Consider the following 72,089-nt stretch of genomic DNA (forward strand, 5'->3'; position numbering starts at 1 on the left):
ATAGGGAGATGACATGAAAATGAATATTTACTCTGGCTTTTTGTATGTGCAGAAATATTTTGTAAATGTGAAAGATTTTGATTCAACCTTGATTATGGATTTATTTCCAAAATAAAGCAACCTGTTTGTTGTTGTTAGCATAAAGCTCAGTTGCTCATATAGCTATGGTTAGGTACAATGAGAGATTTAATGTAATTTCCATCTCTTACATAGTTACAGTGGTTCAGAATAAAGATCCTTATGCTCAGATGATCTTTCCCAAGTTTGTACATAAATGTTGTCAAACAGTCAATGATGGGAAGAAACTTATAAACATGTATTGTCATTTAAATAAGAATAAGAAACAGATTTCTTTTTTCCTGGCCAGGACTATCTGATAAGACATTATAATCTGAGCTCATGGGCTTATTGTAACCATTCCTATTCTTTACTTTTTCACTGGTTTTTAGCTGATCTTTTAGGTTGATTTTCTAATGTAATTATAGGTTAACCTGTAATTAAAAAGTTAAAACTTCTATAATATTCCTTTCTGATTCTAATCATTCAATGCCTAGACTACTCAGTCAATTCAAACATCTTCCAACATTTTGAAAAAATTATGGATTCATAGGAAATTGTGAAGATGGTACAGAGAAATCCCATTTACCCTTAATCCTGTTTCCCCCAGTGGTTACATCTTAGGTAATTGTAGTATACTCCCAAAAAAAGAAAATTGGCATTGGCATGATGTGTATGTATAGTTCAATGTCTTTTTCACATATGTAGATTCATGGAACCACCAAGATTATAAAATTAATTTTTAAAACTAACGTATCATCACAGAGATCTCCTGAATGCTCTCTTTATAATTGCATTCACACCCTCTTCCAGCATTGCTAACCCTTAAGGAACACTAATTTGTTCTCCATCTCTATAATCTTGTTATTTTGAGAACATCATATAAATTGAATACTTTGGGATGAGCTTTTTTCACTTAGCATAATGTCCTTGCAATTTGTCCTAAGTGGCTGCATGTATCAAGAGTTTGTTCCTTTTTATTGCCGAGTAATATTCCATGGTTTGAATGTAGTATAATTTGTTTAAATAGTCACCTATTGTAAGATATTTTGGTTGCTTGCTGTTTGAGGCTATTATGATTAAACCTGCTATGTACAGTCATGTACAGTTTTTTGTGTAGACCTAAGTTTTCATTTCTCAAAGATAAATGGAATGTGATTGCTGGGTCAGATGGGAAGTATATATTATTTTAAGAAACTGCTACACTACTTTTCAGAACATCTGTATGTCTCCACAAGCAATGTATGTGAGATCTCATTTCTGTGCATCCTTGCCAGCATTTGGTATTGTCAATATTCTTTATTTTAGCTATTCTTATATATGTGTAGTAATAGCTCATTGGGATCTTAATTTGCATTTCCTTGATGACTAGTGATGTTGAACATCTTTGTATGTGCATATTTGCCCTCTAAGTATCCTCTTTGCTGAAATATCTTTGTGTCTTTTGCTTATTCTCTAGTTGGATTATTTTTGTCTCTACTATTGAATTTTGAGAGTTCTTCATATATTCTAAATATGAAACCTTTGTCAGATATGTGGTGTGCAAATATTTTCTCCCAGCATGTAGCTTGTCTTTTTATCCTCTTAAGAGGGTCTTTTGCAGAGTAAAACTTAAATTTTGATGAAGTATAAATTTTTCTTTTATGGATTTTTTTTGATGTCATGACTATGCATTCTTTTTTTTACCAAGTCCTAGGTCCCAAAGATTTTATTTTACTTTTCTGCTAAAGTATTTATAGGTTGTTTTTTTATCCTATCACTTTTTTTAAAAAATTGTAATAAAAATTACCATAAATAAGTAAGGAATATTTACTATCTTAATCATTTTTAAGTGTACATTTCAGTAGCATTAAGTATATTCACATTGATGTAAAACAGATCCCCAACTTTTCATCTTGCAGGATTGAAACTCTATACCCACTAAACACCTCCCCTCCACCCTTCCACTCCCACCCCTCACCTCCAGCCAGAGATAACTCCAGGCACACATTTTCACTGGGCTCTCTTGAGAAGGATGAATTGTTTTATAAAACTTGAATTTTTCTGTGAGTATAATCCAAGGAAAACATTTTTTCTATTATCTAGTGCCTTTAAATTTACTTTAAACCATTATTAAAAGTTTAAAAATCAAAATGTATTTTCTAATACTCACTTAAATCTTTAATTTGAGGACATTTTATTGAATTTAATTGCATGTTAGATACAGTCTTTGAGTTATAGGCAAAAAAAAAAAAAGTTTTTTTGAAACATTCCAATACAGGTATTTTCTGTGCTATTTACATAATACAGAAAGGCATTAAGGAGAATTTAGACATATATGCTAAAAAAAGAAAATATTAAAATTATTAGGAAATATATCATAATAAATCTATGGTCCTTGATTTTTTTTTAAAGTAAAATTTATGGTCAAGTTTTTATCTTAAGACATACAAAAGCAGTTAATATAATCATATTTTGTGATATTTTTGTAGTATTAAATAACAGTTATATATGTGGTAAGTCTAATATTTTCATTTATCAAATAAAACAGAAAAAATAAGAATTTGTGCTATTCTTGAAGTAAATTACAAATTAAATAGCAAAATCAATTTTATGAACAAAAGTTCTTAAAACAAATAGATAACACACCAAAATAATATATAGATTTTAACCAATACCCTAAACAAGTTGCCCTAGCATTTTCTCATTTGGAAAATGAGAGAGTAAGAAATATAGATGTTACAAGTTAATCATGTGACTATAAGTAATTTTGACAATGTTATTCATGATTGATCCTCGCTGATTTTATAAGTAAATTTTATTGTAAAAGCATAATCAGGCATTCCTGATTCATTGAGAATCACATGGGTATTACTATGACACATTAATCATGAAGATAAGCAAATCCAAAGAATTGTCCAGTTCATTTCACAGGTTATCAAAAACACGACTTTCTTTTCCAACTTCTCTTACGACTGTGAATCATACTTTTGAATGATAATAAATTTTAATCGTATTACTTTTGGAAAGTAATAAATCTCTAAGCTTACTAAATTGTCTCATTCTAGACATTTCTCTATAGTGAGACTCACCGGGCATTTTCTAAAGATGGTTCTTTCCCTGACAGTGAATTTCTGTTTATCAGTCAAACTCGCTACAGATGTTATTGCTGTACCGAGGCTAGAACATCCATAGAGTACTTAGCTCCTCCCTGCAGACTAAAAATGTGACCATACGGTCCGTTTTCTGTCTGTTGTCCTGGTGAAATGATATATAGCACCTTCTTTTGTTCTCAGTGTTTGGATGATAAAGTCAATAGTCACACTAGCTATTGAGAAATAAAATGGTGGCATGGGGGGGGGCGGGGGGAACCGAAGGAAAGACTTTCCAAATGAACAAAAGTATCATGCTTGCCCAGCACCACCTCAGGGACACAAATATGCCATAGCATAGGTCGTACAAACCTTAAGGATAAGATTATGGATCTTATTTAACTGACCATCTAAAAGAGTAAAATTTTTTTAAAAAGATGCTTGATATAGATAATAGCCTCATTTTCTAAGACACAGGTAAGTAGAGGCTAAAGCTGTTCAACATCGTTGTTAAACCTAGACTCCTGAGAAGGACTCTTTGGATTTCAATCCCAGTTCCAAATACTTCCATCTCCCTAAGCTTTGGTTTTCTCTTCTCTAATACAGCAGATGATAATAGTTCCTCCACACTGAGAGCAGAGCCCAATGCATAAGATGTGGGGATTCAGTGAGGTAACACATGTCAAAGCATTTAGTACAGTGCCTGTCACATGCTAAGCACTTGACTGATGTCAGTTATTATTATTTAATAATATTATATATTCTCAATGAAGAACTCAATTTGGCATGTAACTGACCTTCTAGATTCAGTGCAAATACATTCCTAAATATCACAGAATTGAACATAGCAAGTTCCAGTTTTCTTTTTCTCTAGATAGGATATATTCACAGTTAATTAATGAGAATCAAAGTAGGTATCATGTAAATAATGTATAATTTGATTCCAAAATAATTGAGTCACTCATCTTTTTTTCATTCATCCAATAAATATTCAGAGCATGCTGTAAGTAGGTCACTGTGCCTTTTAATTAATACTGGAACACATACTTGAACTTACTCCCACCTGAAGATGAATGATGGTAATAGGGAGTAAGTCCCTAATTCATTGCAAAGCCTTTTTCAATGAGAAAAATTCATTTTCTATAAGGTAGTATAGTAGCTATTCAGTAAACCATTTTGTATAAATCTATTTAAATGCCTCAGAGATGAAGATCTAGGGAATAAGTGAGCAGAAGGGACATTTTTTTCTTTTGATGAATTTGATTAAAGACAAACTTTCAGTGAGCAAAACTAAACAATGAAACCTTTCTTTAAAAAACTTTGTTTCTTTTAAGATAAAGTTTTGAATTAGATTCTGAGATGCTCTAAGGTACTGTAAGGTATTGCCGCAGGGAAGAGGAGTAAGAAATTAGTGGAGGGAGCACAAATATTAATGCGCTTTATAGTACCATGTGAAGGGCTACAGTTGCTAAATATCTTTATATTTAAAGTCAATACCTTATCTTATTAAAATAAAGGATAAAAATGAGGTTAACATTTGAACTATCCATGAAAAATAGAGAACAATAGGAATTTAAATTAGTTGAAAGGGGCATACCCTGTATGACGGTTTAGGAATCCGAATTCTATTTGCTCACGAGATATTAACACATTATTAAAATCTGATGGGATGTTTTATCGTATTACTATGTAGTTTTCAAAGTAACAGAAGCAAACATTGACTCATAAAACCTTGTTTATCTCTGTTAAAATATTGTATTTTAATTCTTTAAAAAATTTTTTTAGAGATTTCTTGTTTGAGAGAGAGAGGGAGAGAGCGAGCACAGGGCAGGAGGGTCAGAGGGAGAGGGGACAAAGAGATTCCCAAGTAGACTCCACACTGAGAGCAGAGCCCAATGCAGGGCTTGATCTCACGACTGTGAGATCATGACCTGAGTCAAAACCAACAGTTGGTTGCTCAACCGACTGAGCCACTCAGGCACCCCTGTATTTTAATCCTGATGTCACAATTTAGATTGTTCTAAAAATAACTACAAATTAATGAAATTTGATTTTTACTTATATCTATTCAACACACATTTATGACATCTCTAATTTATCCTCTTTGTGGTAAGTACATGACACAGGAAGGAGACAAATGTATGTTTATAATACAGGGTAATAAACACAAAGAAATGTGGAGTTATTTGAGCAAGTAACATGGTATACACTCCCACTGAGTATGAAAGATCCACCAGGAAATAACGTCAGATTAAAGTTTTGAACGCTAAACTCAAGTTAGTCACTGGAAGGAGCACAGGGGGATAGCATTCTGCACCAAATCTGTGTATGTCAAGACTAAGTCAAGACACTGGAGAAAGATTAGCCATTTGGAAAACTGCAGTATTAAGAAATGGCAAAGGTAAGCCTGCAGAGGTTTGGCATGGAAGCTTCCATATTAAGTTAATATAGCAAGATTTGTATTTAAAAAGATGATCAGGCGGCTATACAAAAAACGGATTAATGGGAAGATGAGATGGAGGTAGGAAAATCAAGACTGTTGCTGTTGCAGTTGTGAGAATGGGGTGGGGAAGGCAATGGGTGGAATAATGAGCAGTGAGAAGGTCAAAGAAACACAGATTCATAACTAATGAGTCTTAGTTAATAGAGGAGAAGAAAATATCACAATGAGTTCTGGGTTTTGACCCAAGTAACCAGATGCTGAGGAAAAAGAGAAAGATACCATGGGAGAAGATTTACATTAAAGCATAAACTGACTATGAAAGTATCTGAGAATTTTAAAACATCATTAAATCTCCTTATTCTGCAAAGCCCTGTTAGCTGGAAAGATTAATAGAATTTCCCAGGGTGTCTAATATATAAATGTGGAGCAGTTTTCCTACTTCAGCTTTTCTGCTTACTTAGTATTTTCAGCCAATTTACAATTGGTTATTATGAGTTAATCCATTTATCTTCCACATGAGGTTAGTTAATGGAAGCATTCCATTTTTAATCTAAGAGTCTGAAGTAATTTTCCAGAAGTTCCTCCAGAGAGAATCTAAAAAGCCAAAACTCAATTTTAATTTTCTGAGTACTTTTTCTGCTTAAGGTTACTGAAATGAATTGCCTTTGCTAGGAAAAACAGCAAGCATTGACACTTAAAAATTCAATTTACTATACAAATATTTCAGATTATTTTACCATGGGGCAGTAATTTCTCTTGCTTGAAAAATATCTAGCCTAAACAGTGTGGCAAAATGCACAGATACATACTGCTTATGAACTACAAATTGTTTTTGGTTTTAAATATAACCAGTCATAACTATACCACTTTGAATTGGACTTAGTCAAATAACAGGTTTGACTAGTTTTTCACTGAATTCAAATTGTTTGTATTAACGAAGTGAACTGATTGGTTGTCTGCCATCATAGAGATACCATCCAAGAAATGTTATCAAATAATGAATTAAACCAAAACAATGCATGGCTTATGGCTCTGAGACTAAGAATAAAATGAAATCTGCCATTACTTAAGGGATATACTCTAGTTCAATAAAATGTGCAGGCACAGTTAACACGCTTTACACAAAATAGTGCTGCAACAAAATAATGGGCAGCTTCGAAGTCACCACTTTAGGTGTATTATTCCAATTAGTAGTATTTTAACATTAGTTAAGATGCCATATAAATTATAATTTTCACTACCACAATTTTATCATTTTCTCAGCCAGTACATAATGTACATTTCTATAAGGTATTTTCTCCCCAAATCATTGAACTCCTCTTCTCCAAATATTAATCTTCTAGTCACCAAAAACTGTGGGTTCCTTGCCACCATGCCAGACTTCCCCTTTGGCTTCTGACTGTTCTGACCTCTGCTAGATGGGACCCACCAGCACTAAGGACACCCAGCAGGCTTCACATCATTGTCTTCAACCCAATCAAGTATACCGTAGTATGATTTTATAGTCCACTCAAAGCCACTGACAATGTTTCATGTCTATTCATATTTCATTTGGTTTGGTTACAGTGATTTTATAAAATATTTCAGTTATATATGCAATAGAAACTAAGCTAATTTTGAAGAAAAGTCTAAGGCATTTGCAACAGCATAGAAGAAGCCCTTTAGTACTTCTGGATTGATTTCAAACAACGGAATCATGACTATAAAGCACTAATAATGCATTTTTAGATATTTAGCCATCCATGGGTATCAAGACACCAGGTATCAAGTCAAAGATCCCAGGAAACCATGAACCACAGAAGCATCCCTGTAGCGGGGCTATATTATGACTATATGGACCTGGACCCAGAGCATCAACACCAGGTGCAACTTAAAAAATCCAAAACCCATGGCATTTAAAAAATGCTCTACATAAAGACTAAAAGTCACTTTTGCCTGGTGTGTATAAGCAATGGAAATGAGTAGAACAAAGGTTGGGAAACATGTTTTTGTGGTGATGGGAGATTTGGAGCAAGTATGTGGTTATATTTCCTTGCCTTAAACCAGTATTTGTGGAGGCAAAGTATGTTTTTCTTGTGGAGATTGAAATCATTAGCAAAGGCAGAAAGTATTCATTTCCTAGTGAAGATGTTTTTATCCAGTATGACAGAGGGTGAACATTACATGAAAATTATTACAAATATTTCTAGACATAGTAAGCATGACCGGAAAAAAAAAAACTTTTTAAGGCAAATAGCAAAAGTTTTCTCTTTAATGAATTCTTTGGTTATAAACAGGTCTTGAGTGACATTAGTTCTGTGTAGTATTAACTGGTTTTGCTGGTATCTCTTCTGTGCATCCCTTGATGACCAAGATGAAATTAATTATCCTGGGTGATAGCTCATAGGATATATTGAATATAATTTACCTTGCTTTAATGTAAAATAATTAGAGAAGGGAAATATATCTTTAGATCTGATATAGCATATATTATTACAAAGCTACTGCTGAGCATATTGCATAAACTTTACATCCTTTTAAAAATAAAAACTCAGATATTCTTAACAGGAAACAAACAAAGCTGAAGTACAAACTGTACATCTTCCCATGACTCTTGACAAGATGTTTCGCATTCACTGGCTCACAGATTCCTGAGTTAAATAAAGCATAATGAAACATAATTAGTATGTCCTGATTATTCTATAACTTATTATCACTTCAGCAAAGCAGAAAGTGCTAGAAAGGAGTGATCCAAACCACTGCCAAAACTAACAGTATCTATTTTCTACATACTCAGGAAAAAAATGTTGATCAACTATGAAAATTTTGATTCTAATCAGTAAAGAAAATAAGTACTATGTATTTGTTCATAATGCCAAATATATGAGTATATGAGAATAAAAAAAGGAGAATGCAGAAAACCTAAGAGAGAAAAAAAAATAAGACCACATGAAAAGTAGTAAAAGGAACTAGCCCATGATGACAAATATATATACATATATATATGTATATATGGAGGGCATATATATATATATGTAGGGCAAAGGATTTATTTTTAGATTGGTTGCTACATGTGTTCTGATAGAAAAAAGATGTCACTTATTTTTGTATAACTATACATTTTCTCCTATAATATTCTAAACAACTATATTCAAACACATAGTGAATGATAAGGTCTCCTATGAAACTAAAAAGTGTAGCCGGAATAATAGTCTACGTACAGTGAATTTTACCTTTCATTTGGAATATCATTTGGAAGTAACTTACACTTTTTCTGTGCCTGGGGGCATTATTTTCTACGCCGTTGCTATCATCTGATTTCCTGTATGGAAAACAAAAAGAAAATCACTAGGTATTTACATTGCATTAAATCAAGTCAGTACATCACCTATATAGTGGCCATCAGGTTAAAATGTAAAAGGTCAATAGAGACAATTCATTTTTCCTAAAAATGTTTTACTCATAATGCTGATTTTGTTTTTCTACCGTTGCTTAGAGAAGAACTGTTGTCACAGATGACAGTGACCAGTCCTGTTTATTTTATGCAGAGGGAGAACTGCTTCTCCCCCAGCATGAGTGAGGACATGGGTGTATGGCCATAACTTGTAAGCAGTCTTGAGGCCCTGCAAGATAACAGCCAATCAGGAGGTCAGCCAACATGTGAGATACAGGTGCTATAATTCAACATATTTATCACAGTGAATTAGAGGCTAAACATGGTTGTCTACTCAATGTGCATCGGGGCAAGACGACGAATGTGGCCTTCAGATTCTTAAGACAAGAACGACCAAACTAGGTAACAAGAGTGCATAATGAATACCCTTCTAGCATTACAGGCAGGCCTGAGCTCATTAAGCTATCACCACCAGATAATAAATTCAACCACGTAATCCAAATTTGGGGGAGGGGCTGTCAGGCGAGATTATATGGCTTAAGTATATGAGTGGATCAGATAAATGAATGAGCTCCTCATTGAAATATCTGAAGTGACTAGCTTGTTTTGATGTTACATATTTAGTACAGTTTTAAGATTTATTTTCATCAAGGAACTCTATGACCCTTCCTGGCATCTAAACATATAAGCATTATATATAAATATATATATGTGTGTGTGTGTATATATAGAGAGAGAGAAAGTTTTCTTGACAGAATATGTGTGTGTGTGTGTGTGTGTGTGTGTGTGTGTGTGTGTGTATTCTGTCAAGTAAAATTTATCTCCTAACTAAAAATTCTAGAGCCCCATGTTGGGCATAGGGATTACTTAAAAAAAAAGTGCATTGCTGGGGCGCCTGGGTGGCTCAGTCGGTTAAGCCGCTGCCTTCGGCTCAGGTCATGATCCCAGCGTCCTGTGATCGAGCCCCACGTCTGGCTCCCTGCTCAGGGGAGAGCCTGCTTCTCCCTCTCTCTCTGCCTGCCGCTCTGCCTACTTGTGCTCTCTGTCTGTCAAATAAAAAAAAAAAAAAAAATCTTTAAAAAAAAAAAGTGCATTGCTAACTAAAAATTCTAAAAGAACATTAGTAAAAGGTTGCTGCAAATGATTCAAGTGCCCTTGATACTTGTATTAAATCTAAAGATATTGAAATAAGAAATAAACTAAAAAAATAAACACTGCCAGAGCTCTCTGTGGAACAGTACAGGGTAGAGAATATTATGTACACTATCCCAATTACCAATAAAAGAAAAGAAAGTAAATCATTTATACTGTAGATTGAATCAGTTTGACATTACTCCTAAGATATTCTAGAGAAACGTATTTTAAAAAGATTTTAAAATTAGGGTAAGCTACATAAATGAAAATTAATTTAAGAATTGGTAAGTCTACTCCATACTGTTCTGGTGCCACCCCTTCAGCGTGTGTCTTAAATGAACCAGAATCCACTGAGACAGGAGAAGCCCCCAAATGTGACTGCAAGAGACTGAATGACCAGAAACACTGGGGAAGCTGAGCTGGGACAACAGCATTTGGGCAAGGCTGTTAACTGTTTCGAATATCTGAATGACCGTCTTGTTTTCTGTACGACCCCAAGTATAAGAATGGGACACAGTACTTGGGAACCAGAAAGATAGAACATTCAATGCACTCTAAACAAGATGTCCAAGTTCACCAGAAAGAGGTGCAGTTTCCTTCCAACTATAAGAGTTGATGCCAACCAAGTTGGTGCCAACAACACTGGTTTTTTTTGTTTTTCCTATCTGAGGTTATGGAACTCCTGATATGATTATTTCGTGCCCTTACTTTAGAAGCTCATATCGTGTTGATTTATCTTACCTGCCATTTGTGAACTGAGTAAAAATAACTATTTGAATAATGTCTACAAATATCTAAATGACAGCTCTCCCACTCTTTAACCATGGCTAGAGACCTTACCTCCGAACTTGTGCTGGCCAATGAAGATAAACCTCAAGTGCCATTCTGTGTGGCTATATGTGCTCAGGCCTTCCATTTCCAACATTTCTTTCAGCTGCTTTAATCTCATCTCATTTTCCCGGTCCAGCCCTTGGCTGTGTTACTCAGACTTTAATCCCAGTCTCAGGCACCTCCATCACTGGACTCCATGCTCCGTCCTCTGGCTGAGAGGAACTAGTCCCTCCTGTCTTGACCAAACTAAATTATATCCCTGATACTTTTCTTCTCAGCCCTCCTCCTGTTCCACTCTGAACAAAGGGGCTGTAAGAGAACCTGGGCACAATATGTGTTCTTTCAAAAATAGTGACTAATAAAATTCTAGCCCAGTGATTTTCCATATAAGAGAGACTTAGAATCAGTGACAGACAGGGCGCATGGGTGGCTCAGTTGGTTAAGCGACTGCTTCGGCTCAGGTCATGATCCTGGAGTCCCAGGATCAAGGGCCACATCGGGCCCCCTGCTCAGCAGGGAGTCTACTTGTCCCTCTGACCCTCCCCCCTCTTGTGCTCTCTCTCTTTCATTCTCTCTCTCAAATAAATAAATAAAATCTTAAAAAAAAAAAAAGCATCAGTGATAGACATTTTAAAGAAATACAGATGCCCAGGCACCACTCCCAGAGGTTCTGATCCAGGAGATCCAGTAAAGTCTGAGCAACTATTAAGGAACATCCTAAGTGACCAAAAATATAGCCAGGGTTAAGAAATTCTGACTTACACAAATAATACTTCCTTATGGTTATTGAACACCCCTGTGCATCAAAGCCTATGCTAAGCATTTTTACATACAGAATATCATTTAATCCAAAAGCCTTATAAGCAAATACTGTAATTAAAGCCATTTTGTTGAGGACAAAACTGAAGCACAGAGAGGTAAAAAGTGAATGGTAGAGGGGGGGTCCTAATGTACGCAGGCAAACTCCACATGCCTCTCCACAACATGGATGTGTACAGAAAATAACACACATATAATATACTCTTGTGTTTTTGTCCAAACAGCAAACTTTTTTTTGATTTAAATTCAATTAACCAACATATAGTACATCACTAGTTTCAGATGTAGACTTCAGTAACTCATCAGTTGCATATAACACCAAGTGCTCATCACATCACATGCCTCCTTAATGCCCATCACCCAGTTACCCCATTCCTCCACTCACCTCCCCTCCAGCAACCCTCAGTTTGTTTCCTGTAGTTAAGAGTCTCTCATAGTTTGTCTCCCCCTCTGATGCCTTCCCATTCAGTTTTCTCTCCCTTCCCCTATGATCCTCTGCACTATTCCTTATATTCCACATATGAGTGAAACCATATGATAATTGTCTTTCTCTGACTGACTTATTTCGCTCAGCATAATATCCTCCAGTTCCATCCGTGGTGATGTAAATGGTAAGGTGTTATCCTTTCTGATGGCTGAGTAATATTCCATTGAATATATATATATACCACATCTTCTTTTTTTTTTTTTTTTTAAAGATTTTGTTTATTTATTTATTTGACAGAGAGAGAGAAACAGCATGAGAGGGGATAGGGTCAGAGGGAGAAGCAGGCTCCCCGCTGAGCAGGGAGCCCAATGTGGGACTCGATCCCAGGACTCCGGGATCATGACCTGAGCCGAAGGCAGTCGCTTAACCAACTGAGCCACCCAGGCGCCCTATACCACATCTTCTTTATCCATTCCTCTGTCAATGGGCATCTGGGCTCTTTCCATAGTTTGGCTGTTGTGGACATTGCTGCTATAAACATTCGGGTGCAGGTGCCCCTTCGGATCACTACCTCTGTATCTTTGGGGTAAATACCTACTCTAACTGCAAACTTTTATTCAATTTCATATTTATCTCTATTTTACTCAAGTGAAAATTAATCTGTAATACTTACAACTGCTCAACTTGTTCAAATTCTTTCCCATCATCTGTATAACAAAAGAGGAATTTATTAAGATTGGTTTATTATTCTTACAGAGCATGTATGTTGAATTCAACTTTCCCCATGTTAAGAATGCACTGTATGGTTTTCCCTCTTTGGAACGAGAGAGAGACATACGACGTGAAATGCCTGCACATCCATTACGTTCTCCTCTTTCCCTGCTCTCCAGACCTTACCTGCAATTTTCATCAAGCATAGTCTAGTGCCTGGGATTTTCAAAATCAGACTGACTGATTTGTAATTCTTTAAATTACTAAAAATTTAGTATAAAATCAGAAAAGAATACAGAATGTAAGATAAATTTTCTTGGGGAACCATTGGTTTCTCAACCTGCAATCTATCAAGCACATGCCACAAAAATGGAGAACTGACCAGACAATGTCTCTTTTATGAGAACTCCAGAATGTTTGATAAAATATTTTTTAAGTGAGTTATCTAAGAGAAAGACTGTTTGTCTTTGAGGTCTTTTACGTTAAGCTATCACAGAATCTTCTATTATTCTAGTACCAAAGCACATATCACCTCTTTGGTGTTGAGGTACCCGTAACACCAAAGCAAAAGGAGAAAAAGTATATTTTCATCCTAAAATTTTTTAGGAAGTTGAAACAGAAAGACCATCAATAAAAGCTCACATCACTGTCACCATTAATGTTAAATAAACACCCCTCCAAATAACAAAAGTTAGATATTTCCCCAAAACTCTAAAGCCATTATAATGTATTAAGTCATAACATAAGAACATTATCTAAAAAAAGAAGCCTTACCTGTGTGCATCTTTTTCTTTTGGGTGTACATTTCCCAAAACAGAATAATAGCCACTAAAATAATAACTTCAACAACTATTCCAAGAAATGGTTTGAGGGGTACCAAATAACTCAGCACAACGAGTTCAACGTGTATTTGGCTCTCGCCTAATTGGAACACTGCATGGCACCAGTAAGATCCCTTATCATCTTCTGAAAGTTGCATTATCTTGAGCCTTGTTTCATTAGCGTTTGTTCCATTGATCGCATACTTATCATTCACGTGAACATCAACAGGAACCTAATATAAGGAGACATCAAAACCCATTCCTATCATATTGCATAAAAGACACATGTCCTAAATGATCGAGTTTTGAGCAAAAGCTATAAGGCATATTAAAGTTTATGAGAAGTTTACATAACAAAGTCCAAGAGCTTCATCTCCCAACGGTAGCAAAGGGAAGGGATATTTTAAGTGCTAAACACTCCGTGTTTGAAACTATGGTGTAGGTCATCATGGGTAAATATTAGAATTAAAGATACAGAAAAATTCCAGCCATCTGGGTTTCTCGATCTAATCCCCAACTAGCTGTTCAAAGTACTTCCCCCTTCACAAGAGCAGGCACACATCAACTCAACTCATGAATTAATGAAGCTATTAGATGTGATCATTCCTACAAAGGAAGATCACTGGCTCCTGACACTGGGAGTTCCTCAGACTGGAAATGAGGATGAAATCTCCAGGCCTTTGAAGCTGATGTAGCGGGAGTGGTAGAGATCCCGGGAGCCCAGCATATGTGATTGTCTGCGCACCTATCTTCTCAGAGCTGAATGTCTTTCTTTCTCAGGCAAGCTGGCTTCTGAGAGTCCCTGGATTTTTCCCCAGCCTCTCAAGAGCCATACTAAGCTATTTTGGAGCTGATTTATTTAATCCATTTAAATTAAAACTTATTCTCAGGCCATCTGATGCCTTCACTGTGCTATCACTCAACTGCACTGCTCAGTAAATGCTCATCTGCATGCAAATATTCTTGGAGGTTATCTGATCAAGAACTGTGAATTTATTATTTGCTCCCTCCCCCCCAATTAAAGCGACCTGGCTCCCTGTGCATAGCACTGCCTGTACTGCTTGTTCAAATGTACCCTCCCTAACTCGGAGCTGATACATGTAAGTAATGCATGGTTAATGGGCACCCCAGGTGATGCAGAGGCAGGTGGTCGGTCTGCATTTTGAAAAAACACTTGACTTAAAGTTGTGACCTGTACCCACTTCCCTACACTTCCCTCACATCCTAATAGGACCCGTGCTTAGGGCCAAATTGAGAGAAAATTACTACAGCCAATGGAGAGAAGCACAGACTATATTCTAAGAGTTTAATGTAATTAGATTTCGGTTATTTTTTGCCTAGTATTACATATAAATAAATAAATTAGGCTATGTATGTCAAGTACTACAACAGATATTTATCTTTATAAATTTACATACATTTTTTTTAATAGTTACCTACTCAAAATGATTGCCTTTCCTAATCATCAACAAGAAAAGCAGCAGAAATATTAATGATTTGAGTCTACCCCTAAGTGACGCGGAGCTTTCTTTAAAAAGTCAAACCAATGTTATCACAGAATCAGTCACTCTCCCTTTTAAGTCCTTTCCTCTGGTTCCCTTCAACAGTCTATGGCAGTATCAATTTTGTCTAAGAAGGAACCTAGTATTTCATTGTAAGATCTACGCTGTCCCATACTGTCCGTCCCTCCTAGAATTACAGCTTGCCTTTGCAGGACTTTAATTTCAATGCTCATTAGTACCAGAGCAATAGACAGGTGTCTCCTGAAGGACGATGTCCTAAATTTCCCTGCTATTAGAGGCTATTTGGGAGGAAGAAAGAGAGTGAGAAATGATTTTCTGAATAGGCATGTTTTTCTTATTATCAGCTCTGTGAATAGCCATTAATTCTTTAATAGGAACGTAAAGTATTTGGCTTCTCTTTGGATTCTGGAAGGCCAAAAGAGGCCAATGACACTGAAAGAACCCAAGAGCTAAGTTTAAGTTACCAAATTTTCATTCTTTTCTCAAATGGCACCACTGTATTGCATTCTCTCACAAATGTTTCCAGAGACTGAAGCTGGAAAAGAATACTACCTTTTTTTTCTAGATACTTTCATGGAATGATAAGAAAAAAGAATCTTTTTGTTAGGGTTATTTCTAAACTCATCAACTAAAAATGAATGATAACTTCCTTTCAAAGAATTTAAATAAGTTGCTAAATCTAAAAAACAAAGTACCAGTTAAAACAGTAAGAGTCTCTTCAGATGTATAATGCAATATGCTAAAAACATGAAATGACAACTCCACGGTTCTTTCTTTATGAAGACATGTTAAATAATAAGATAAAGGAGTACAAATAGTCCTAGGAATTCTGAGTCTGTTAATAATATTATTTATGAAATAAAAGTTTTCATTTTGTTTTCTTCGAATCACAGAAATATGATCTTACCTGTACACTCCCGTTACTACTGTACCAGGTCCAGTTTAAAGGAGAACAGTGTTGACATTTACATATCAAGACAGTTGAATCCCCCACATAAGTGACCAATGGTTTGTTTTTTCCTTGAACTTCAGGGACTAAGAAAAATTTAGAGAAATATATGTTACTGAGGGAGTTTGAATAGGGAAATGTATGCAAGTTGAAGACAAATTCTCCTTTCATTTTCTCATCAATATGATTTCTTCACATAATTTTAGTTTCATATAACATGAAACCATTTTTTTAATTGGAGTATAGTTGATACACGGTATTATATTAGTTTCAGGTGTACAACATAGTGATCAGACAAATCTACATGTTATGCTATGCTCACCACATGTGTACCTACCATCTATCACCATGAAACACTATTATAATAGCATAGACTATATCCCCTATGCTGTACCTTTCATCCCCCTGACTTATCCACTCCATACCTGGAATCCTATACCTCCCACTCCCCTTTACCCATTTTGTCATTTCCCCCACCACACCACACCCCTCTGGCAACTACCAGTTTGTCGTCTTTATGACTCTTTTTCTGCTGTTTTTGTTTATTTGTTTTGGATGATAAATTTCCTAAGAAAGTTTGAGGCAGGTGCCATTAGTAACAATAAAAATGACCACTGAATTTAGAAAAATTAAGTTTTAAGGATATGAATAACTTGATAAAGAAAATCAAAACATAAAAACATAAGCAAAGCAATAAAAAGACCGCCAATAGCTCCATGGTGGAATCAGTTTCTTCTCATTGACCTCAAAGGATATATTAATGAATGTGCACTTAGACTGGAGGTGTAGACTGACCAACAAAGGTTACTTTTACTTTTTTTCTTTTACTCATTTTAGATTTTTGGTTTTATGTTTTTTTCCTTTTTTTATTTGGCAACAGAGGAAAGCATAAAATTATATCTAAATTTTTAATGCTATATTGACAAATTTTATAAATATTGCTTGATATTCACTTGTTATCCTATTTTTATATTTTGTTTTGGGGAGGGCCAGGGTAGAAATAGAAAGATCAGTTTTAAGTACTAAAGTTAGCTTTCTAGATTAAATACATTCTCTAAGTGCTCTTGGCTTTGTACTACCCAAAGATAATTGGGCATTTGCTGGATGAATCATAAAGATGAGGAAGGGGGAAGTAATTGGTAATGACTAGAAAAGAAATTCTGACTTGTATAACTACCAAAGAAGTGGTACAAATAGGGTTGGAGAATAGGATTTCTTTATGGGTTCTGTCCTCAGGTGATTAAGATTACAATGATGGGTGTGGAAGTCTTCTTTTTTCCTTATTGTTTAAAATGTGCCTAAAGAGGGGCCTTCGTCTGCTAAGCGTCTGCCTTCAGGTCAGGTCATGATCTCAGGGTCCTGGGATGGAGCCCCACGTCGGGCTCCCTGCTCAGCGGGGAGCCTGCTCCTCCCTCTCCCTCTGCCCCTCCTCACCCCCCACTTGTGCACGCGCTCACTCTCTCTCTCTCAAATAAATAAATAAAATACTTTAAAAATAAATAAATAAGATGTGCCTAAATACAATTGCACGTATCACCCTCTCCTTCATCAAGGCTGCTGACCAGCTGAGTGTTGAATGAGGCAGTGCTAGTAAAAAAGAGATGCAAATAAGAGGAAGGTATGTCACACCCATGACAGCAAAAATGCTTCAAGTAACTCATACGAAAGATAATAGAGCAATCTATAAATCAGTTGTTCTCACACTTTTCATAACCAAGGAAACATGTTTTGATGAAACTGAATGGTCTACAATTTTACATTAACCAAAGCTGTGAACTGCCTATCAGAATTTATACTCACCCACTGATACTTTATGAAAACCTAGTCAGGTACCATTAGGGCACTCCTGAGAGAGGAGACAGGGAGTACGAGTGATTACCTGGATTTAAGACATCCCAGCCAGAAGATATTCTGAGCACTCCTTTTGACTGAGGCCACTAGGGTCCCGCACTCCCAATCGGGTCACCCTCAGACTGAGGGATATTTAGTTAATATGTGGTGAATATGTGTCCATTTCAAAGGTCAGGTCATTAAGTGTTTGAAGGAAGTCAGCACAATGTGACAATGATGAAAGAACTGATTTGGGTCCAGGAAATACATACACTCAAATTACAGTTTCGGTGTTACTAACGTTGAGTTCTTCGGTAGGTCATAACCCATCCTACTGTGTTGTTGTAAAGGATTAAGTATGAGATCATAATACATAAAGTGTTTGGTGCAAAGTAAACACCACAAAATTGTGATCATGTACTGGTACTGCTTTTCTTAACTGACCTCCCTTACAATTTGTAATACCCATGGCCTTATTACGCAGTGGTCATGAGCCAGCTTACTAGGATAGATCATCATCATGTGCAAGAACGATTTCCAGGTCAGCCAGTCATGTGGAAGAGAGAAGAAATAAGACTTAGAATAAAAAAAGAGAACTGGAAATTCATCTGAATACATCTCAGAACTGTAGGAACACGTAAAAACACCCCAAAACATAGGAAAGGCTCCAAACTGAATGCTTTATAGACCCCCCAGCCCAAGTGAGAAAGGAGATTAAAAGAGTAAAATGATGAAAAACTCAAGGGTATGAATCACAGGAGACAAGGCCCAAAAGAATGAAGAAACAGGAGGTTTGAGATCCTTTAATAACATCTATTTTAAACAACTTAGTGAGGCTGTAAAACAAATTCTGCTTGAAACACGCATTCAAGTACTTGGCGAAAGCAGCTGAATAAGATTTTTGTGTAAGGATTACAATTTCAGGATAAATTAAAACAATTTAAATCAGGGCGCCTCAATCCTGTTCCTTACCATAACAAGAAATTAAATTGGTTAAAAGTTAAAAAGAAACTCTTGTTTCCAGACCTATGTAGTATACAGAGCAGAAAAAACACATGGAATAATAACCTCACATATTACATAGAATCTAAGAATAAAAAGAAAAGGGCCCGTTCACCACATACTGGTTTTAACAAGAAAAAGCAGAATAAAGCAACTGGTACTTTGACATAACCTGTGAGTGAAATTTTTAAATAAGAGAATAATTGCTATCCACATGCATTTTTTTAATAAAAGTAAAGATGGTGTCTCTCATGTAAGTGTTCTCCCTATTAAGTCAAACTACTTTTGTTTTGTTCAGTTTCCTCAGTCTGTGGCTACCCCCCTTTGGGCTCATCTGGGAACCCAGACAGCAGTCTGCTGCAGGAAAATAACCAATAGAGGAAAATTGAAAGCAACTCTAGGATCCAAGAGAATAGGCTGACCATCTGTCCTGATATTAACGTAACTATATTTTAAGTTCTTGGGAAACAAGACAATAAATTTCAGCATCAAAATGTTACAGGCCTAAATTACACTGAACCACAGAATATTTCATTCTGTTTTTTTTTTTTTTTTGAAGATTTTTTTTTTCATTTATTTATTTATTTGACAGAGAGAGAGCTCAAGCAGGGGGGGGAGCGGCAGGCAGAGGGAGAAGCAGGCTTCCCACTGAGCAGGGGGCCCGATGCAGGGCTCGATCCCAGAATGCTGGGATCATGACCTGAGCCGAAGGCAGCCGCATAACCGACTGAGCCTCCCAGTACCCCCACCACCCATTCTGTTTTTTTTCTCATGGTAGATCTAGTTTCCTCACTAGACACTGGAGGTTGTGTCAATAAAAGGCTGAGCAGTGGCCTGTGGACTGAAGTCCCCGGTGACCTCGCTAGACATTCCCTCCTCTCATTCAGCCCTCCAGTTTTCCAGTCCTAGAAAGGAGGATTATCATGGATTAGTCATGGTCCAGGGCACTGATTGGGCCCTGTTTTCTAGGGATAGAAATCTGGAGGTATAAATAACTCAGCCTCATGCTCAGCATATTTTTCCTGGCTCAGGAGGGTGTTATCCTCCTGTCCAGAGGAGTAAAGACCTAACTGACCTTGGGCTGTGAAGGAATACAAGCCTCTGCTTTGGCTTGAGGTTAGTACGACCTCATTGAGGAAAAAGAAGCCTTCCATGTGGCAAAGCCTTCCAAGAATTTCAGCAAGGTTTGTGGCCAAGGCTGGCCAATAACAAAATGTTACTTTGCCTTAGTGTCCCTTTTTTGGTGTGTGTTTCCTTACTTGAGATTTTGCTGGGAAAAAGAATGACTGGACCAAGTGAGAAGGAAGTTATTTGAGGGCCTCCTGACAAAACACGATCGATCTATCAGTTCAAGACCGCGACCTAGTCATACTTCATTCCAATATGCCCAACACCTGGTGTGGCTTTATTATTAAATGAAGTATGAGAACACAGAAGCTGCTGGAAAGGTCAACCCTACTTTAGGGGAGGCCTCAACTAAAGACCTGCAGATAAGCACAGATTCAAGCTTGGCTAAAATAAGGATTCTTTTCTGAAGCCACTAAGTTCCTTCCAAACCTCAGATAAGCAAAACCACACTTCTCAAGCTCCATGTGAAAAGGTGGACATTAACCACTGCTCTGCTATGCTTTATATGACTGATAACAGCAGTGTGGATCTAAATTACAAAAGGCACCATGGTCAGGAAACACCAGTTTGTTGGAACTTCTCCAGAGGCCCCAGTTGGTTCTGGGCTGCTACTTATGTTTGGAAATATTTATGCAAAGAAGCACAGTGATACAGTATTCTAATATGTTCTGTTGACCTTCTGAAACTTTGGATAAGGCAGAACCGGTCAGAGTCTTGGATTGGAAGACTCCCAAGTTTGAAGATGCTGAAATTGCTGATTCAAACTAGTGTCTAAGAAGATGGGGCCTAGGATCTACCTGATGACAGTCAAAGCCCTATGGACTTGTAAAGTTAGAGATTTATATCATGAACTAGGAAGAAAATCAGCCTGGGTCATTTTTGGCCCAAGAACATTTAAGTATTACCAAATTAGGGAAAAGATTTTTCCACATAGTCAAAGACAGCTAAGTAGACTTCAGCACTGGGGTTTGAAGCTGAAGTTCCAACTGATTCTTCCATAGTACTATTCCATATTTTGACTCCTTGGATACTTACTAGTGAAGACAGATGGCTAGGCCAAGAGAGGCTTCACAGCACTTGGCACCATCAAAATCTCACCAAGACTTCCCAAAAGTTCTATGTGCCATTACTTACCCTTCATCAACTAAATTTCTGCAGCTTTTCTATTAAGAGATTTTAATTTTTTCTTTTTTTTTTTAAGATTTTATTTATTCATCTGACAGAGAGAGAGAGCACAGGTAGGGGGAGTGGGAGAGGGAGAAGCAGGTTCCCCGCCGAGCAGGGAGCCAGATGCGGGATTCGATCCCAGGACCTGGGATCATGACCTGAGCCGAAGGCAGACGCTTAACCGACTGAGCCACCCAGGTGCCCCTCTAATGAGAGATTTTAACACTGATGAATATTATAGAAGTTTTCAGCAACTACATCAGAATAGTTGACCTGCTACTGAGAAACACGGTAGCCCACCTCTCATCTTTCTTGAATGAAAAGTAATCATGACATGTTAGCACTTGCAAGCTTCCAGTGTGACTTTTGCTCTCTCTCCTGTACTAGCATCAACAGCCAAACACACAAAGTCAGCAGGTTTTTTTGCATTGTACTCATCAGTGATTTGAGGCCCTTTTGTAATCTTGGTAGTAATAAATCAACCAGCTCCCATAAAGGCAGAAGCAGGGGCTTTGCTGATGAATTGTTCTAAGGACTCAGGCTCATGCACTAGTTGACTCATTTGGTCAATGGCAGAATGGGGTTTTTTGGCTGAATTTAAAATAGAGGATAAAAAAGGCTTTTCAACCACACTCAACTTAGGATTGCTAGGGAAAAATAAGCCTTCTTCTTAGGAAAACCCATAAGCAAGTCATGTGGAGACATAATATAATAGGATATTTATAAAAATAGATGCCATCCTATAAGCCTTACAGATCTAATTAAATAATAACTATAAAAGAATTGTTCTGCAGATGCCTTTAAATTGTAATCAAATGAAATTATTTCTCCAAGCAATATTCAATTTAGACGAGTTACAGGAAAATATTATTTTACCAAAGAAGATCTGGAAAGGGCCAACTTACTAATTTTATAAATATCTTCGAGACATAGTATATACTTAAAAGTTATATTAATGTTAAGTGGGCATTAAAAACTAATAAACTGAACTAAACTACTTTAAAAAACTATAAAAAGAAAAAAAAAAAACACAGTAAATATTCAGTGGCTCTTTGCATTTCTCAAGCACTTGATTTCAAACCCAAGCCTTGTGTTGGTGCTCCTGACACCAGCCAGATGATTCAGGCTGGTCATCTCAAAATAGATTTGGAATCAAGAGGCTTTCTCCAAGACCACATGCATTGAATGTATTGGTATATTGAAAAATAAAATGCTTCTGTTAATCTTTCACATTTGAGGCAGGACAGATCATTGCCAAATAATAATTTAAGTAATTTATTATAAGAGAGCTAATAGGAAAAAGCATAATATAGTCAATATTTAAACTTTGAACAGGTGTAACTAGTACATATTTCTAGAAAACAGTCCTATCTAGATGGGGAAAAAAGCAATTTTTAAAATTGAATCTCCTGGAATCACTTTAAGCCTCAAGATTTGATGAGTATTCCCTCAAAATCTATAGGCCTTCTTTACATATTTAAAGGAAATTCAATAAAATGTTTACTAGAGGACTGTGTGTGTGTGTACATGTGTTTAATATCCTCTTAGCTCATTAGGAAGGAAAGAAAGAAGGGAGGAGGAGGATGGGGAGGGAGGGAAGGAAAGAAAAAGACAAGGGAAAGAAGGGAATAAGAGAAGGAAATGTATGGTGCATCTATCCTTCACTAAATTAAATTAAGCAAACAGGAACGGAGGTTAAGAGAGAATGTACATGATCAGAATAATCAAAGGATGGGAATAGTTTCTGCCTTTGCAGAGACCAAATTGCATAAACACAAGGATTTATTATATTTACCAAGTAAGAACATTTACAAAACCACATGAAGGAAATGAGTCTGTGAGAACAGAGGGAATATAGGGAGGGATGTAGGGATATAGGTGCGAACCACCTTAAATCATGATAATGTTGAAGCAGGCCATTCTGCTATTGATGCGGCCTTGGAGACAGTATCCATATTTTGTCAGGGCAGCTAGCCAGACCTCATAACTTTCAGGAAAAGTGGAGAACAATTTCTCATGTACCTTGGGAAATTAATGTGAAGCAAAACCCAGAACAGTTAATATGGCAACAGACCACATTTCCCAGATACCAGCACGGACACTGTGGTTCCCTAATCTATCACAGAATAGGGGTTTTTCATGAAGATAAGTGTCCAGCTCAGTGACTAGTCTGTCTTACGAGATTAAGACCTTTATAGTTTTGGTTTAATGATAGTAAGAGTAAAATATTCTGATTTTACTTTTTCTTGTTCCAGAGGGAAGAGCTATGGATTTTATACATCACTGTATAAAGGAGGGCCGATTATTTGAGGAGACCAAAAACTCGCAACCCTTTGTGTATCTCCATATTATTTTTAAATTTTATGGATCCCTAAACCCCCCAAGTCCCGGACCCACTGGTACAGAACACCAAAGCATATTCTCACACATGCCTAAAGGGACAGTACATAAAAGCTCTGAGTTTAGTCGGCTAAACAAATGAATAAGCAAATAAATTCAAGAGACTGTTACAAATAACCTGGCAGCCCCATCTTTCACACTAAAATCTGGATTTAAGCTAGGGGAGGGACAGGAGTGGGAATGGGTTGGGAAATGCAAATGCTACCACTGGGAAGACTGGGAAGTTCCATTTTTAAGGTCACCACTTTAAGATTCAGTGGAAAGTATATGATTTTCTTTCAGCTCATTATGTTTAGTATTGTAATGGTAATTCAAAAATTTGGGGATTCAGAATTCTAAAAATATGATGCTGAAGTTATTACTCTATAAATTATTAGCACTAACCTCTGAAATTAAATGTGCCCCTTTGTTCCTTTTCCTCTTCAAAGAAACAAGAATATTTTCCCATCTGATTGCTATTAATGATGGTAAACCTAAAGAGAATTTATTAATATAGGTTTAGTTCTCAAAACACTTCTTGATAAAAATGGAAAAGACTTAGCATTTAATCAAAATTCTAAAATAGAAACAATTCTGTAAATATGCAAATTAGAATATTAGCATAACCTTCAAGAGACAGCAAAGGAAAGAATGCCCAGTCATCAAAAATGTTTAAAAGTTGATGAATTTCATCGAGCCATGCAGGTGACAATTTTACGTACTCACATGTACTGGGTATACAGCATGTTTCCTGTGGCATTGATGCAATAATCCCTAAGTTGTTCATCACCTTTTTTCCAAGTCACATTTACTGAATTCACATCCCCAGATGTCGTGAATTTGCATGTGAGTTCTATTCTAGAAGGTCGTTCTAAAGTGATATTTTTTTCCACTCGCACACTGGAATGTGCTATTAGCCACAAAAGAAAACAAGACAAAACAAAAAAGATGTTGTAAAAGTTACATTTAGGGGAGATCCAATATATAGAAAGCAGGTTTAAGTCATCAATAACAATGCTCTATCAACAATTTCTTAATGTAACATTCCTTTGAAGAATTATTCCTCTGTCGACATAGATTTGGTTCCCTTTATTATTCTCTTTCATAGTCACAGCGGAAGAAAGTGTTTGTTACATTACCAGAATAGCAAAAGCCTAAGGCTATAATCTTAATCTCCTTAAAATTTCCAGCTGACAAGGATATAGGGGAAAGAGCACTGTATACAGGAGGGCCCTATGCTCTGACCGCACAGAAACACTCCAACTGTAAAAGCAAACAAAACCTAAGGCAGAGAATGGAGTAACTGCTTTGATTCCTTTAAGGAATCGTGTTATTCAGTTATTACAAGAACGTTTTGTGTAGAATGTGGGTTTGTGTGATATACTAATTCTGTCATTCCTAGTCCTTAAAAACTTGTAGGGATTGGACAAAGATACAGATGAACGGCAGAATTCAAACACTCATCCTGTACTTCTGAATTTTCATCGAATTTGAAATTCTGGTACAAAACCACGAGGTGATATATCTCTCTATAAGTATATAGATAGCTATATCCCACTTATGGCAGATACATTAGAGCCAACTTTTTTTTTTTTTTTTTTGAGCAGTAGTAAATAAAGGAAAAATACCAAACAGGTACACTGCTCTTCCTATACTAAATGTGCAATTGGTAACCAGATAATAGAGGAGGAAAACTTTCTTTTTATACAGTTCCAGCCAATAAGTGAAGAAACTCTAGAAATCTGACACAATGAGCTGTAACTCCTGGTGAATCATGGATCTCGGCATTCTACATCATCCGCTGCAACCCTCTCAGACATGGAACTGTGTGTCTCCTAAGGAGGAACACCCCACTACCTAGGCAGTCGTTTTGTCCCCCCCCCCAAAAAAAAGAAAAGAAAAAAAGTAAAGGGGGAGGGGGTACCGAAACTAAGTCTCTAGATCCAACTACCAGTTTACAGGAAATACAGAGGATGGAAAAACATGTTAAATGGCACCCCGTGAAAGTGATCGACCGAATCTAGAGTGTAAGAAAACTCAACAAGATGAACGATCTGGTGTTTTCAACAGATAAATTAGAAAAAGGAAAGAAATAAACCTAAAAATGAGAAGATACTTTAGAAACACGCCTTTAAAAAAAACAAAGTAAAACTAAACTATAATATTTAGGGATGTACACCTGTGTGATAGAACAATTTTAAAAAGCAAGGATGTGACCCCCTAAAAACCAGAACAGTGGTGGTTACTGTTAAAGGAAATAAAAGGGTTGTGTTTGGGAGAGGGCACTGCATTATGTAAACACATTTCTCAATATCCTGCTCAAAAGCGTGGCATCAGTAAAAGCAGAATGCAGAGCCAAAATGTAGAAAGAAAAAAAAAAAACAGAACCTAAATAGCACAACATCACTTTTAATTACATTTTAAAACTTTATAAAAATGCTTCCTTAAGCAATGACCAGGTGCAAAATTTGCAAACAGTGAAGTACAGCTAGTGTGAAGTGCTTTGTGAGCACATGCCCGAAATACCTAGTTGCATAATTACAGAAGTGCTGAGTTGAATTTTATGCACAAAAAGAAAGGTAAAAAACAAAACAAAACAAAAAAAACCCTAGGTAAAGATAGATCTTAACAAGATTCAATTATACAGAGAAAAAACTGAAGTGGTCAAACTGAAGGAATTTGCATATTTTTGTGCATTTGCTGAGCATCTACTGCATACCAGAAATTACATTAGGTACTAGTAACAGGAGAAAATGTTTTAAGATATATCATATTTGGTCCTAAGCTTCTGTTTTCTGTAAATTTTCCTCCTTCAGCTTTAGCTCTGGGGTACCCTGAAAACCTAGGCCTGTCTTTCTGTCAAGGAAATTTACTTCCTTAGTCAATTTCATGAAGGAGTTCTCCATACAGTCTCTGTCTTCACCCCAATATAGCATATTCTGTTATCTTACCGTATTACAGAAAGTGCTTTAACATAGGTTAAAAATGGCCTTAACTGTCTAACCTGACTACCTCTTTTCCTTCCTTGTGGGAGACAGACCATCTACCAAAGTCTGTAGACTTTGGTAATGTAACAAACACTTTCTTCCACTGTGACTATGAAAGAGAATAATAAAGGGAACCAAATCTATGTTGACAGAGGAATAATTCTTCAAAGGAATGTTACATTAAGAAATTGTTGATAGAGCATTATTATGACTTAAACCTGCTTTCTATATATTGGATTTCCCCTAAATGTGAAAATTCTTTCATATCTTGCAAAACTGTGCTCAGTTGTTGCTTCAGGGACAAAGCCTTTGCAGATTTCTTGAGTTGTTTCCCCAGGTCTGAGCTGAGTGTCACTCATTACTGCTGGCCTCTGCCCACCCTGGGTTTATATTGGCAAAGCCACCTTGCTCAGAATTGAGGAGACCCAGGCCTTGCTGTAGGCCATGGAGTTGCCAGAGGTTCTGATCACCCAGAGAAAGCTATTGTGACCCTTGCATTATTTCTTGGGCACCCTGTGGGGGTTGAATACAGACCATCTTTCTTGTTGGAGGGCTGGCAAGAAGACAAGACCGCATTATCACTCCTAGCAGGAGGCATTACAGAGGTATTTACATTCCAGAAGGGGACTCCAGGGCACCACACTCTTTTCAATGATGTGGCTCACTGGAGCCTCTTAAAATATCGGGAAGTTAAAATATGAACGATCGCCTCCATGTCATAAAGGAACAGCCCCGTGTCAGGTTCCTTGCCTGAGGTGACTCACAGGGCAACACCACGTATCTTTATGTTGGACACCTCAGCTTCCTCCTTTGTAAAATGGCACAAGACATATTTCACGAGACTACAGAAAGGATTAAATGAGCTATCATAAGGAAAATTTTAGTGATATATTAATTGCTGAATAATTTCCCACTTAACTTCCTCTCAATATTGGTCTCACTGGGGAATATAACGAAAGCTATCAGGTATTGCCTGAAGTTCCGTATTGCTCATATCATTTAATCTTTACAGCAATTCTATAAGCACAATTTTTATCATTCCTAGTTCACAGAGGAGGAAGCTGAGGCAAAGAAAGGTTAACTATCTTTCCCTAGATCATATATCATGATAATGACCGATATGAATACAAATTTGGGTGTGGCTGAGTCCAGATTCTCATAACCAACTATGTGTACCAACTCCCAAAGATATGAAATTCTCATGACAATGAAATTAACTTCCCCATCACTTTCAAACTATTGAACTGAGGTTTTATTTTTTTTTTTAAGATTTTATTTATTTAGGGGCGCCTGGGTGGCTCAGTTGGTTAAGCAACTGCCTTCGGCTCAGGTCATGATCCTGGAGTCCTGGGATCGAGTCCCGCATCGGGCTCCCTGCTCGGCAGGGAGTCTGCTTCTCCCTCTGACCCTCCTCCCTCTCATGCTCTCTGTCTCTCATTCTCTCTCTCTCAAATAAATAAATAAAATCTTTAAAAAAAAAAAAAAAAAAAGATTTTATTTATTTAAGAGAGCATGCGAGCACGTGCACAAGCAGGGGAAGGGGCGGAGAGAGAGGGACAAACAGACTCTGGACTGAGCACGGAGCCTGATGCGGGGCTTGATCTCATGACCCTGAGATCATGACCTGAGCCGAAATCAAGAGTTGGATACCTAACCGACTGAGCAACCCAGGCGCCCCTAAACTGAGATTTTAAATGAAAGAAAATATTAAGAGAAGATGAAATAAATTTATAATACAGCAACGTGATGGTAGACAAATGGTATGATCAACATATTTTAAACATTCACACTTTGAACTAAATGATTCTATTAAAACTGCACTGTAGCCTCTCTCTAAGTCAGGCCAGGTTCCAAGCTCTAATCATTACCTCCCTGTTTCTTGTAGTACTTCACAGATGCTTCTGCAGCTTGCTTTCCTATCAGAAAATCAAAAATATGTGAAAAGTTTTACCTCTAACTTTAAAATATTTTGTAATTAGCCAACAAACTAATATGTCCATTGAACTCAACGGACAATGTTTCAACTTCCCCCAAACCATAACTGCAATGCATTTCTATGCAATGCATTTCTATGCAATGCATTTCTATGCAATGCATAGAGTATTGCAAAAACATCCATGATATCTACATTTCTAAGACTATACCTATTTGCTCAGTTTCTGAACTATATTTTTAAGACTGTTCTTAAAGTCATACAGTAATTTACACCTGTCTCTTATTTTCATAATTAAAATTTTAAAAATTTAAGCAATTTGAAATCTTCAAAGAAATGACAACAGTTAGACCTTAATGGGCCCATTTAGGAATCATATCACTTGAAATAAAAGTCTATTTTGTTCCTTTATAAAAAAGAAAAAAGTGGAAAAAGCAAATTAAAATTTCTTGCATAGGACAGTGTTTCCAAACATGCTTTAAAAGCAGAAACTTTTATTTATAATAGTTAAATGTACCACAACATAAAAAACTGGCAAAATGGGACAATTCTGTCTGAGGCAGAGATAGGAAATACAGAGCTTTCCTTTATTTTACCATAGAAGTCAGTGAGGTCCCATGTTATATCCTAAAATATAGATGGAACATCTAGAATCCTTATAGAAATAATTCAGATGGCCACTCTAACATGAAGCCAACACCCCCATGTAAAAGTAAAACATTCAATCCTATTTTTAACATGTTGCTCCATTTATATGATGCTCCTTACCGTATGGATTTTAACTAAGTTTATAAAATAACTCCTCTGACTAAGAATAGAACACATATATCTTAAACTTCATATTCAAAATTTGTACAATAACAAAAGAAAATTGTTCCTTGATTCTTATAATTTTCACCTCCTCCCAAATTAAATTTCATTCATGATCTTTTTTTTCACTGAATCTATCAAGTTATTTACATGCATCTGATCAGCGCAGTACTGATGTGATAGAGTCTAAAATACCTGTGGTTCCTGAATTCCATAGCTTAGAATAGAAAATCACCAATGTGCACAGGAAACCCAAAGGTTGTAAGCCTAACCTGAGTATAAAAGAGTGTATGGGTCTGTATGTATATGTGTGTCTATGTACATAATACACACATATATGCACACAATCTCAAAGTCCTCCCTTGGGAATCCCTCAAGACCTAGGAACTATGTGGCTGGTGTTATATAAGCACAGCTTATTCTCAAACTTTTGGGAATTTTATGCAGGCAGCATCAAAAGGAAGGGAAATACTAGGAAATGTGGATGGCTTCTACACAAATGAAGCTGGATTTACCAAACATAATTCAAAGCTTCAGCAATATTATGGAAAATGTTCTTAAATTAGCCAAGAAAAGATGCTGGCTGAATTTCATTAAACAAAGTTCCTGCTGGTCACAATTGTCCTCCATTTCCGTTAGTACCAGGTATAATGGTTATTTCCCTACTTTCTAAACTGATTTAAAATTATTTCAAAGAAAAATTTAAAAGGGACATAGTTCCATTTGAATTTTAGAAAGGCACATTTCTTCTTGTTTTCAACAATGTGGTATTTAATTTGAGGGTATAGCACTGAGTAATAATCCACCAATTAAATACATTTTTCTACAACATAAAGAATAGGACAGTATCACAACAACTTTTCATATCAGTTAGAGAGAAAATACAACTAATAGTTAAACTGTTTTAGCAATCAAATAGGTTACTATTATTTCCAAATAATTAACACAAAGTTAATCCAACACTCTGGTAGTGGACTATTATATTTTTGGATAACCAGAATCTGAAAACCCTTCCCCTCTGTGTAAGTTTTAATGAGAAATAAAGCCCCCTCAGTCACTATGTAAGCCAAAAATATTCCTTCTAACTCTCTGAGGCTAAGGGCAATGCCATTTGACTAATCATATCCTCCCACCTAGGACTTTAAAGTTAGAGGGAATGACTTAAGGACCTAGGCAAAATTGAGAAATTAATCACAACAAGCAATGGCAAATGTCTAGCAGTGATAAGGTGTCATTTCTTCATTTACCCATTCATTCAACACTTATTTACTGAACACCTGCTACATGCCTTTCACTTACCCATCCATTCACAACTGTACTAAAAATCTACTACGTGCCTTTACCCTGAGCATTGATATCAAGAGTACAGTACTAGCAACAATATTTTTTCTTTTTATTGTTATGTTAATCACCATACATTACATCATTAGTTTTTGATGTAGTGTCCTATGATTCATTGTTTACGTATAACACCCAATGCTCTATGCAGAATGTGCCCTCATTAATACCCATCACCAGGCTAACCCATCTCCCCACCCCCCTCCCCTCTAGAACCCTCAATTTGTTCTTAACCAGATTATGTCAAGGTTTCTTGCTGTCTTTCCTCCTTAGGTCTTTGGCATATTCTAGAATTTGGTTTCCATCCTAATCATAAAACTAGGGAAATAGAAAACACAGGGGAAAAACTTCTTGACATTGGTCTGGGCATTGATTTCATGGATATGAGCCCCAAAGCATAGACAACAAAAGCAAAAATAAACATGTAGAATTAATCAAACTAAAAAGTTTCTGCATAATAAACACTCAACAAAGTAAAGAGGCAACTTACAGAATGGAAGAAAATATTTGCCAACCATAATCTGATAAGGGGCTAATATCCCCAATATATAAGTAACACAACAACTCAAAAGCAAAAAAACAAATAACTCAATTTAAAAATGGGCAAAGGACCTGAATAAACATTTCTCTAAAGAAGAGATACAAATGATCAACAGATACCTGAGAAAAGAGAGCTCTTATACACTGCTGGTGGGATTGTAAATTGGTACAGCCATTATGGAGAACAGTATGGAGCTTCCTCAAAAAACTAAAAATAGAATTGCCATATGATCTAGCAATCCCATTTCTGGGTATATATCTAAAGGAAATGAAATCAGGATCCCAAGGAGATATTTGCACTGCCATGAACACTGCAGCATTGTTTATGAGAGCCAAGATGTGGAAACAACCCAAGTGCCCACAGAAAGAAGGATGCGTAAAGAAGATGGACTATTACTCAGGTATGAGAAAGAAGGAAACTCTGCCTTTTACAATAACGCGGACGAACCTGGAGGACATAACGCTAAGTGAAACAAGCCAGACAGGGAAAGGCAAATACCGCATTTTTTCACTTATATGTGGAATCTAAAAAAATAAAGAAAAAAGTTGAACTTACTGAAACAGAGAGTAAAAGGATGGTTACCAGGGACTGAGGGACTGGGGGAAATGGGGAGATGCTGGTCAAAAAGTACAAAGTTGCAATTATGTAGGATAAGACTAGAGAGCTAATGTACAGGCATGAAGACTCTACTTAATACTACTGTGTTGAACACTGGAAATATGCTAAGATAGTAGATTTCAGGTAAACTAATCATACAAAAAAAATAAGTTTGTGAGATGATATGTTAATTAGTTGACGGTAGCAACATTTCACTATATATGTGTATCAAGCCATCATGTTGTACACCTTAGGTACATATAATTTTTATTTTTAGATACTTTTCATTTATTTATTTATTTTTATTTTTTTAAAAGGTTTTATTTATTTATTTGACAGAGCACAAGCAGGGAGAAGCAGGCTCCCCGCTGGAGAGCCCAATGTGGGACTCAATCCCATGACCCTGGGATCATGACCCGAGCCGAAGGCAGAAGCTTAACTGACTGAGCCACCCAGGTGCCCTAAATACTTTTTAAAAAGGAAAAAAATTAATGTAATAGGAATCCGAACTCAAATGAGATCTAAATTATAGGTGATAATACAATATCATAAAATCATTAAGTCTCCTCCAAATTATTCTACAAATTTAGTGAAAAATCAGTCAAAATCCAAGAAGTATTTGTTGTGGAACTTGATTCCAAAAAAATCTACATGAAAGAGTGAAAATGTAGGACATTGGAAAACCTGTTAAAATAAAAAAGAACAAAGATATAAAGCTGTATCATAATGTTTCAAAAAAAATAATATTAATGTGTTAATGATGCTGCAAAATACCAAGAAATTAGGGAGAATTTTCTGGATTGCAAGTTGGAAACTATTAGTGGTCAGGAAGTCAAGTTAATAGTTATCACCAAATTTGTTTTTTTAAAGGATTGAAAAAGAAGAAACTACCAGTGTAACACACCTGTGAGGTGTGGGTGTTGCTTAACAAACATTTGTTTAGTGTGTGTGTGTGTTTGCCCATGTGTGTGCATGGGTGGTAAATCAGGTTATAAGATAAATTTATTTCTTACTTTGCCCAACTCTATAGAATGTTTGAAAAACATTGAAACAATAAAGGAACAGAATAGCACATAGGAATTTGGAATATGATTAGGGTGATATTTCAAAGCCGTAGGAAAAAGGAGAACTATTCAGTACAGGGTGTTGAGACCTTGGCTATCTATATAAAAATAATAATATAATAAAGTTAGTGACCTTTCACACACAGTACATAAAACTGTATTTCAAAAGGATTAAAAACTGAAGGGTAAAAAACTATGAAAATAATTCTGTAAAAATGATAGGAGAAAACAAAACAATGAAACTTCTTCACAATAAAAAACACCACGTAAATGTTTAAAGACAACTGGGAGACAATATTTGCAATTTCAATAAAAAGTATAAATTAGTATTTAAAATGTATAGCTGTCTCACATCAGTTTAAAAGTATATAAACACAACAGGAAAATGGATATGGGATATTAACACACACACACACACATATATAAGTATGTCCAATTCCAAAACACAAATTAAAACAACAGTGATACAGCTTTTAGCACTCATGCTGGCAAAGATGAAAGAGTTTAATAGTATCAGGTGGTGCTGGTCAGGAACTAAGGAGGATGAGAATCAAATATGAGAGTGAGGGAAAAGGTAAACTGTTACTTTGGAGGGCAATTTGCAAGTATGTATTAAAATTAAAATGCAGGCGCCTGGGTGGCTCAGTGGTTGGGTGTCCGCCTTCTGCTCGGGTCATGGTCCCAAGGTCCTGGGATCGAGCCCCACATCGGGCTCCCTGCTCAGCGGGAAGCCTGCTTCTCCCTCTCCCACTCCCCCTGCTTGTGTTCCCTCTCTCGCTGTGTCTCTCTCTGTCAAATAAATAAATAAAATCTTTAAAAAAATAAAATAAATAAAATGCACATAACTTCTAATTCAGCAATTCAACCCTGTGGCATTTATCTCCTAAAGGAACACACACAGTCATTCCCAGAGAGAGATACGTAGAAAGAAGTGTTCATTATTGAATGGTTTACAATAGAAAAAATTTTAAACAAACTAGGGTCCATTTAGAGGAAAACGTCTAAGAAAACTGGTATGTTTATACTGTGCACACAAGTAAAAGAAATAAGGTATGTCTATGTAATATGGCTAGATCTCAAGAATTAACACTGATTGACAATAAAAAATATTCAGAACAATACATATGGGTTTAAACCACTAATATTAAAGAATACAAAACAATGTTACATAGTACTCTATGAACAGAGGTTACCCCTGGAAAGAGTTCAGCTGAGACAGAAGTAGAGGGTGGTCAAAAGGGTTTTGACTTCCTCTGACAAGTTGAGTTTTCATCCCCAGAAATTCTATTTGGCTATTTTTCAAGCATGCTTTATCTTTTTTTTTTTTTTTTTTTGATAGCATAATATTCTTTTCTCTTTTAATATTTCTTCTTTTATAACTCCACCTACTATTTCTGTAATCTGAAGTTCTGGACAATCCAATCCTACTGTTTCTTAGTTGACTCTCAGTCTTGGGGTCTACGTCACTGTATTTTATATTTGGGAGCCAGTCCTCAGTCCAGATTCCATAGCCAGAGCAAGCAATGTGTCCTTCCATAAATGTTTTTCATTCGCTTTCCTGCAGACCCAGGGTCATGTTTGTGTTATTTCTCAGCTTGCAAGCTCCTATATAACGCAGGTACTGTAAATTTGCAATCTAACTGTCATTGAGGGCAGGGCTTTGACTTTGAGTACTCAGGAGAGTCTTTGTATTTGATTCAGCAAGGCTAAAACCAGGAAGCCAACTTATCATGCCCTTGTGTTGATCCACTGTTGTTGCCCATCCCTCCCCTCCTCCCAGGTCGAGCCTTTTTCACTGTCTTCCTAGCCTTCTGGGGGTTTTCGGTTCCAGTTTTCTGGAAAGATCAGCTTTCTGGGGATTTTCAGTTCCTGCTCCCCTCCTCGCCTAGATTCAAGGCCTTGTTCTTAGATCTGTGGCTCTTAGAACTCAAATGCCCTGTCGACAAACACAAGGAACACTAACATGACTTCAATTTGTACGGGCGTGGTGCCTGGTCACCCAGTTTTGGTCAGCAGAAATTGTCTTAATTTTTTGTATTTAGCTAAATATTTAAAGGAATGTTTGCAATATTTTAAATTTTCTATGTGTGATAGGAGGGTTTTCAGATTCTCTAACTTACTATATATTACTACAAATAAAATGTTTCAATATTTTTAAACATCAACTCACTTTTACTTATAAATTAAAAATGCTAAATACATATCGGAGAAACCAAAACAGTATTTCTCTGTATGTGCCTTATTGAAGACGAAGATTTTGACTTAATTCTTAAAGACTGAGAAGATTTTGAACATAAGCAGCAGACAAGGGAAGGAATGGGATTATAACCGATCTGGTTCCCTATCCCACAACCCACTTACACTAGGAGGTCCCATGGCCTGCTACTTAGCACCATCATCTAACTTTTTGGTGAGATTCAATGTTAACAACCACTTTTTTGAGAGAGAGAGAGAGAGAGAATGTGTGCATGCATGAACAGGAGAGCAGAGGGAGAGGGAAAGAGACAATCTTAAGCAGGCTCCACACCCAGCACGGAGCTTGACTCGGAGCTTGATCTCACAAGGACAACATAGAAATATATGCAAATTCAAGTAAACAATAATACGACAACATGAAAACATTCCACTCATAGAGGAGGTTAAAAATCCTAGCGACAGCAATAAGAAGAAAGCCTGTGGTTCCTAGTAAGCATAAATATATCTTCAGATTTAACTTCTATATTTCAGGAACGCCTAAGACCAAACTTTTTGATGGGAAGGCAACCAGAACAACCTACATGGAAATGCAAACCATGTCGACCACAGCTTGGAAATCCAGTCTTTCAAAAGGAATGTCAAATCTTTTCTTTTGTAAAATAAAAACAATCCAGACTTATCTAAGAAGAGATTTTATTCAAAAAGCCTATTGCGATAAGGAAGATGCTCCAAGGATCTGTCTGTAAGCATCTCAACATCACACAGAAACACTTTCCTCTTATAGGGAGGGGTAAGCCGGCTAGCAGGAACTTTTGAGAGGAAATGGGATAAACTAGTGGGGGGAAGCAGGATGAATGATCAGGCTGTGGTCAAGCATTAGTGCTTGCTCAGACTTGGGCCAAACCAAAGTTCAGGGGCCTGGGAGAAAGAAACAACGTGACTAGCATTTGATCAAGCTAAGGCAGAAGGTAACTACCAGACAACTCTGAACACTCGGTCTCTTCATAACAGCAAGAGTACTGGTTTTAATAGTAGTATTACAATAAAAGAGTAGTTAGGAGTTAAACCCTCCAAACAGGTTAAGTAAATAACCAACTAAAAAGTCCACTTTTTCTCTCTCTTCCTGGACACCTAACCCTTTTTTTCCCCAGGGTCCTTCCTGGGTAAGTAAGGGGTATGTTGTTGCCAACATGACCCAGACAGTCAAAGGATTTGCAAACTTATGTTCTCATACGGATCTCTCTTCAAGAAAAATTTCATCTGACAGAGGAAATCAATAACTAGAACATGAAAACATGGCTTCAAAAATTATTTGAAAGGCAACACATTTACCAGTCAGTGATATGCTATGACTCTCCAAGGAAAGGTTAGAATATTTTGTCATCATTTCTTCTCGGATGGGTAGAGTCGTAAGAGGTGAAGCTGTAAGAAAAAGAAAATGTGATTGCATGTTATTATCAAGATGAAATAACTACAAGCTAGTTTGTAGCACCTAAAATGCTATATTGTATACGATTAATGAAAAATAAAATTAATTTAAAAAAATAACATAGGAGTGTTGCTGTAAGTGTTTTTTTTTAAAAGGTCTTATTTATTTATTTATTTGACACAGAGAGAGAGAGCATGAACAGAGGAAGGGGCAGGGAGCAGAGAGCCCTACTTGGAGCTTGATCCCAGGACCCCGGGATCACAACCTGAGCTGAAGGCAGATGCTTAACCGACTGAGCCACCCAGGCACCCTGTAATTACTTTTTACAATCAAGAATAAACTCCAAATATCGGAATAGAGACTGAGAACAAACAGGAGTTGTACAAAATCATAAAAAATTATTCTACCAAAAAAGGGCAGTGCAAACATTCCTTCGGTATCAGATGGGAGATAGGGGAAGCATACCTTTCATTCATATGAGAAAGAGAGAAACAGTTCTTAAGACTAAAGGACAGTTAAAGACTGGACAAGTAACTGGATAAAACATGTTACTGACTCAATAAATGCGTTTACAATACTTTAAATTCTAATTATACCTGTAACATTGTTCCTAAAATAGACAACTACTCTTACTCATTTAAAAAATCTGAGATGACTTTTGAACCACTGGAATCCAAAACTGTGAAAAAGAAAGCCGAGCTGAGCTTCAGTGCAGAATGCTTTACTTATTTTTCCATAGCACTGTCATCGACTCATTTGATAGCATCTTTAATTTCCCTGCCTAAAGGTCTTCCAGTGGATACATGAATTCCCCCTTCAATGCAAAGAGATTTGAATGGATGCACCAGCAAGAACTGATGAAAACGTGAGTCTCTGCCAATTGAAATGAACCTTTCCTTCTTCTCAGGTGTCCTTCTCCTACAGAGTCCTTCTTAGGCTCCCACGTCTGACCAGCCGCCCCCTCCCAGCACACAGAGCACACTGCCTTCATTGCGGTAGACTCCCACATCCTATGTTCTAATTGTATGAGGTAATGGCGTGTTTCTCCCACCAGACCATGAATAAGGATTAATAATTTATGAGGCAAAATGCAATGGCTTACTTAAAAATAAAAACTTCTGGGGGCATTGTATTATTTGAAAGGCAACACATTTACCAGTCAGTGATATGTTATGACTCCCCAAGGAAAGGTTAGAATATTTTGTCATCATTTCTTCTCGGATGGGTAGAGTCGTAAGAGGTGAAGCTGTAAGAAAAAGAAAATGTGATTGCATATTATTATCAAGATGAAATGACTACAAGCTAGTTTGTAGCAGCTGAAATGCTATATTGTATACTATTCGTGAAAAGTAATGTTTTCAGGAAGCTCTGAGGAACTAGATCTCATACATTCACAGATATTCAGACATATATTGGGCTATTAAATGCGACCACATTTCCAACTTTTTCTATGTTCTTTTCTTTACTGAAAAATCCCTGATTTACATCAAGTAGCTTAAAAAAAATTATTTTGTTACCCTACCATTTGTAGTTTCTTTATAAAACATAAATGAAGACACTGAAGAATTAAATAAGAGTGCCAGGAAAAAGACAGACATGAAGAGGCAGAAAGAAGATGAGTGAACAAAGAGAGACAGAGAGACCATAATAAAGGGCATAAAACGAGGAGAGAAGAGAAAACGGCTGCACAGTGAGAGTTTCTGCTGTTTTCCAGCTACAGTTACAGACTGGGTTACCCTCTACCAAACTGACTTGTGGTTCTCCTCTGGCGCTTCTCTCATCTTTTCAAAACTTTTACTGAAAAAAAAAAAGTTTCCATTTCCTCCCTCCCACTCTCCTCAAAACTGCTGCTTCTTCTTCTTCTTTTTTTTTTTTTTTTTTTGTACACTGGCTACTGTTCTTTGACTGGGAGGCCAGAACCCACCTCCCATAAACACTACCCCAACTCTATCAAGTAAGTCAGAAAAGGGGAAAAGGCTTATGACTGTAGTCTTGGCTGCATTCTTAAAACTTCTCATTCTCATTCAGTTAAGTTAAACCTGAGCCTTTTTTATTTCACTTTCTTAATACTCTGCTCAGAAACTTACTCCTAGTGCAAAATTAGATTTCCAGTTCTTTTCTTATGTGTATGAAAAATATTATCAAAGTTAGTGATCACCTTTGTTGCCTCAGCTTATGGACAGCTTTTACAGTATTGCCTAATAAAAATATCTACCTAGCAGAACCTCGCTCTCCAGTAAGCTGTGTTCCAAAGGCTTGATCACTTCTAAAGCAGCTTTGGAAGGTGGAGTGCACTTTCTCATAAAGTAATCCTTTAATGAATTTAATATGTAAATCATAGCACCCTCTGACATTCTCACCGGGCTATCAAGAATACAAAACATTTCTTCCACTCACATCTAATATTCATTCATTCATATTCTTTCTGTCTCCATCTCTCTCTGTCTCTCTCTCTCTCTCACACACACACACACACACACACACGCATGCACACGTGCACACACACATACACACACAGCCAAAAAGGTTCCTATCAACATTCTTTTTCTAATGAAAAAAATTGTTTTTCCATTCTTGGGCATAGCTCACTTAGAGGTTGTATTTAAGAGGAAATATCTCAGGAAGATGAAAGCAGATGCTATTGACTTACAGATAGGAAGCCAGGAGGGTGCGGATGGGAAGGAATGAACTGTTCTACATCATCCGTTCTGTGAAACTTGCAAAACATAAGCTTTGATATCTTTGTTCCCTTGCTAAGGAGTTCTCTTTTCTTGGCCTAGCCCTACTGCAGAGCTGAATATAATTGTAAGGGTTCTCATCACACTCTTTATGCCTAAAACAAGCCCATAATCCTTCAAGATGGTCTAATATCATTTATTCATATTATTAGTAGTATTCACACTATCAACAGCAATAAGAAAGTGACAAACTGAAAAAAGGTGTTTTATTCCTTCTTACTTTATTTAAATAAGTGAATATAGAGAGAGCATCTGATACATGCTTGATGCTGGTAAGGAGTATGAAGCTGAGTAAACTTGGTCCCTACAGGGCCACATGGATCATAATAATATCAATTTAGGCCCACAATTTGTAACTGAAAGTCATTAAAATTTCAGAGTGCCACCCATTCACAGTATTGACTATAACTAGCCCATGTATTTTCCAACTTGGCAGGTGAGCAGCAGAGGATGAAGCCTGATTTACATCTTTTTTTTTTTTTTAAGATTTTATTTATGTATTTGACAGAGAGAGACAGTGAGAGAGGGAACACAAGCAGGGGGAGTGGGAGAGGGAGAAGCAGGCTACCCGTGGAGCAGGGAGCCCGATGCGGGACTGGATCCCAGGACCCTGGGATCATAACCTGAGCTGAAGGCAGATGCTTAACAACTGAGCCACCCAGGCGCCCCCTGATTTACATCTTTGAGAGACTCTGAAGGTGGAACAGAGGTGGAGACAATGGCACAGAGATGAGCTCAGGGGCTGGGGTTATTTTGCCATTTCTCAATATCAGGACTGGATGGGAGAGCCTACTTGTATTAGGAGAAGAGAAGAGAGGTCCAGACTTGGCCTGGGCAAAATCTAAGCTTACAGAAGCTGACAGAATAGGAGGGAAAAGAAAAGCCAAGCTTCAAGAGGAGGGAAGTTTGGGTAGCTCCAGAATATACTAGCTGTTATGACCACTTCCCACTGCCAGTCCATATATTAAAAACACAGACATCCATAAACCAGCCACAACCTGTCCCCTAACTTCATATCCCCTCTAAAGCATTTATCTTGATCAGGCTCCAGATTCCACTGAACAAGCCCCAAGTGCAAAAGAACATGTGTCACTCTTGTGATTTTTTTTGCCTTCGGGAAAAGTCCCTTCAAGAGGCAATGTATACAAACGTCTTGAGTAGAAAAAGCAGGGCCGTCTACGGAAGGTACTAGAATATAAAAGTGAGAAGTTCTTTGCTTGGCCAAGATAGATATATAGATATATAGATATTTTTAATCAAAGAAGTGGGAATGTAAACTTTATTGCTTTCCGTAGGAGGACAACTGGCAGGAGGCAGAGATTGGTGTTTAAAAGGAAATTGGCAGGAGAGTCAGGCAGATGTGGTTTGAATATGTCCCCGAAAGGATTAGGCTGTCACGAAAAGAAACACAAAATGGAGAGGCAGGAATTTGGGATCCTAATCCAAGTTCTGCCTGTCTTGTTACTCGGGGTTTCATTTCATGGAGAAGAGAGGGAGGATCAGAAGAGTCTAATATTGAGTGATGGTGTCAAGATCATAGCATACATTCCTCAAGTTATCACGCTCACCCCTCTCTTAATCATTGCGGGAAACTTTCCACCCAGCCTTCTCTTACAGTCAGTGGCAAAATTGCCACATAAAAGAGTAACATCTAATAGTTTTTCTAAAGATTAAAGATTTTCCTCCCTCTGCAGGGGCGATGGGCCATGAGGGTGTTGCATCAAAGAGCTGAATAACAACCTAATTTTCACCTATTACTAGTTCATGTGAAATAGCAAAATAGTCTCTACTTAAATTTATCTTTCACATACTACATTTTAAAATAGACATTGCTAGATGGGTTTATAATTTATGCTATTAAAATTTTTAAAAGAAAAAAACATGCTATAATTTCTACTTAAAATATTAATGTAACATTTTTACATATTTAATTCTGGAGCTCCATTTTAATTGAAGTAAATTGGGAAGAAAAAAAAAAAGAGGATAAGTAACACTAGAACACTGCCTTGGGAACCTAGATTTGCTTTTCTCTAAATGGGAAAATAAGTTCAATCATACCTCTGTTTAAGAATAAGCATTTTCTCTAAATTCCCCCCAAACATCTTTATTATATTTTATGATTTTGGAAGGGTCTAGACTTCATTTAGAAAAAGGTGTAAGTAAAAGCTGTTATTAGGATAAATATCACTCTCTCTTTTTTTCTCTCTCCCCCATATAATGCACTGATTGCTATCAATATGCAGAATTAACAATGTTTTTAATAAATCTTAATTTTAGCATTCTGATACACAGTATTATGAATGTGCAGCCCAGTTACAAAAACGCTATAACTTAGGAGTGGATAATATATACTATTTAGAATAATATATACTATTTAGAAAACAGAGGTTTGGAATTCAGAATATATTTCCTCATGGAAGCAATGCTATATATAACCACAAGATCCCATGCCAAATTGTAAAAGCGATTTAAGCCATGATACGGCTAAACTGCAGCATTAAAATATCCAAGTACAAATACTTCTAATAAACAGTGCTTTTAGAGTTCTACTTCTGGAATCTAGAAACACAGTATTCCTATCCTGTCTGTAATGGCAACAGTAGGAAGAAGAGAAGGGGAGAATGAGGCTATCTTGATTCCCAGACACTATAATCCACAGGGAGTTTGTCAAGAAAAGAGAAAAGAAGGTTTGGCAAGAAAATAAATTCCTGATGGGGACATTTATAAGTCAGACTCTCTAGGTCAGGGACAGATTAAAAAAACAAACAGGAAGCTCATATTTTTTCTACATAGAATGAGAACCATTGGGCAAAAAGACCATTTTTAGGGGCGCCTGGGTGGCTCAATCGGTTAAGCGTCCTACCCTTGATTTCGGCTCAGGTCATGATCTCAGGGTTGTGAGATCGAGCCCTGCGTTGGGCTCTGTGCTGGGCACGGAGGCTGCTTAAGATTCTCCCTCCCCCTCCCCCTCTGCCCCGCCCCTCACTCCACTTGGGCACATGCACATACACACTCTCTCTTAAAAAAAAACAAAGGCCATTTTTAGACCACCAACAAAAAAACCTGAAGAACAATTAAAAAGCCTAATAACAAGAACAGTGTGCACTTTTACAAAGCCTTGTAAAACTGGTTTTAAACCTTGGTCATATTGAAATATAAACAAACTGATCTTTTCTTTGAAATAGGATTATTGCAATAAAATACATTTCGAAGGGTGGTGTAAAAACTCGTTTTAAACTACCTCTAAACGGTCATTAAGATATGTTAACAGTGAATCTTAGGCCAAATAAAACTTTTTTTTTAAAGATTTTATTTATTTATTTGACACAGAAAGAGAGATAGAGAGGGAGAGAGCACAAGCAGAGGGAGTGGCAGGCAGAGGGAAAAGCAGGCTCCCCACTGAGCAGGGAGCCCGATGCGGGACTTGATCCCAGGACCCTGGGATCATAACCTGAGCCAAAGTCAGCTGCTTAACTGACTGAGCCACCCAGGCACCCTGCCAAATAAAACTCTTAAAAAATAAAACCCCAAAGGTCTGACTAGGATTCCTGCTCTTTCTGAAGACTGTGGGTTTTTCAGATGTTTCACCCACTAGATTATTCTTGGATAAGACTTAGATTCTGTTCAGTGGTTCTCAACTGGGGCTGACTTTTGTCCTCCACAGGACATTTAGCAATGTCCGGAGGCATTTGAATGTCACAACTTGGAGAAGGTTACTACTTGTATCTAATAGGTTACAGTCGTTTCCTAGGGCTGCCAGAAAAAAAATTACCACAAATGTGGCAGCTTAAAACAACAGAAGTTTATTCTCTCATAGTTCTGGAGGCTAGAAGCCTGAAATCAAGGTGCAGGGCTTTGCCCCCTCTGAAGGCTCTGGGGAAGAATCCCTCCTTGCTTCTTCTAGCTTTGGTGGGTGCCAGCAACCCTCGGCATTCCGTGGCTTGTAGCTGCATGGCTCCCGTCTCTGGCTCCATCCTCCCTCTGAGTGTGTCTGTCTCTGTATCCAAATCTCCCTCGTTTCTTTCATAAAGACCACAGTCATTGGGTTAAGGGTCTATCCTAATCTAGTATGACCTCATTTTAACTTGATTACATCTGCAAAGACCCTCCTCTCAAATAATCACTTTCGTGGGTACACACAGTCAGGACTCGGACATAACTTTTTTGGAGACACAACACACCCAGTACATAGGAGAGGCCAGAGATGCTGCGAAGCATTCTGCAATGACAATCCCCCACAACAGAGAATTATCCAGCCCCAGGTGTCAATAATGCCAAGGTTGAGAAACCCTGATTTCAAAGCAGGTACATCCTCAACTCTGATTCTTCAGTGGGATGATTTTTAATAATCTTCAAAAGGCCCTGTGGCCCCGAGGTCCTGTTCTATATACTTTAGGTGTAGATATTTTAAAGCAAGAACATTTCTTGCTTTTATGCCAGCCCCACCTTTGTCAGGGGCCTATTTTGAGGACCTTTTACGGAAAGGCACTAAGTGCTGGATGGAGTTTTGAAATGCAAACCAGGAAATCTGTGATAGCTATTAGCTAGCTCCAGACTCTTGGCTACAACATGAAAGCACTTTGGGCTTCAAGATCAATCAAATGAGATATCTAAATTCCCTTTCAGGATCTCAGAACTATGTCATTATAAGGCTATAAAAAAAGATTCTGTCTTGGGAGTAGAGATACATTAGTAATGATATAATCACAACTTTAAAAATTGCAGAAAAATGTTATTTTCAGTTAAAAGAATAACACCATTTTCAAAGATAACATCTATTATTTCTACACTGACAATATGTTATTTGAGATATTTTATTATGCGTGAACAGTGACTATGTTTTATTAGGAGTAGGGGGTTTTATTTTTAATAAAACGTTGTGAGGTTTTTTCTTTTTTTATTTTCTTTTCTTTTTAAGATTTTAAGTAATCTCTATACCCAGCATGGGGCTTGAACTCACAATCCTGAGATCAAGAATCGCACGCTCCACTGACTGAGCCACCCAGGTTTTTTTCCTTCTACGTCACTGTGTGTCCTAGTTGTTTATTTCTACGGTTCACATTATATTGTGAAATATGGGAGGCCAATGATACAAAAGTAATTTCAAAAGAGTACAATCCAGGACAAATAGCCTTCACACTTATAATCTGTTTGAGGACAAATACTCCTTTGGAAAATGGTACTTAATTACATAAACTGATGACAGTTTCTCTCTCATTATGGCTTAATGTCTATGTTAAGTAAAGCTTTCTCAGAAAGAGTTGAAATTCTTTTTGCTTCTTTTCAAAAGATCTCAAACAAAAGAGTTTTGAGTACAGAATAAAGAATTCTTCCCCTGAACCACCTGAGAATAAGCTGCTGACCTGATGACTCATTCCCGTCTAAAACATGACTGTACATCCCCAGAAAGACCTACCCCCCCTCCACTTCATCTCAATACGGCCATTAAAGTTGGGAAATTGACATTTATGCATTACCATCTCATCCCACACCTCATCGAAGTTTCAACAAAAGTCCTGAAGATGTACTTTTCAGCCAAAGGCTGCAGTCCAGAATTACATGTTGCCCTCAGCTACCATGTCCCTTCTATTCTCCTTCACTCTGTCTCAGCTTTAGTCATTCTTGACTCTTATGACCAGTAGAGATCCAGTATGATTATCTTGTAATATAATTTGATTTGGAGTAGACCTTTGGCAAATATATCACAGAGGTGATACTGTGTTCTTCTCATTGCATACTATTAGATGGCCCATAATTTTTATTCCTCTCTTTGCTGATGGTTTTTACTTTGATCATTTGTTTAAAGAGGTGTCTGCCAGGCTTCTCCATGATAAAGTCGTTCTTTTTCTCTTTTCATGAATACTACTTTATGAGATTTGTGGGAACTTACTTTAAAAGTATGTAGTATTTTGTGCCTCATCAAACTTTCAATTGATTCATTTAATTAATTTATATCGGTATGTACTCATGAATACCTGTATTATTCAAAGGGCATTATTCAGTGGATACTAATGGATACAAGTCCATTAGTATTATTATTTATGTTGATGCTCAATTTGTCCTAGATCTGTTCAGTGGGAGCCCTCTGGCTTTTGTATCCTTTTGACATGGCCCATCATTCTTTGAGCACTTCATTGCTCTCTGGCACAAGAGGTTCAGGGCTTGTCTTACACTTTCTCCTCCCTATTCATAAAATCAGCCATTTCTCCAGGAAGTCCCAGTTACCATTAGTAAAGAATGGTACGTAGATCAAGATCAAGATCCGACTCATCACTATTGGGAAATCACTGCTCCACCTCAGTGGGCAGAGCTAATATGTGCAGGTATATTCATACACACACATATATGTAAATATATGTGACATGTATGCATTATACATATATTTACACATATACACATTTATATCTGTTTATAGAGAGACATGAAAGACAGATCATGACAGATCTGAAGTCATGAATTTATGCCAGTGCTGTCAATCGCAATCCAACACCACAAGCTTCACTCTAGTTTTTCCTTTATTTCCTTCTTCTCTAGAGAAAAACCCGGATCCTATTATCCTTACTAGCTTTACTTATTTGCTCAGTCTCCCTGTATGCAACTAATATCCCATTGTCACTGCCACTCTTGACCCCAAAGAAATGTCTTCCACACCCACTCAGGCCCTGACATCCTCCACTGCTTGCTCTTCTGCACGCTTAACCCACACCCTCTGATCAGGATCGGGCTGCCCCTGTGTAGAAGCCCCTGTCACTCTGCTCAGCTCAGAGGCTGAGATCTAGGGCCCCCCACCTCTGCAGGAGGACCCACTTCACTGTGCTCAGGCTCTAAGACTCCACATGGGGCCATGCCCCTACCTGGATGCCCTCCGGACCTGGCTCAGCCTCTAATTCCCTGATCTGGGACCCTCTGGCTTCCTCCAACAAGGGAGGTTGCCTCCCTGCATTCCCCAACCTAATGACTATAAGACCCATTCCCAGAAGGAAGAGAAGGAGATGGAGACAAGAGGTGGGGACAAAAGAACAGGAAGAGGAAGAGCCAGTTGAACTAATTCTTAACAAATGTGTATATTATTTTAAATGTGATGATAATTTAGAGTCACAATTTTGATGCATCAGATATAACTCCATTAAAGATAAGGTTATAATCTGTTCCTTTAAACAATGTAAATGACTTGAAACTGCTAAAACACTGCTGAAGTTTTCTGCTTAGACACAGACTAACACAATGTTAAGAGTGTGTGGGTGCTTGAATAATATTTGTTCTCACAAATATTTATTGCTAGGCAGTGGCTGTGTATGTATGTGGGATGGGGAGTGTCTCCAGAAAGGAAGGTGGTTGATCAAGATTGTATATAAGCAATGTCCTCCAGAAGCTTACAACGATCATTTCAAATGATTCCCCTGCAAACACATTTTTCAGAAGATAAACACAACCCCTTCCCTCAATTTGTTCTACTTAAGAGTAATAATAATGATGTTTAAATATTCCCATTTATCTAATATTTGCTTTTATAAAGTTACTTTACCTTTCTTATGTAACTGAAACAGCTTAAGAGAATTCAGGTGAGTCCCTGCGCCTAACTTTGAGAACTCCAAGTGTGTTAGTATGCCCTTCAGCTCCAACCAAGCATTTAGATCCATACAGCGTGCTCTGTCAGTGGTTCCAAACTTTCATAGACATACCCAGTTGTCTCAGAGAGACAACTGTGTATTGTGTTTAAGAAAACAGGCATTGGAGGGGGCGCCTGGCTGTCTCAGTCCGTACAGCAAACAACCCTTGATCTCAGGGTCATGAGTTCAAGCCCCATGTTGGGCTCAGAGCTTACTTAAAAATATAAAAAAATAAAGAAAACAAGCATTGAAGTCAGACTGAACAATGCTAAGTTTCTAGCTCTACTACTTGAATAATTATATATAATTGGGCCATTATTTAATATCCCTAAATTCCAATGTCCTCATCTGAAAGTCAGGGACAATAAAAGCTAACCCATAGGGTTATATACCGCACAGTGCAATGCCTGGCACATAGTTGTTATACAGTAAAGGTGATAAATTATAACATTTTTATTATTAAAATTTGGCCCAAAGTCTTAGGCTTATAGAACACCTACTTCCAAGTAGTTCAAAGCACCTAGATAAAAAATACCCAGTAAACTTCATAATAACCTTTAGCAAAGAGGAAACTGAATCTCACAGAGCTCCATACAGAGTCTATAAAATGAGATAAGTTTGCTTCACAATTTTTAATTCTGCCTTAAAATGAGATGCTAACTTCATAACTTTCATACAGCACATCATTCTACAATTTTTTTTTTTAAAGATTTTATTTATTTGACAGAGAGAGACACAGCGAGAGAGGGAACACAAGCAGGGGGAGTGGGAGAGGGAGAAGTAGGCCCCCCGCGGAGCAGGGAGCCTGATGTGGGGCTCGATCCCAGGACCCTGGGATCATGACCTGAGCCGAAGGCAGACGTTTAACGACTGAGCCACCCAGGCGCCCCTATAATTTTAACTTAAGTGGAGCTAAAAGGCCCGACTGACACTGTATACACACACAGACACTTGCCATACCTACATACATCATCCCATTTATTTACAACTTTGCTAATTTATTCCACTTTCTTTTCTTCCCTACTTTTTTCTTTAGAAGTCTGCTCTGAATGTCAGTTTAAACCTGACTCCCAGCTACCAACAGTTTAGATATTCACACAATGTGCACTCTCTGGGCCATTATAATTTGAAAGCAGTGGTATTCAACCCGCTTAGGATCACGTGACTAAAATCACACGGGAGCTTTCAAAATACCCGATGTTCAGGCTAAATCCCTGGCCAACTGAATAAAAAATTTTGAGGGCAGGATCCAGCTGTTAAAGCTCCCAGATAATTCCAACATAGAACCAACTGGAGAACCCCACTTCTAGAACTCACCCAGAATGCAATGGTCCTCAGAGCTGAGCTGGTCCTCAGTCTTAAGTGAAAGAGGAGTGAATCTAGAAATAGCCCCAAGTCCTTGACCATTCTTTGTAAGTAGTATGAATGAAAAAGAGGTATGTGGCTAGGAAGTGGGACAAGGAAATTTAGGAACTGAAGCAACCCAAAATGTTTTGTCCAAGATGGTAACAACTAGGCCTTTTAAAGGACAGTTGTAAAAATGTAATAATCCTATCCTTTGGATTATCTTACCATCTTTATGTTACAAAAACTCTACATGCTATAAGTTCATAAAAGTGAATTCCTATGAAAGTTTGAAGATCTTGTGTAGAATATCTTAATTTTAGTTGCTGATAGGCACTATTTGCTAACCTGATTGGCAGTCCACTGTCCTAATTAGCTGCTAACACGTTGAATATGTTAACACAAAAACCTGAATTAGAAAGTAGGTTGGATTGAGATACTTTCAACATAAAAGGTAATTATAAACAGGTGAAGCTAAAATGGCAAATTTGGTGTTGGTTTTGGTAATGTTTCGCACATAGATCCCTCTTTCAAAGTTTCTTAAACAATCAAAACAATAACCACAAAAAATTCGCTTTCAAAGACCATGGTGTATGTAAAAAAAGATACACACACACACACAATATCCAATGAGTTGTGGGCTTCGGTTCGTTAGTTGGCTGTGGTTTGCTGTTATTTCAACTCAGTTGTAAAAAACATCCTCAGAGCAAAGCCAACCCACCTGCCAGGCAGGGAGGTGATATTTAAACCTACTATGAATTCAAGCGAAGGGAGCTGGCCTTGGAGAATGTGGCTTTCCGAAATCCTGCCGCTTTTGCGGAAACCGAGTCGCTACCTTGCTCCCGCCGGCACCCTCACACCCTGCCGCCCTCGCCCTTGGAACACCCAGACACTGTCCTACTACCAACGCCCCCGACTCGCGGGGCGCTCTTGCTTCCAGATTCCATCCCTGGAGCGGAGGAGCCCCACCGCTCCAGTCTCCTCGTCCAGCTGAGACAACCCAAGCCTGGCCAATGGGAGGAGGCGGCCGCCGCTGGCCACCCGCCGTCGCCAGCCTCCCCGCGCCTCTCCACACCAACCCTGCCCCGGCGCGTCGGCCAAGCCCTCAGCCTACCGGGACCCAGCCTCGCGCGTCCCCCCCCAACTCGGCCCTGTAGCCTTCGCACCTGTGGTATTGCCGTCCGCCCAGCCCCGGCGCACGGCCGCGAGGAGGCACAGGAGGAGCAGCGGCAGCTGCAGCGGCGGCGGCCCCCGGAGCCCCCGCAGGCCAGGCAGGGCGCGCATGGCGCCGGCGGGTCAGCCGCGCTCCTCGCGCACCGCCGTAGGTGGCCGAAGTTTCTGCGCACACTCGCGGGTGGCCCGGCGCCTGCTGCCTGTCCCGGGGGCGGGACACGCGACAAAAGGCAGAGTGGGAGGGGCCCGGTCGCCCTGCCCTCCTCCCCTGAGACGCTCTCACGGCGCCCGAAGCCGACCCAGGACTGCGCCCAGTCCTCCATCAATTATGCAGCACGCTGACCGCAGCGGCCGCGCCCGGATGTGCAGTAGCCACCTCCGCGCCGCACCGTCTCCTGCCTCCGCCCTCCCGGCTCTAGCAGGTCTGGGCGGGAGCTTGCTAAGGACGCGGCAGGTGATGTCTAGCTCGTCTCCTGCAGGAGAGCTTGAAACTCCTAATGTGTGTGCATACATATGTATGTCTGCAGACTATCCTTTGCAGTTCGTCTGAAGCAGGGTTCACTTATTCACTCTGATGGGACAGATGAGAGGATGGAGAACACTTTTCCGCCCCCCCCGGGACATCCCGGGGTTACTAAGGAGATTTATGCTTGCGCAGGTGGAAGGCGCTATCCGGCTGCCCTGAATCCTGGACGGCTCTTCCTCCGCTCTCTGTACCAAACGCACACACCTTCCCCTCCAGTCTCTGAAGGCTTAACCGGTTCTCTCTAGATTAAGGCTTCGGAGTCCCAAGGCCCCACAGTGTCTGTTTTTCTTTTCCTATTGTTTGCTTAGCCTCACAGCTTTTAAGGAGCCACCTAGAGGTCAAGAAACAAAAACTACCCAAAGTAGATAACTGTGTAAACGGCACAAGCCTGTTGACCTTCAAACTCGAACACTGTTTAAAATAATGCTGTCTCCTACCACGCAAGGCTGTAGCTTGGAATTTTCAGTGCTCCCGACCAAATAAAACTAAAAGCTATCAGAGAGGGGAGGAGAAATCTATGTTCTAACATAAAAAAGCAGTAAGATCTGATGATTCTCCAGGGTGTTATAACACATTAAAAGATTTTTTTAAAGCATTTCTCCTAAGCCTTGTACTCTCTCCCTTTGTTTTTAGAATGCCAGGTTTGATATTCATAAATTCATTACATATCAGTGTCAAAAAAAAAAAAAAAGCCTGAGTGGCTCATTTTGTTTAAGCAGCTGCCTTCTGCTCAGGTCATGATCCCGCGGTCCTTGGATCCAGCCCTGCGTAGGGCTCTCTGCTTAGCAGCGGAGTCTGCTTTTCCCTCTTCCTCTGTCCCCTCCCCTCGCACCCCTCCATGCCCCGCTTGTGCTCTCTTACTCACTCTCTTTTCAAATAAACAAATAAAATCTTAAAAAGAAAATAAAATTGAAAGAAAATGTCAGACACAAATTTTGAAAACTGAAGTGCTAAACAAGAGCTATGCTCACTTCACAGAGGAATGGTTAATTTTTAATTGGTAGCCATTACTAAAATATGCCTGTTTCTGGTTTAATATTATATAGGGAAAATTTCAGAGGAGTGTAGATTTTTAAATTGGTGTTAAGAGAATATGAGGAATACAATTCATTAAGCATAGTAATATCTAATTAATATTAAGTATCTGCCAAGTGTCACGCACTGGGTTCAGAACAGGTTGCATGTACTCCAAGAAGTATGTACATGCACACACTCATCTAGAGAACTGTTTATCTATGAACTACAAATCTCAGGAAAGCCTCTTCTCAGTGAGAAAATTATGGTTATGATGATTAACCCTTTCTGAACAAAGCCTTAAAAGAGACCCGGTAGGATTAACATTTTACATCATGACTCTCTTAGGACCATAACCAGACTTGCTAAACCCATATTCTCTGATCGATGGTTGCTAAATCATACCCCTGTCTTGCTGCCCTTCATCCTGTCTCAGGATTAACTACAATCATTTGTCTATACCTTCTGAGTTTTAACAATGAGCACTTCTCCAAACAAGCTGAACACTGACTGACCTTCCCCAGTTGGTCCTATAAGCTCAGATTCACTTTACTTCAAATAAGGTGACCTCATTTAAAGAAAAATCACCTCAGTTGAATCAACGTGTTCATGAATTAGGGAAAATTGACTTGCCCAAGCTGAGGCTAATTCCCACTGTCGCTTTTGTTGTTGCAGCAAAATAAATTGAGAAAGAACCATAATTTTTGGTTTGCTAAGCATTTTGAACGTGTTCTCCCCATTGTTAACTGTTTTATTTTTAGATATTTAGTATTTTTGTCCTTATCCCAACTTCACTTCATTGTTTCAAATGTTCTGTATTCTTTAAAACCAGCTTATATGATACCTTCCTTGTATGGCTTTTTCTGACCTTTCTAGTCCAAATTGACCTTTCCTTGCATGACGAGTTAAATATGGCCACAAATACATTGACACTGTCCTTATCATGAAGGGGAAAGAGGGTCCTGTGGCTCCTCTCTTCAAGCTGGGTGGTCTCTGTGACCTCTCTGACCTATCGAATATTGCAACAGTAACATTGTGTGAGTTTCCTGAACCAAACCACAAGAGCATCCACTTCCTTCCTCCTTGTTCTTACAAGACAGCTGCCAGGAAAGAAGTAGGACTACCTTGAGATCAACACACCATGAGAAACCCAAACCACATAGAGAGACAGAAACAGTGAGATGACATGGGAAGAGGCCAAAGAGCAGCAAGGTGCTAGATTTTTGAGTCTCTTCTTGGAGCCTCAGGCAAGGCTGTCCCCCACCCCGACCCCCCCCAACCCCTGCCGGGAGTGTCCAAGGCTAGAGAGCATGCCTGACTGCTAGCCTCAAGAGAGGCTGAGTGTTTGAGTTCTGACTTCGAAGGGAGAAGGCAGGATTCGTAATGTGAAAATCTCCCCAAATATCAAAGGGTTTTCAAAATATGGCAAGAATATCCACTCCAGTCCTCCCCACTATGACAGGCAACCTTTCTTCATACTTATTCTTTAAAACAAAAGCAGATGCTCCCCAACTTAATACACCATGTACTCACTTCAAATGCAGGTACCCCATTCAACACAGAAAGAGGCCCATCTCATTAGGAGGGGAAGTTGGATCCCTGACTGGTACAGATGCACATTCTAAGGCTCTGGGACAGGAACTAGTAGTATGTTCATTTAACATATGTCTTTGTAAAATTTGCTAAAGTAAACATTTTAACTGGAATTATTTAATATGACCATTTATTTCTACTCCAACTGCTCTTGCATCTCACTTTCCCACATGTCAGATGGCATGCTGTGAACGTTTTTGGGGATCCTGCTAAGAGGAATTGGAGTTAAGGATACATTTCATAGGGATTTATTATAATATAGTTTTGCGTTTTACAGTCCCTTTGGTATAGGGCCAAGTTATTGCTTATAGCCACCCAGTCAGAAATGGCTTAAAAGGTCTACAGACTTTTTGCTGTGTGACTCAACTAGCCCTGTGACTGAATCGACTCTCTGGGCATCCTGACATAAAGGTGAAGAACCAGAGACCAAATGCTGATACCCTATGGTCACTTGGCACCAGAAATAAGTTGATAGGGAGGGAAAAGGATGCCATTGCCAGATCAAAGGTGTAATAGACTGAATTGTATTCCCCCGCACCCACCCAACGCATACATTGAAGCTCTAACCCTCAGTAGCTTAGATTGTAACTGTTTTTGGAGATAAGCCTGTAAAGAGGTAATTAAGGTTAAATGAGGTCATATGGGTAGGCACAGGATCTAATATGACTACTCTTGGACCTAATCCAATATGTACCCTTATAAGAAGAAGAGGGGCACCTGGGTATCTCAGTTGGTTAAGTATCCGACTCTTGAACTCAGCTCAGGTCTTGATATCAGGGTCATGGGTTCAAGCCCCGTGTTGGACTCCACGCTGGGCATGGAGCCTACATTTAAAAAAAAAAAGGAGGAAGAGACACCAAAGGAAGCACGCACGCACGCACACACACACACACACACAGAAAAGGCCATGTGAGGACAGAAGCCTCAGGAGAATCCAAACCTGCTTCCATCATTTGTCACTGTCTATTTAGTTTTTGGTAATAACTTTTGCCAGTATGCCTTTTGTCTTGTGACATTATCACCAAAATTATTTGTTATGTAGTCAAATTAACCAGTCTTTTTTTTTTTTTTAAAGATTTTATTTATTTATTTGACAGAGAGAGACACAACGAGAGAGGGAACACAAGCAGGGGGAGTGGGAGAGGGAGAAGCGGGCTTCCCACCAAGCAGGGAGCCCGATGTGGGGCTCGATCCCAGGACCCTGGGATCATGACCTGAGCCGAAGGCAGACACTTAATGACTGAGCCACTCAGGCACCCCTAACCAGTCTTTTTAAAAAATGGCTTTTGTCTGTTTAAAAAGTCTTCTTAAAAAAGCCTTCATTGTTTTAAGAAAAAAATAAAGTCATCCTATGTTTTCTTCTAGTATTTTCTGCTTTCTCTTTTTTATGTTTGAAATTTATGTTAATATAAATGTTAATCTCTACAAATGTAAAATTATTACATAAATTTATAGTAATAATTATGACTTATCTTCCTGTCATTTTCAGCCATCTTTTATTTTAGAATAAAATATGCAGAGAAGGCATACTCTATTTTAGGATCAACAACATGTTATGTGTTCTATAAATGTCTTTTTGAAGATGGGCAATATCAATAAGTAGTAACTCTGGGTTTGGGTTCTGATACAAAGCAGCTTTGTATGCATTCTTGAAGATTAATGGTTGCTCAGGAGAGTGTTTAGCTAATAAACGTAGGTTTTGTTTGTTAAGGAACTTTTGACCAAAAAGGAAACGCAGAAGGTTTAGTTCTTCTCAGTGTAGAAAATTAGCAAAAATGGAGATGTATGTGAAAAAGAGAAACCTCTGTGTGTGGATGAGACAAGCTTGCTGATTCATACTGGTTAAAAGAATATTTGAAGGCAGTGGTTTTGAGTCACAGCACTACCATTTAATCTTTTTGTGAATTTAGAAATAATCGCCACTCCAAAGTTCAGTTTCCTTTCCTATAAAACAGGGAAATAGTACATATCTGCCAATGTTGTAAAGATAAAAATAAATGCCTTGGCAGTATTGCAAACTATAAAACAAAATATGTGGATGTTTGTTGTAGTGATTTTGTTGTTATTACTAGTATTGTTATAGATTGCACAATAGTGGTATTTTTTTTCTTGAGGTAATTTTGTGCAAAATGCATCCAATTTGCAAGCTGTGCCTTGTGCATTGGAGCTTGGAATAAATGCTACCAAGTCACTCTAATGAATTAAGGAACAGATTTTATTGGCAAAACTTATAATGGATGTGATCACCAGAAAGAAAGGCACAAGTTGTCCAATACCTCCCCTTATATACCCACAATACCATGAAGGGGCATGCTAGCACCAGAGTACTCTACTGGACACACTATGTAGTTTAGCATTCAGGGGAAGGACCCTATCTCACTGTTCATAAAGAACAGCCTTTTTGATGGATTTTGTGGCCAACACATATAGAAGTGGTAGAGAAAAATCAGCTGCCAACATACTGTGACCTTGGTGCCCATGCAAATCTAGATTTAGGCACTCTTACTTTTTGAGGGAGAGGAAGGAAGGGTGAAAAGCAGTGCTAGAATAAAGAGAATTGTGTAAAATTTAATTTAGAAACAGATCCTTGGACCCCCACCTGACTTGTACGTTGTTAGGCAAAGACTCTTTTCCCACCCTCGGAGAAAACTGAAGAGAGGAAAACTAAGGGTCTTTAGTCTTGGATCTGCAGACTTGAGGTGTGAGTACTCAGGACTAGACACCTAATTTGTGGGGCTCAGAGCAAAACTAAAATGCAAATCCATTGTTCAAAAATTACTAATTTTAAGATGACTCCATAGAGAATTAAACCAGGTGTCCGGCCCTGATTGGGACTCAGTGTGACTGTACAAGTTCGTTCTGTCTCTGTATAGCTGGCTGCGTGGGTACTTTACTGAAAATAGGAAGATCAGTGTCCACACACACAGAATGCTAGATGCTAAGAAGGCTTTTTTTTCTTTTCTTTTTAAATTTTTTTTTAATTTAACTATAGCTGATACACACTGTTACATTAGTTTCAGGTGTACAACATAGTGATTTCACAACTCTCTACATTATGCTGTGCTCACAAGAAATGTAGCTGCCATCTGTCACCATAAAGCTATTATAATACATTGACTATATTCCTTATGCTTGTAACTTTTAGTCCCATGACTTATTCAATCCATATGGAGCCTGTATCTTTTTACTAATTGGCTGTTACCTTTACTCTCAGGTGTATGTGACCAAGCCAAGGGTCCCCAAGATTTAAGATAATCTTCAAATGAATCTGAAAATCAGAAAAGTCCCATATATTTGCTCAGAATGATGAAAATAAACTTTTAATCCCTACAGTCTTATAAATAACAAAAGATCACCAAACACCCAAAAAAAAGATTTAATATGGAAAGAGAAACCAGAACAGAAGAAACATAACTTAGTAAAAATTATACAACGATAAGAAATTTCAATAGAAAATGACCATAGAAATCCTTAGATTAAGAGATGATATTGCATCTATGAAAAAAGAACAAGCTATTATGAGAAAGAACATTTAAGGGGAAAAAAGATGAGATTTTAAAACATGATTAAAGAAATGAAAAAGTTTGGGAAAATAAAGTTGAGGAAAACCTCACAGAAAGTAAAGCAGAAGGACAAAGAGATGGCTGTAAGAAGAGAAAAAAGATAATATTATATGATTAGTCCGGAAGGCCCAATATCCAAATAATAGAAAGAAAGAACAAAGAAAATGGAGGAAATCAACAATGAAATAATTCAAAAATTAACTAAAACTGAAGGAAATGCAAGCTGAAGGTTTCCACCAAATTCCCAGTTGGATGAAAATAGACTCATATCAAGGCACATCACTGTGGAATTTCAGAACACTGTGGATAAGGAGAAAATCCTGTAGGTTCCATAGAAGGGGATAAGGAACTTGTCAAAAAATAGAATGGCTTTGACATTCTTAATAGAAGAGAAACACTTCCAAAATTCTGCAGGGAAATGTTTCCAACCTAGAGTTGTAGGCTCTGTTGAAATGTCAACTAAATATGAGGACAGAATAAAAACATGTTAAAGTATGAACTATCTCAAAAAATTTATCTCCCATCCATACTTTTTCTCAGCAAGCTACTGAAGAAAGTCCTCCTCCAAATCAAGAGAGTAAATCAAAAAAAAAAAAAAAGAGAGAGAAAAGGGGTGCCTGGGTGGCTCAGATGGTTAAGCGTCTGTCTTCGGCTCAGGTCATGATCCCAGGGTCCTGGGATCAAGCCCCACATCGGGCTCCTGGCTCAGCGGGGAGCCTGCTTCTCCCTCTCCCTCTGCCTCTCTCCCTGCTCATGCTCTCTCTCTGTGTGTATCTTTGTGTCTCAAATGAATAAATAAAATCTTTAAAAAAAAAAAAAAAAAAGAGAGTAAATCAAAGTAAAGGGGGAAATGTGGGAACAGGAAAGGAGATCCTAGGATGAGAAAAAATTACAAAAAAATATCTCATACTCATCAAAACATACTGAATAGTAGCGAGGAAAGTGTGATTTATTTTCTTTAATTAGAAATCCTACAGTATTCTGCTGTTAAATATAATTTTTATTGGTTTCTTTTTCCATATGAAATCTTTTCCTTGGGTGTTGGGTGATCTTTAGCTGTTTATTCTTGTCCAAGATTGTGGGGATTAAAAGTTTATTTTAAGGGGCACCTGGGTGGCTCAGTCATTAAGCGTCTGCCTTCGGCTCAGGTCATGATCCCAGGGTCCTAGGATCGAGCCCCGCATCAGGCTCCCTGATTGGCAGGAAGCGTGCTTCTCCCTCTCCCACTCTCCCTGCTTGTGTTCCCTCTCTCGCTGTCTCTCTCTCTGTGTCAAATAAATAAATAAAATCTTTTAAAAAAAAAGTTTATTTTAATCACTCTGAGCAGAGATATGAGACTTTTCTGACTTTCAACTTCACTTGAGGAGTATTTATTTTTAAGATTTTATTTTTAAGCAATTTTTACAGCCAACATGGGGCTCTAACCTACAACCACAAGATTAAGAGTCACACACTCCACTGACTGAACTAGCCAGGCACCACCACTTGAAGATTATCTTAAATGTTTTGGGGGACCTTTGGGCTGGTCATATATACCTGAACATATACTTTTTGGTAGATACACATAATTATACAAAGGAAGTTTATTTTATTCCTAGTTTACTAAAAGTTTTTGTACTTAACAGATTCTTTTGAATCAACCTCTCATGATCCGTTACTTAGAAAAGTAGAATTTAAATAGAAATTGCAGTGGATTTATAGATTAATTTGGGGAGGGTTGACATCTTTGTAATGCTGAGTCCTCTCTATTTCATTATCTCCATTTTACTGAGTCTTGAGAAATTTTAACTTTTGCTTCACGTAAGTTTTACATGATTTTAGTTAAATATACTCATAAGGGGGCACCTGGGTGGCTCAGTCAGTTAAATGACCAACTTTTGATTTCAGCTCGGGTCATGATCCTGGGATGGAGCTCCACATCGGGCAACCTGCTCAGTGGGGAGTCTGTTTGAGAATTCTCTCCCTCTCCCTCTGCCCCTCCCCCCACTCACACTATCTCTCTCTCTCTCAAATGAATAAATAAATCTTTAAAATAAATAAATACATTCGTGAGTATATAATTCATAACATTTTTTTGTTTTTGCCTTTGTTAAAGGTATTTTAAAATAAACGTTTGTACTTTGTTATTTCTATAAATTTAAAATATGTATTTATTCTATAAATAAAAAAATTTCTATAAAGTAAAAAATTTTCTATAAATTAAAAATTAAAAATTTTTTGTTTTTGTCTTGTTAAAGGTATTTTAAAATAAACGTTTGTATTTTGTTATTTCTATAAATTAAAAAAAAAATCTCTCTATCACTCGGAAGAATCTTCCCTATCCTTGTGTTCTCATTCTGTCCTCCGGGCTTCTCAGTAAGCACACAGCCCCAAGAGCACCCTTGACACCTTCAGCCACTCTACGCATGCCAGAGCATCCCCCCACCCACCCCTACTGTCCCCAGCGCTGCCTCTTGCCTCCTCCATCCTGATGCTGCTGCTGAGCAACCTGTGGCTGGTGGGGACTGGCCCCAGCCTCACCCAGGCCCCAGAGCTGCCGCTGGACCCTTGACAGGCTCACTGGCTGCCGACCCATGCCCAGGGCTACATGGCCCGACCTGGCCTGCTCCTGAGCCTGATGCTCCTGCCCACACTGGGCTGGTAGCAGGAGTGCTACCTGGGCACATTGCAGTTCCTGCTTGCCTCTGCCCTGCTCCCCCTGGCTGCGGGACCCAGGGTGTCCAGCGCAGTTGGGCGCTCCGGCTCCATGCCTGTCCCCCTCCCCCCCCCCCCCCCCCCCCCCCGCCATGCTGGCAGGGCGGGGTTACTAGCCTAGACCTCCGCGGGGGGTACTATCACTGTGGCTGCTACCTACCGTAGCTGCTCCTCGCAGCTTGACACCACTGCTCAGCTCCGAGCCACCCCTCCTGCAGCTATTCTGCAGCCTCCTGGCTGGCCTGGCCTACACAGCTGGGGCCTTCCGGTGGCTGGAGCTCTCTGAGCTGAAGCTGTAAGCACTGCTGGAGGGCATCTTGTGCAGGGCCCTGGCAGGGCACTGGCCACTCCAACTCCTTCCTACCCCAGGCGGCCTGGCTGAGCTGCCTGCCTATTCCCCATCCTGTTGGAGCGAGGCCTCTTGCCCCTGGACTTCCTTACATGGCCTCCGGTCCCACAGCGAAGGCTCAGCCCAGCTCCCTCCAGGCCTGGGGTCTGTGTAACAGATCTGCGAGGGCTCCTCTGAGGGGAGCCTGGCTTGGGCTTAGATGAGTAGATGCTGCAGGAGGGGATCCAGGCCTCACTCGTGAGGGGCCAGCACAGCGTCCTGAGAGCCACTATGGCTGCTTAAGTCCACTGTCTCCTGTCTGCAGCTGCAGCAGCTGGAACACATGGGCTTCCCCGCAGAGCAAGCTGTGGCGGTATTGGCAGCCACAGGCCGCATGGAGGGTGCTGTGTGTCACTGCTGGCTGGTGGCGGGGGGTTGGGGGGGAGGTAGGCATGGGCGTGACTCAGGAGAGGGGTTGCCCGCCTACCCCCAAGGGCCTCAGTCCTCCGCAGCACAGGCAGACCCTCAGGTGACAAGAGGCTTGGCCTGTGGTGAGTAGTCCATCCAAGCCTCAGCTCTGTCTGCTGAGAGTCACATTGTGATACAGAAGAGCCCCCTCCCCACACCGCACCCCACCCTTGCACTGTTTAGAATAAAAACCAGTTTGCTTTTCCAAAAAAAAAAAAAAAAAAGTATTACCATATATATTATCTTCTAACTGGTCACCTTACTAAATTATTTTGTTCCTTTTAATAATTTTTTTATTGACTTTCCAGGACTTTCTATGTAGAAAAATCACACAAATTGCAACTAATGGTGATTTTTTTTGTTGTTGTTTCTCCCTTTCTAATATTTATTTCTCTTATTTAAGTTCTTGTTTTATCACATTTGGCCCCACATTTTCATGTAATAATCATGGTACTTAATTTAAAACAACAGAATAAGCCAGACTCTGGTTAATTTTGGCAAAACAAAACAATAAAAATAGCTCAAGGAAAACTGGAGAACCACATTTAGAAAAAAGTGTGATATTAGTAGAGGAAAAGACAAATAGTTTAGTGAAGAATAGAGAGACAAAAGGAGACACACCTGTGCGTGAGAATATATATATGATATTTCAGAATAGTGAAGAAGAGAAAGATAATCCAATAAATTAGAGGCTAATGTGTTACACATTTTGATAGACATATTTAGATCCCTATCACACACATCATATTAACTGATAAATTCCAAATTCATTAGAGTTCTAAAGATAAAACTATAAAATTGTGTAAAAGCTATAGAAGGATTTACAAATTATTTTAGGGATAGAAAAGGACGTTAGAAATAGAGAAAAGACTGACATTTTTGACTACTGTATAAAATTTTAAAGAAAATTTATACATGATGAAAGACAACATAAAATAAAAACAAAATACAGATTAGGAGAAAATATGTACAGTGTATCATCTATAAAGAGTTAATATCCTTAATATTAAAAGAGCACCAATATGTTGGGAAAATTGGACAGCCACATGCAGAACAATGAAACAGTACCATTTCCTTACATGATACACAAAAATAGACTCAAAATGGATGAAAGACCTAAATGTGAGACAAGAATCCATCAAAATCCTAGAGAACACAGGCAGAACCTCTGTGACCTTGGCCGTAGCAACTTCTTGCTAGACACATCTACAAAGGCAAGGGAAACAAAGACAAAAATGAACTGTTGGGACCTCATCAAGATAAAAAGCTTTTGCACAGCAAAGGAAACAGTTGACAAAACCAAAAGACAACCGACAGAATGGGAGAAGATATTTGCAAATGATCTACCAGATAAAGAGGTAGCATCCAAAATCTATAAAGAACTTATCAAACTCAACACCCAAAGAACAAATGATCCAATCAAGAAATGGGCAGAAGACACGAACAGACATTTCTCCAAAGAAGACATCCAAATGGCCAACACACACATGAAAAAGTGCTCAACATCACTCGGCATCAGGGAAATACAAATCAAAACCACAATAACATACCACCTTACACCAGTCAGAATGGCTAAAATTAACAAGTCAGGAAATGAGAGATGTTGGCGAGGATGTGGAGAAAGAGGAACCCTCTTACACTGTTAGTGGGAATGCAAGCTGGTGCAGCCACTCTGGAAAACAGTATGGCGGTTCCTCAAAAAGTTGAAAATAGAGCTACCCTATGACCCAGCAATTGCACTACTGGGTATTTGCCTCAAAGATACAAATGTAGTGATCCAAAGGGGTACCCGCACCCCAATATTTATAGCAGCAATGTCCACAGTAACCAAACTATGGAAAGAGCCCAGATGTCCATTGACAAATAAATGGATAAAAAAGATGTGGTATATATATAATGGAATATTACATAGCCATCAAAAAAATGATATCTTGTCATTTGCAACAATGTGGGATGAACTAGAGGGTATTATGCTAAGTGAAATAAGTCAATCAGAGAAAGACAATTATCATATGATTTCACTGTTATGTGGAATTTAAGAAACAAAACAGAGGATCATAGGGGAAGAGAGGAAAAAATAAAACAAGACAAAATCAGAGAGGGAGACAAACCATAAGAGACTCTTAATCATTGGAAACAAACTGAGGGTTGCTGGAGGGGGGAGGGGTGGGGGGATGGGGTACCTGGGTGATGGACATTAAGGAGGGCATGTGATGTAATGAGCACTGGGTGTTATATAAGACTGATGACTCACTGACCTCTACCTCCGAAACCGATAATACATTATATGTTAATTAATTGAATTTAAATTTTAAAAAATATTTTTTATACTTGATTAAGCATTGAAATACTGCTTTTAGACAAATGTTAGCTTAAATAAATTATTAAAATTCAAAAAAATAAAAACAATTGAATAAAAAAAATAAAAATAAAAGAGCACCAATAAATCAGTACGAAAGATAAAGACCTCACTTTAAAAAAAAGTGGCATAGGATGCTTTTGGGACGATATATAAATGGATTAGGATTAGTCTTAAAAATCTGGTTAAGAAAGTAGAGTTTACTGCATTTTCTCAGCTTTCTTTGTGTGTATCCAAATAATAAAGATCTCAGTTCATAGCTTCTGCAATGAATTTCTGCATGGACCAGAAATAAAAAGGACAGATAGAGCCATCAGCAAAGTCAATGGCATAGAGACAGCCTGAAAAGCAAGTTCATTCACATCAGGGGGCCCTTGGAGGACTCAGGTGTACAACAAGTTCTTCCAGAGTCTCAGCATCTTCCAGACCTTTGAGGGGACAAATTACATTCTCCATCTGTTTGTAGCCCAGCCAGGCCCCTTAGCCAAAGGAGAAGAGCTCTACTGTCTTAGGATGCTTTGAAAAAACATTTTAGAAATGCTGGTCCCTTTGGTGTTGAAGCAAATAAACAGGGCAGGTCAGGGCAATGGTGAGTCTGAGTGAGCGTGCCCCAACACACCGGCAAAGAGAATCTGGAAAGGTTTGTCACCATAGTGGAATCACGTAGGATGGTCAAAACACTGACTGCAGCACCTGGAAGACAGTGTCGCTGATCTCTATGCCCTGGTGATATTCTCTCCAGGGCCTCCATAAACTGGGCAGAGATAGCTCCATAATATGCAGGACCCAGTGCAGAATGTAAGTGTGAAGTCCCTGTTCAAAAAGCAGGAAGACGTTCTGTAACGTCTTGTTCTGTAACAAGTACTAAACTATAAAGCTTTTTACCTTTCTTCTGTGATCTTTCTCTTGACCTCTGTCTTTTATATTTCTCTAAGTAGAGAAAAAAAATGTTAATTATTAGAAAGAATTTTACCATTCATCTTTATATTGTTCAATACCAGATTAGATGCAAATATAAGAATATGTAATTCATATGCAGAGTCACTGAAATTACACAATTCATATGTCATCGTTTATACATACATGTTTTTGGTTCTTACCAAGTAAGTGAAAATGTTGCACAAAAGTAACTTTGTTGTTTTTATTTTGCTTCTTGGTACATGCACATTCCACCAACACTCTACCTTCTACTTATTGGTGAGTAAAAAAGAACTGAAAGGAAAAGGATCTAAGGGTTCCCCCTCTCTTCCTTCTATGTCATTTTCAGCGTAAGTATTGACTTAAAAGGTGAAGCGTTCTTTCACCCAGCTTTTATTAATGGAGATTATTTGATGGTAATCTATCACATTTAAGAGATTATAATGTACATATAATAAATACATATTATATCTCAATATTTAATTATTTTCCTGAATACATGAGTCAAGAAATCTTAAAGAAACCTATTAAGTTACCCTCAAAAGTTACTCATGAATAGAGTTAAATATACTGATGAATGATTCATGTCACATATATGGGAGTACTAAAAAAATAGACATTTTGGATACAGGTATAGACACGTGCACGCACACACGTGCACACACACGCGTGCACACACACGTTCATGTACTTATTCAACTTTTTCTCTAAAACTGAAAATAAATGCATTTTGGAAGACTAAATTCTTCATAGGTTGGCAGGGCAAAAATTCATCTTCAGTTTACAATTATTATGTGTATTATCTATAAAAAATACTGTCGTTTCTTTACAAAATATTTTGTTTTCAATAAAGATTATATAACATAATACAACTTTAGAAACTGTAAAGATAACATACTTAAAGTTAAGCAAACATTTTACTTTATAATATTGTCAGAAATTGTCCTATGAATATATAGCAAAAAAATTTTTAATTAGCCCCTATCTCACTCTATTTATTTATTTTTCAAGATTTTATTTTTTAAGTCATCTCTCTACCCAACATGGGGCTCGAACAACCTCAAGATCCAGAGTCGCATGCTCCACCAACTGAGCCAGCCAGGCACCCCAGCCCCAGCTTACTTTAAAAGCGATAATATTTGGCAATCTCTAGAGTACTTCCAAATAACTGATTATGCCCACTGGTGACCCAACACTACCTGTGTTTCGGATTTCAACAAAGCCGTTCTCTTTGAAGTGGAGGATGTGAGATCAGATATTGCTCCTCAAGGAACTGAAATTCTAGACACCTGGCCTTCAGTTTCACTGCTCTGTAATCCACTCGAGTTTATAAACAGGAAGAAAAGGTAACATCTATACACAAAGGAAGAGAAGAGTGGAAGAGAAGATAAACCCTTGCCAGTTAATTACTAAAGAATGACCTAGGTGGAATTCACTTTCTTCCATGATTTCAGCTATTCCACTAACTTTGTATACATTTCCAGTAGAATGAGTACTAGACTCAGCATCTCTGCACTCAGGGGTATTGTGTACTTGACACCAAGAGCCAAATGTTTTTCTAAAATTTGAATTTCATCAACATTGTACTATATTATAGTGATTTCATACTATTGGAACACAGCTTTTAGTATTATTTCTTGTTCTCTATATAACATCTCCTATTGGTCATATAAAACACTTTAAAAGTATTTTGCCTATTTTGTTTGCGGGAAAGTCTATTCAGAGATTCTCAGTTAACAAAACAGTAGTGCGGGCACCTGGGTGGCTCAGTTGGTTAAGCGACTGCCTTCGGCTCAGGTCATGGTCCCGGAGTCCTGGGATCGAGTCCCACATCAGGCTCGCAGCTCGGCGGGGAGCCTGCTTCTCCCTCTGACCCTATCCCCTCTCATGCTGTTTTTCTCTCTCTCTCTCTCTCTCTCAAATAAATAAATAAATAAAATCTTTTAAAAAAAACAAAACAAAACAGTAGTGCCCTCTTGGAATGGAAGCACATGATATGTCCTTAAAATACATCACTTCATTTTAAATCTCACACACACACACATACGCACACACATCTATATAACTAGATGCAGATATCTAGATATACATACACACCTACATAGGTATGTACATAACATATATACTCAGATATATCATTTCAAACTCATATATATGACAAAATTTTTAGTTAAGCCTGTATCCCCAAAAATGTGGTTGGAAAAGTCAGAAATATTTGACTGGAAGTACAAATTCTTTATGAAAAAGCAAAATGTAATGTGTATTACTCTTTCAAATATGGAACTATACATGCAACTTATAAGTTACCAGAACTTTTTTGGGTGTGAACTGACTAATGTTGTTAGAATAACCACAGAATCCTGTCAAATAACAGTGACTGTTCCATTTAACTCTAATTTTCCCAGTCTAGGTTCGAACCTGAGCTTATTTCAATCCCTCTCATTCTCAAATCAAACTCTATACTAAAAAAAGGCAAAACAAAAAATGCACTGTAGTTTGAAAACTGCATGTTAGTGAAGCAGTGGTTGATTTGTTAAAGTATTTTACTGGAAAATAATTTTAAACCACTGAAAATAAAGCTGTCTCAAAATATAGCCAATGCAAGAAAGTACAATTTTAACACGGCAACCAATAGTAGTTAATTTGGTTTAAAAATCAGGACTCCGGATATACAGCGCTCTCCTTTAACTCTTCTATATTGTCTTCAAGTCAGCATTGACTTTGAAATTTTTTATGACTTCAGATTTTATGTAGTTATTTTTCTTAGACATTTTTTATCTTTAAACTTTTGTTATGGAATAATTTGGAACAATATTCCAGGTGATTCTTGTTGTGAGAATAAGCTGAATGGACACGAGCTTCCAATTTTCAGGGTTTTGTTTTTCCCCCCTTAGGAGAGATTCTTTCTGCCATTACCACCCATAATTTTCCAGCCTCGACAATTCGCTCTTTCTTACAAGCAACACTTGTTAATATAGTTCTTTCATGTATACCATTGAAATTATAAGCCTATAATCTAATTAATACAGAGGAGAAATTAATCAATAGAAATAGAATTTGGAAGTTCTTACTGCCTCAAAATTGTTCTAATTTCAAATAAAACCATTGAGGAACTCTGAAATTAAGATGTCAACATCTTTTCAAGGAAATGGTCAGTTTTTTGAACATGGGTCAACTCAGGAAATTTACTGGTGTTTGATTTACAGGTGACCCAAGGGGAGAGCAGTAAAATGTGATCCAGAGACAGAACCAGAACAGACATTTGCTGATGCAGTTCCAACGATAGGCATTACTAATATCCTAATAGTTGATCACTGGCTTACACTAGGCTCACAGATGATTTTTTTGTGATTGCGTGTTCATTTGTTTGTCAACACATTACCTTATCCCTTAGATGATGGCTCTCAAACCTAGTTGCACATCCATCAATTCTGGAAATGTCTCCAAATTCAGTTTTACAGTACCATCCAATTCAGTCCACTGAATCAGAATCTTTGAGAGGAAAACCTATAAATCTTTTCCTTCTGCCCATCCCTCTCCCCCTTTCTCCCTCCATTTTCCACTTCCCCACCCTACTTTCCTTCCTCTGTCTCTCTCCTGCCCTTCAAGCATATTACAGGAACAAAAACCATTGGTGCAAGATAGAAGAGAGAAACAAAATAAAAAAGAAGAAATAAGTGTCAAAAAAATCCTTGTTTAAGTGAACAAAAGCAAATATTCAAATAACTCTGAGTTTCTTTTTCAACTGAAAAACATGACAGTTTATCCAGCTCATTTAAAAGTTATACCAAACTATTCAGGGGCGCCTGGGTGGCTCAGTTGTTAAGCGTCTGCCTTTGGCTCAGGTCACGATCGAGCCCCTGCATCGGGGCTCCCTGCTCAGTGGGAAGCCTGCTTCTCCCTCTCCCACTCCCCCTGCTTGTGTTCCCTCTCTTGCTGTGTCTCTCTCTGTCAAATAAATAAATAAAATCTTAAAAAAAAAAAAAGGTATACCAAACTATTCAAAACCAAATGTAAGACCAGAAAAGGCAACCCCCCATTTTATGCCTTTTAAAATAAAGACATTTCTTTCAAGAATCAGTGGTCCCCACTTTCATTTTCCTGTAGTATGTTATTGAAACTTCTGGAGATGCTTCAGCAGAAGGCCTAGTCTGATCATTGGCTTATTTGCCTATTTATGTTTCTGTAGTATAAATTCCTTAAAGGAAATTTGACAGTACTAAGCTTATCCCTAATTTTGTTCGATTTACCCTGCCCCTTAATTGCTTCTACTGCTTAAAACACCTTTTCCCACCTTATTCATTTCTTGAATTCCTATTTGTCCTTCTAAATGAAACTGGAACATTCAGTAGATAATTTAATTACTGAGTGTCTATTTAGTACCAATTATTGTGATTTGCACAGAAAATACAAATGGAATTAGTCTTTGTCCCTTCACCAAGGATATTACTGTCTAGCTGTTGAGAGTGATAAGTAAATAAACAATTACAGCAAGTATGATAAGAATGATGCTAAGAACACTTTGCTAACACAGCAAAGCAACATATAAATTGAGCTAGAAGGCCATACTAGGGTGAAGCTAATAGTAATGTGTGTCTGCACTCTGTTTTTGAAACTCTCCTAATATTTTTATAATTTGAATGGAAACATAGAAAATATTCTCAGCAAGACTTGAGGGAAAGAAACACAGCAGGTGGGAAATGTAATATGCTAGACAGCTGAACCAAGATCCAAATGAATGTCAACAGTCTAGGTTGATGGTCTAAAATCCATGTAATCAAATTGAATAAGGGAAACATACAGTATGGGATGGAAGATGCCTATCTAGATAATATTTTTTAACAAAAGATACACAGATTTAAGAAAATAATTTTTATAAGTCATCACAGTCATATGGTGGTCTAATTTTATGCCATTTATTTAAAGTTCAAAAATGTACAAAATTAAATAATGTATACATTAGAACGTTAAGAAAAGCAAAGGAATGATAAGCATAAAATTCAGAATCATGGTTACCTAAGAGAGAGAGTGGTTACCTGAGAGAGAGAGCAATGCAAGTGCAGGATTGATGGGAGCAAAAGGGCCCAGCATCAAGTGGATCAGTAATGTCTTCTTAATAAATCAGTATATCAGTGTGTGCATATGTCTGTGTGTGAATTATTTCAAAATTAAATTTGAATATAAAAAAAACTTTGGGGTGCCTGGGTGGCTCAGTTGGTTAAGCATCCAACTCTTGGTTTCAACTCAGGTCATGATCTCAGGGTTGTGAGCTCCAGCCCTGCATCGGGCCATGCACTCAGCGGGGAGCCTGCTTAAAGATTCTCCCTCTCCCTCTGCCCCTCCCCCCACCTCTATAAATAAGTAAGTAAACAAACAAAAAATTTTGAAAAGAAAATAATAAAAACTTAAATAGACAGTAATTGTATCCATTCAACCAGAAAAGCAGAATCACTAGGAGGCACATACATATAATTTGCTACAGAGAACTGGGCAATTGTGGGAGCCAGTTAAGCACCTTTGGCAAGGTGATTTTGGCTGCTTCTAATGCTGGAGCATGAAGCACACTAGGCAGGCAGCCCAGAAGGGAAGATGGATGTAAAGTGGAGGAGACCAAGGGACAGCCAGAACCCATAAGCACAAGCCAGAACCCGGGGTGGACAGACTGAAACCATGTTACACTTTTTGCCTTGGATCTCGTTGACAAGGGTATCCTGCAAAAGGTCCAGGGTCCTTTGTCACAGAGCTAACAAACACACCTGACTCGGGAGTGAAAGAAGTCAAACTTGGATCGAGGGCAAACCAGAACAGTTGCAGCCCCAGATGCTACTTCACCCCAAGGAGGTGATTTAGCAGATTGGAAACAATGTGTGTGAGCTATAAAAGAGCTGTTGCTTCCCCTCTGCCTTTCCAATCTCCCACGTATCTCCTCTGTGGTCCACCTTAGCATGCAAGAAAGGGAATGGAAAGTGTAGCTCAGCATAGCCGAAGCAGTAATGACAAACTTTAGATGTACCAGGCTGGTTTAAAAGAATGCAAAGCATCCATGTGCTGTATTTGGCAGACAATGTCTACATTGAGTTCTGAGTATTGCATTTTAAGAGGGTCTTGGAGAAAATGAAATGTGATCTGAAGATTTACTCATAATATCTAGATAAGGAAGGTTCTGATGATTCTTAAGATATTTATTTATTTATTTATTTATTTTAGATTTTATTTATTTAATTGAGAGAGAGAGAGTAAGAGAGGGAGAGAGGGAAGGGTCAGAGGGAGAAGGAGACTCCCTGCTGAGTGGGGAGCTGGATGTGGGACTCAATCCTGGGACTCCGGGATCATGACCTGAGCCGAAGACTTAACCGATTGAGCCACCCAGGCACACGATTCTTAATATTTTTAAGGAGCTCTCATGTGGAAGAGGTAATAAGTTTTGGTTGTTTGTTTGTTTGTTTTTTGGTTTGCTATAGAGAATCAGCAATTAAAATGTCACAGGAAGGTAGACTTGTGGTTCAATTTAAAAGCTAAAAATCTTTTTAGACCGCAAGTTTTACAAAGGCAGGAAGTTGTGTGTATATGCTTTTAATTTCCAATGCTCAGTATGTATTTGCATATGTGTAAAGTGATAAAAAATGTTTCTTGGATTAGTCAATTAATTAATGGACAACTAGGACAATTTTCTAATAAATAAAATTGAACTAGCTGTGATGTAGGCCCTGTACATATTACATAATTCCATTTTATCACACACATCTCTTCATAAGTATATGTTCTTTCAAGGTTATAAAAATCAGGTAATGGGAAAGTTTAAAAACATAAGCAATCTCCATAAAAGAGTCATAAAATCTCAGATCTTTGAGAAATTACAGTTTAGTAAAATCGTAAAAATAGCACAATGACTAAAAATACTTTATACTTCCTTGGGCAGCTTGAATGTGCTTACTGACTTATAAAACTAGGTGAAGGGTAAATAAAGGTTTCCATTTTCTCTGGTAGTAATGTCTGTTAGTTTCACATGCAATAATAGACAAAAATGTGATTTCATTTTTCATTTACTTTCGGTGGCTTGGAAGTCACCAATCATTTGAATGTGACTAATTCTACTTCATAGATAAAAACGCTGAGGAGACAAAATAGTGATCACTTGGGGATGTTTATGGTTTTACGTATAGGTAACTGGCATCCTTTGAGCAATATATATATTGCTCAAAGGATGCCAGTTTTATATATATATATATATATATATATATATATATATTCACCAATATTTCCATCACAGGGAGCCTGTGTCCTTCACAGTGTCCTATAGATGCAATAAGAGTACCAATCATTTCTCTTTAAAACTCAAGGATTTTGAAATGTTTTGCATTGTTTTATGAATTAGTCCCTTTCCTTTTTTTCTGCTTTTGGTTTTGTAGGGGAAGGGAAAAATTCCTTTTACCCTCCAACATTCTTTCAGCTGGTGTAGTAATTAGATTGACCTGAGACAGAGTAGCAGGAGAAAAAAGTTTTACTATGTATGCACAGAGGTCCAATGATGAAATTGAGACCCGAAGAAATGACCAAGGCAGGCAGTTTTTATACATTTTAGACAAAGGGACAATAAATTTGGGAGGACTTGACAGAATAAAGGAAACAGTGTGGGAGTTTTCATTAGTAAGAAATTCTAAGTGGAATTTGGACTGAGGTAATAGATAGTAAAAAGTAACAAAGTTTGTTTCTACAGCTTTCTCTGCTTTAAACTCCCTATCTTTGGTGATAAGGATGTCATTTTCCTGCTTAATACAGGAAAGGTACCTTTCTTTTTTTAATTTTTTTTAAGGATTTTATTTTATTTATTTGACAGAGGGAGAGAAAGACAGCAAGAGAGGGAATACAAGCAGGGGGAGTGGGAGAGGGAGAAGCAGGCTTCCGCTGAGCAGGGAGCCCGATGTGGGGCTTGATCCCAGGACCTCAGGATCATGACCTGAGCCGAAGGCAGTCGCTTAACGACTGAGCCAGCCAGGTGCCCCTGGGAAGGTACCTTTCATATGAGAGATTTATTTCCTGTTTTCCGGTGGCAGAGGAGAGTCTGAATGTCCTTTCACTGGCTATTTCCCAAGTAGCTTCGATTCAAAATAATCAATACGCCATTGTGGCACATTTGGGGGCAGCCTGCCTTGGGCCCCTACAGTTTTATCTTGTTAATTTTTATAATTCAGATGTCAGTATATTGACTTAGAAATTGCACGGTAGAAAAGGCATCTCCACCATGTCTACCATGCTCTCTGGCTTTCCACAGTCATACAAACTATCTTGCTCTTGGGTCATAATCCAAAGGTCCTTCTGCCCAGTACCTCAAACATAAATTTTTAAATTAAAATACACGGCAAAAATTCCTCTTCAAAGCACTTCCTCAACAGTAATTTCCAAAATAAATTAGTAATATTTTATATACTTACAAACATTCATATAAATGTGAATTTAATTTACATTAAAAACAAGGTTCTTCTAGAACTTTCCATATCCCTCTTTTTGAACTGTTGTGTTTTTCTTATTTTTTAAAAACTTAAGTTGTTCGAAATTGGGTAAATTTTACTCTGGAAAGTATTATCAGTGCATACAAACTTTCTCTTGGTTTATATTTACTTATCCCTTTTATCCCTGGGTCCTGCCTCCATCCCAATTCCCACCTCACTGCCTAAGCACTTTGAGGGATATCTGTTCCTAAATACATATATAATCCCTTGAAGAGTAGCAGAATAATCCACTCCTAAATATGCCACTTTAACATAAGGATTATTTGAGCTGAAGGTAAGTAGAGAAGAAGCAGAAATAAGAAAAGTTCTCCACCTTCCCTCTATTTGCCTAAAAGCAGGACATCAATTTATAAAGGTGACCCCTCACCCTCTCTACCAGGAAGAAAAGATGTTAACCACAGAGGACAATTCCAAAGCCTTATTAGCCTGAAGACAGCACCAGAGGAATCTACAACACAAATCTTGCTACAACTAGGTCTTACCTACCATTAGTTTCCCCATAGATTTGCCTTCCCACAATTTGTGCCACAGAAGCTCAAAGTCCTTTTCTTTTGTCTTGTCACTTCTCCAAAATTGTATTGGCTTTTTTGTTAAGATGCTATATAAGTTCAACTTCTAACGACCTCTTTCAAGTCACTCATCACTGGCTGTTCCCCTAAGTATACAGGATGCACAGGTTAATAAACTTCTG

General features: G+C 38.1%; 1 protein-coding gene and 1 pseudogene across 1 annotated transcript; one reads left to right on the forward strand and one right to left on the reverse strand.

Annotated features, from left to right (window-relative positions):
• Nucleotides 1–7,791: 7,791 nt before the first annotated feature.
• EMB (embigin) lies at nucleotides 7,792–49,628 on the reverse strand. Its single transcript, XM_036111777.2, has 10 exons — nucleotides 49,419–49,628; nucleotides 37,717–37,806; nucleotides 36,464–36,553; nucleotides 24,392–24,575; nucleotides 24,071–24,159; nucleotides 16,118–16,245; nucleotides 13,641–13,920; nucleotides 12,829–12,862; nucleotides 8,818–8,872; nucleotides 7,792–8,201 (listed from the first exon to the last, which is right to left on the reverse strand). The coding sequence occupies exons 1-10, from the start codon at nucleotides 49,534–49,536 to the stop codon at nucleotides 8,184–8,186; spliced, it is 1,086 nt and encodes a 361-aa protein (XP_035967670.1). The 5' UTR covers nucleotides 49,537–49,628; the 3' UTR covers nucleotides 7,792–8,183.
• Nucleotides 49,535–59,702, forward strand: LOC118547964 (rhomboid domain-containing protein 3 pseudogene; annotated as a pseudogene).
• Nucleotides 59,703–72,089: the final 12,387 nt, after the last annotated feature.

This window comes from Halichoerus grypus, chromosome 2, assembly GCF_964656455.1.
Source record: "Halichoerus grypus chromosome 2, mHalGry1.hap1.1, whole genome shotgun sequence".
Lineage (NCBI taxonomy): Eukaryota > Metazoa > Chordata > Mammalia > Carnivora > Phocidae > Halichoerus > Halichoerus grypus.

Bases quoted from the DNA above. Each gene is read 5' to 3' on its own strand.
- EMB (XM_036111777.2), bottom strand. From the start codon at position 49,536: ATGCGCGCCCTGCCTGGCCTGCGGGGGCTCCGGGGGCCGCCGCCGCTG. The intron at 37,807-49,418 runs GTGCGAAGGCTA...TTTTTCTTACAG, and splicing joins GGCGGACGGCAATACCACAG to CTTCACCTCTTACGACTCTA. The intron at 36,554-37,716 runs GTAAATGTGTTG...TTTTTCTTACAG, and splicing joins TCATAACATATCACTGACTG to CTTCACCTCTTACGACTCTA.